The sequence below is a fragment of the Megalopta genalis genome, unplaced genomic scaffold (genome assembly GCF_051020955.1).
Source record: "Megalopta genalis isolate 19385.01 unplaced genomic scaffold, iyMegGena1_principal scaffold0023, whole genome shotgun sequence".
Classification (NCBI taxonomy): Eukaryota; Metazoa; Arthropoda; class Insecta; order Hymenoptera; family Halictidae; genus Megalopta; species Megalopta genalis.
The window spans coordinates 1,424,650-1,496,738 of record NW_027476093.1 but is presented as its reverse complement, the minus strand read 5'-3'; positions in this window follow the sequence as shown (position 1 = coordinate 1,496,738).

Genomic DNA, 72,089 nt, shown 5'->3' with positions numbered 1-72,089 from the left:
TTGGGCGAACGCGTAACCCTTTCGAGCGGCGACTCTGAGGAGATGCTAAAAATTGCTACGATATTTCCAAGAGAATTTGCATGTTATTAAAATTTAGATAGATTGTCGAATGATAGAAGTAATAACTTAAAGTATAAGTATATTATATAACTTATATAGTATAACTTACGTAATAGTATCTTATACATATAATAGTATAACTTATACATATAGTATAAAGTATATAGTATAACTTATATATAGTATAAAAATAGTATAAAAATAGTATAAAGTATATAGTATAACTTATAGTATAAAAATAGTATAAAGTATATAGTATAACTTATATAGTATAAAAATAGTATAAAGTATATAGTATAACCTATATAGTATAAAAATAGTATAAAGTATATAGTATAACCTATATAGTATAAAAATAGTATAAAAATAGTATAAAGTATATAGTATAACTTATATAGTATAAAAATAGTATAAAGTATATAGTATAACTTATATATATAGTATAAAGAATATAGTATTACTTATATAATATAAAGTATATAGTATAACTTATATAGTAAAACTTATATAGTATAAAGTATATAGTATAACTTATATAGCAGTATAACTTATATAGAGAGTATAACTTATACTATTTTTATTTAAATTGTATTCGATATGTATCAAATGGGAGACAATAAGGGAGACATTACTGTACCCATTTCTTGATATTCCCGTGCGGGGAAACTAAGCGTTGGTGAAAGGTAACAACAGCCGCAGCCAGATTGTTAAAAGGTCCCATTTTAAAGGGGCGCATCGTTTTTCCAACGAGTCCGCCAGATACAAAGAGAACCGGAGAGCCGCGGCCGCGTTTCCAGATACCATACACACATACATCGAAACACGCTTACCATCGATGGCCTCTCGAACTCCAATGACTCGTGAAATATTGCTTTCCGTAACGCGGTTAAATTGGTCAGCGACGAGCTCTCCGGGAAGGCTTTGAGTGCCATTGGCGGAGGAATCGGGCGCGTACCGATGGTACTTCAGAAATGATACACGTATATCGGAGCTCATTGAATCACGGTCGCCGAAGGATCCCTTCGAACAGAAACATCGTCTAAAGGAAACCTACGCGAGCGTGTTTCAAGTCTACGTAAAAGAGGCTAGGGGCGGGAGGGGGGAATACCGCGCCGTGCTTTGTAGAATTATAAGAAAATTGACCGTAATCAAATCCCGTTTCGGTATCGTATCTCCGAGACACGGAATTTAATATGAAATCCACGGCGGCGCGCAACGATATCCGCGTTTCGTTCCGGTCAATTTTCCAACGGACGAAAATTCCGGACGGAAATTCGCTCGTGCTCTCGATGCTCTTCGGCCAATGGGGTCCCGAACAATTTCAGTGGCCGAGTTTATAAGGCTGCGGTTGAAACACGGATGCGTACGAAACTGATCTTCCGACGTGCACCGCGGAACAATCAATCATACAGATTGTTATGCGAATAGTTTACGTTAGGCGCGTTCCTTGGGAACAGACGAATCGACGAATTCGAGTCAGAATTGTTTTGATTTGTCGTGTGATAAACAATTGACGACTTCTGTTTCGTGAAATGTGTCTGGATGTTAATGCCTCAGTAAACTGCAGTAATATTATTGTATAATCTGTAATAATAATAGTAATGATAATAATAATAATAATAATAATAATAATAATAATAATAATAATAATAATAATAATAATAATAATAATATAATCTGTAATATAATTTTTAAACAATTGACGATTCCTGTTTCGTGAAATGTGTCTGGATGTTAATGTCTAAGTAAACTGCAGTTTAGTGATATAATTGTATAATCTGTAATAATAATATTAATAATAATAATAATAATAATAATAATATAATCTGTAATATAATTTTTAAACAATTGACGACTTCTGTTTCGTGGAATGTGTCTGGATTTTAACCCTTTGCACTCGAGTGGTGACTCGGAGGCACCGCTAATATTTGTTACATCTCGTTTTAAGATAATTTTTATATGAACAAAGTTTGAATTTTAAAAATTGTTAAAAGTCTAACTGTTGTGCGAGTCCCAAGAGTCAATTTCATATGGATAAAATGCATTTTGTTATATAAAATAAAGATACTATAAGTTAAAATAATGATTTTATATTTATAGTTAAAATAGCTTCGAGTGCAAAGGGTTAAACGAAGGCATTTTCTAAATTTTTGTTACAGGCTCAGATAAAAGAATTAAAAAACGAGTTTCTTTTTTTTTATCTCGTCCTAACTAATAGCAAAATTAAACATTAAAAGGCATTTTAGTAGACTAGTCCCTCTATCGTCTAAAAAAAATTCAAGTCGTTTAACTGAATTATTAAAAAGTTATTATACATTGTTAGTGTATAATATAGTATAATATAGTAATATAGTAATATAATAATAATATATAGTAATATAGTATAATATAGTAATATAGTATAATATAGTAATATAATATAATATAATAATATAGTAATACGGTAATAATATAGTAATATAGTAATACAGTAATAATAATGTAATATAGTATAGTAAATTCTCCCCAATTGTCCCTCAGTTCGCGAACAAAAATAGACAATTTGAGAAAAGTCTATACGATTATCCAACCCCTGTGCCTCGTTTCATACTTACCGATCGCCAGCAACTATAAAAAGGAACCTCAAGGCTCGAACAATCGTATCTCCTTCTCCCCAATTGACCTCTTTTTGCTCACAAACCGAAGCACAATCGTAGAGAACTTCCCGCGAACGTAACACTAAAAATGCCGAACGAAGTAATTCAACCCTTACTTAAAGAAAACAATGAAATAACGAATAAATAAAATACTTCAACATCGCATAGCAGTTCTGCAACAACGAACCCAGATCGCCTAAACCCCCCCCCCCCCCCCCCACTAAAAACGACACGAACGAATTCGTTTGTGGCAGAGATTCGAAACGAGCGCGAGACAAGTAAGAATGAAAATTTCATAGGGATCCGTTCGAAAGCAAACGGCTTTGTTCGGAAGCGAACAGAAGCAAAGAGAAGGTCAATATATCCGCGGCGAGATTCCGTCGACTCCGAAGATCAATCTCTCCTTCGGGTCTCCTTCTCCCGGGCATCGCGCATCGACTGCCGTTCAATTACGTAGTCATTAACTCGCGATTGTCTCTTCTCGGCGTAACCTCGTTACAGCCGAAACTTGAATCCCGGGAGCGGCAATATTCCGCGCGCGGATCTCAACACAGATAGGCTTTTAGCGTATTAGCAGGCACAATGTGACAATGGAACATAGCCGGCGCGTTACGAGAATAGCAAATGCCGGCACTCTATCCGTTTCCCATACAATGCCGGGGCCCGGCCCGGCCTGCCTGCCCGCGCCCGCTGCGATCTGCAAATAGCCAGGCGAAACACGTATTTCATAAACGCTCGCGACGTCCTCGTCCTCGTCGTCTTCGTCGTCGTCTTCGTCGTCGTCGTCGCGACGAGCTCCTTCGAGTCCTGCTAGGTTTCGTGGGAAAGCTGGTGTCTGGCGCCAAACATTTTCAAGGATGGTCCGCGTCAAGACATCAACGGAGACACTCCCCTCGGTTTTGATAATGCACGCCGAAAGCATGAGACTGCCGAGGATTCAGCCGTTTATTCAGCGTCGAGGTTAACCCTTTCGCTCCGATGGGCGTATATATACGCCCTCGATGAATGACCATTCATATACGAAGAGCGTATATATACGTTCATACCATATATATTTGTATTTCATACTTTACATAAGATACTTTTGTTAATCGAGTATCTGGCAACGCTGCATGCCTTAAGCAATTGACTATCATGAGATATAACGCTATCGACAAGACGATATTGTGTTTTATTCTATATAACGATACACAGTTTCGGTCTTCTTTAAAACATTGCCAGCGACGGATATACAGGGTGTTCCACAATTATTTTAACAGCCGAAAATGAGGAGTAGCTGAGGTCATTTGAAGTAACTTTTCCCTTTGCGAAAATGCAATCTGCGGCTTTGTTTACGAGTTATTAACGAAAAACACTGACCAATAAGAGGCGAGCTCGGCTGGCGCGTGTCGGCCCAGCCAACGAGTGCGCGGAGCCCGGTTTCGCTCATTGGCTCGGCCGTCTCGCGTGAAATGATCTCGCCTCTGATTGGTCACTGTTTTTCGTTAATAACTCGTAAACGAAGCAGCGGATTGCATTTTCGCTGAGGAAAAAGTTGCTCCAAATGACCTCAAGAATCGCCTACATTTGGATTGCGAGACATTTTTGGGACACCCTGTATATACGCTCTGGAAAAGTGAGCGCGCGGGTACGAAGAGCGTATATATACGTTCATACCATATACATATACTTTTATTTCATACTTTACATAAGATACTTTTGTTCATCGAGTATCTGGCAACGCTGCGTGCCTTAAGCAATTGACTATCACAGTTTCGGTCTTCTTTAGAACATTGCCAGCGACGGATATATACCAGCAATTTATAATAGTAGCGATTAAAAAGTTTACACGAATTTATAATTCTAAAATAATTTTGTTGGCTTAATTTTAATAATTCACGGGTAAATACTCAATTTCTGCCTTTGTGATAATATGTTGAGTTTTAAAGTATTTAATTCTTTTAGACCCATTATCAAATCATGGGGAAAAGAAAATTTAGGAGAATATTTTTCACGATTGATAGTGAAAATACTGAAAGTGAAAATACCGACAGTGAAAGCGTTTGCCATGCAAGACAAACGGTAACGTGCTCGAGATCACAAAAATCTGAATATATTTGGACTACGGAAAACTTGGAACCAGAAATACATTCCGTACTTCAGTGCCAACTACTGAATAATACGCTCCGTTCACAGCGATCACATTTTCACGCAAGCGCTCCGTAGCGAAAGGGTTAAATTTGTGTCTGATATCTTTTTGGAAATTTGTGTTAACAAGATCTAATATAACATTTTCATTTTTTACTTTCATTTTTCATTTCCGTCAATCCTAATCTTCATCGACTATCGTACGAAAATAAATACATATTTCTAAACTAATAATTTGTGCAACGTTTCACGACAGCGCAGCTCAGTTCTCCAGCACCAAATCGCTTCTCCCTCCCGTCTCCCCGTCGACAAGCAATTTTCCCTCGGCAAAAAACTCATCGGACTCAATCCCCGCGAATACAAAGCCGGGGACAGCAACCGGCAAAGAATTATGCGTGCGCTAAAGTGCTAACGAACGCGACATTTCTCCGCGAAGCTCCGCCGTTTCTCGTAACTGGCTTTCGTGCGGCCGTAATTGCGGCGAGATTAAAATAATTGATTCGCCGTCGATCGCACGAATAGTCCGCGTAATGACCCGGGAGAGGGTTTCTTGCGTGCCGAGAAGCCGAGCCGAGGAGTTTTTCGCCGATCGGTGGATATCGTGATCGGCCGGGTCGTCGTTCGACGACGACCGAGCCGAGGAGGCCCTTAATTCGCTTTGGCTCGCGTGCACCGTCGGACCGCAACCTGCCCCAAATTCCGAGGTTTCGCAAGCAGCGAGAAGAAATAGGCCGACGCGCGAATGTAGCGCGCGAACGCGCTGGATAATCCGCGCGAGCGCGTCGGATAATCGGCGCGAGCGTAGCGCGCGAATATAGTGCGCGAAGGCGCCGGATAATCCGCGCGAATATAACGCGCGAAGGCGCCAGATAATCCGCGCGAGCGTGGGCGTGCGAATATAGCGTGCGAAGGCGCTGGATAATCCGCGCGAAGATGGCGTGCGAATATAGCGCGCAAAGGCGCCGGATAATCCGCGCGAGCGTAGCGCACGAATATAGCGCACGAATATAGCGCGCGAAGGCGCCGGATAATCCGCGCGAGCGTGGCGCGAGAATATAGTGCGCGAAGGCGCCGGATAATCCGCGCGAAGGTGGCGCGCTGGATAATCCGCGCGAGTGTGACGCGTGAGCGCGCCGGATAATCCGCGCGAGCGTGGCGCGGAGTTTTCGCGCAAGGATCGCGCGACCGACCGAGACAATTTCCTGCGAAGGATAAGGAGACGTAAAGTGGCGGTGCGGGGGAAAAGGAGCGACAGGAACGAAGGGATCCTTTGGAGTGGTTCTTTACGGGCGGCCGAGCGGCTGACGAGAGACCGTGGAAATTTTTTTAACGACGACCTAAAGCCTCGGAAAACCGAGCAACCGACGCGATTATGAACATTTTCTTTGACAAATACTGTCTTGCCTCTCTCACCCTTGTCCGTCGCTCGTCCTGCATTTTTAACCGTGCCCGGCGTATAATTATGTCGTATCCGAGCGGAAAACCCGACGCGCGGCTTCAACGCCGACATCAAACGGAATTTTCCCCCGTTCGAGTGAAAAACCGATGCGAGGATGTCTCCTTGGCGACCGGCGAAATTCGCGCGAGAAATTCACGGATTAAGCTATATAGCTTTCGATTTAGGCGACGCTTCGCAGAGCTTCCGCGGAGTACAGTAATGTCTTTCTAATTGACGCTTAGATTGTGCGCAGAGATGGACAATTTGTGGAGAGGAGATACGATTGTTCGAGCCTTGGGGAGGAAATTAATAATTGGCATTACAAATGATCCTAAGCAAAGTCGATTATATTTCCAGTGTTAATAAATTTTGAAAGTTGCAGTCGCGATTAGAATGCAGCAATGTCTCTCTAATTGACGCTTAGATTGTCCACAAAAATGGACAATTTTGGAAGAGGAGATACGATTATTCGAGTATTGCGGTTTGTTTTTATAGTCACGAATCGTCAACGATTATAAAAACGTGCCGCAATGAGCTCGAATAATCGTGTCTCCTCTTTCCAAATTGTCCATTTTCGTGCACGATCTAAGCGTCAGTAAGGGAGACATTACTGTAATTACTTCAATCGAAAAAGAAAGCACTGGCCCAAAAATTGAACGGTACAGCCTCGAAGCTCTCTCTCTCTCTCTCCTCTTAACTCAAAGTTCACCATCGAAGAAGCAGCCACCGTGTATTCGCGTGGCGATGGTTTTCTCCATCGTATCCATCGTTCATTATATCCGCCGTCGAAATGAAATTGCCGTGTTGTAGCCGTGTCGTCTTCCGGTTAATAAAAAAGCTACCGCCGAAGCCCGAGCAAAATGTCCGGGTCGCGTTGGATCCCGAAATCACGGTGGCCGCGATGGAAGGGGGGGGGGGAGAGAAGGTGGAGGTTGGTTCGCTGTAAATTACATAAACCGAGGAATATTGTCTTACCGATGAAATTCATTTATGGCATACTCACGAGCATAATCGAGTTTGTCTGGTAGGGGCGGACGAGGAGACAGGAGGTCACCGTCGACAAAGTGGCTTCTCCCGGCTGATGTAGGAAGCGACGAAAGCCGGAAATACCTATGTACGTAGGTAAGGCGGAACTTCAAAGAGGGTGAGAGGGCGGCTCGAGGTGGTGGTGGTGTGCTCGGGGTGCCGGGAACATCTCGACGAAATTCAGCAGCGCCCCTCCGAGCAGGCCGAGCCGTGTTTTATCGCATTATTTATTGCTGCGAACTGCGGGCTTTTCCCTGTGGCACCCATCCGCCAACCACCGCCGCCCGCCTTTCCGTCTTTCCATCGGCTACGATCATCGGCTGTCTCTCTGTGTGTGTGTGTGTGTGTGTGCGTGAACACGCGCACACGGGCGCGCAACCCGCCGAGCCACCGTTATTGATGGATTCCTCCCTTATGAAATATCTCGGAGCTCGGCACGAATTTATTGCGAGCAGTTCGACCTGCTTTATCTCGTATTGTTCATGATAAACCCGCACTGATATCCCCCCTCCACCCTCCCTGGTTCTCCTAAAAAGACCCCGATGAGCCGTTACGCCGATCCTTTCCTCTTTTCTCCTTCCGCGTCGTCCGCGAAAACGAACACGTCCGTGCGCGGACAACTACCATAACCCCCGAGTACTCGCATTAGCGGAGAGGAAAATGTCTCCGTGGCTGTTTCCGCGATCGGAGGATAAAAAGGAGGATCCTCCGCGAGCCGTGGTATCGTCTCGAGCAATATCGTTCAACGTTCTAACGACCCGTCGCGAACTAAAACCCGAGCAATCCGCGGGATTCTGCGCTGATCAATATTTAACTGGTCCATTGATCTTTTTCTGATATTGCTAACAGCATCGGGGGGAAGCTCTTTGTGGCTTCATTGTGTGGAACCGAATTGTAGAGACACGGGGATGCGGTTGAAGTCGAGGATACGCGAGCTTAACCCTTAAATGCATATTGTTGCCAATTGTCTACATTCCAGTTCCACTTAATTTTATTCAAAAACCCGAGTATGTGCGTTTCCGAACACACGTTGATAACAATAGACAATAGACCATGTGTGAAATAAAAGACTTGACGTTACTTTTGGCGAGTAAGTTATATGTTTTTTGACATTTGAATATGGTGGGTGATAACCTTCAATGTATTACCTGGAGAGATATTTTCTTTTTTCGAGTTTAAAAATTGCTTTGTGTCACAACAACAATCGCAATTGCTTTGTTGCATTTCATTTATAAATAATGTACAATAATTTTAGTAACAAATGCATATTGTTGCCAAAAGTCTACATACAACTTTTTTCAAAATAGATACTCAAAAAACGATTTTTTAAAATTCAAAACAAAAAATCATGCATTTAAGTGTTAACACTGAACCAAACAACCGATTTATTGTTTCAATAAATCTGCAGCTTCAGGATTTAATGCATACAGAGAACTTTTTCTGGGACGCGTACTTCATTGCACCCACACTGGTTACGAGGACCCGCTAGTAATTCCAGGTACATTAGTATTGTAACGTTACAAAGTTTGTTTCGTTTGCTTATATTTTTCATGTTATATGGAATAATTTAAAATTTTAAATATCTGTCGATTTACAGAGACGAAGAAGCATTCTGTAATACCGAATGGAACACAGAGAGATTATCTTCGATATCTTTAACCTCGAAGTAACGTAACATTGATATCTTTAAAACGTAATATTTTGCAATCCGGTTCGTTCTGGTTTGTAACTTTTACAGAATTATCTAGAGGAAGGTATCCTGAAAATATACCGTTTGTCCGAAACCGTGATTCCTCGAGTGTCAAAAGATATTCCTTGTCGAATGTAGAGAATTTTTACACTTCTTGTATTTTATTAAACATTATATTTTTCATACATAGGATACAATAATCTTAATTTAAGCTACTGTTTCCTAACGAGAAATATTGCCTCCTAATGTTAAAAAAGAAAGCAAAGGAAAAAGTTAACTAGGTTCGTCGGGACATTGCGAGGAAAAGAAGCATATTTTTTGGCGTCAAATGTAGCGTTCAAAATGTTCAACTTCAAATTGTCGCATCTATTACAACTTATGATCATTTTTATTAATGTTTCCACTTTCGAGGGTAATGGACATTTATATATATGTTATATGATATGAGAAAATTAGGTTTTTGTGAAAAAGTCACTAAAATCTTCGATGCGGCCCACTGTGCGGCGATACGATTGCGGATCCCTGTTAAAGTGGCTAGAATCGTGTTCCGTGGAACTTCTCTGGAACGCGGCGGAGAGGTTTCCCTTGTTTCTCCGGGAAAGTCGATGAATTATCGTCCACCTATAACGTTCGCTCGGCTTTCAACCCCGGTTTCCGGCGCGCGGCTCCTCTCGCGTCCCGGCGCGAAGGGGTGGCCGCGGTCGTAGCGGTTTCTGGCGGCGCGGTTTGCCCCGTGAAAGGCATATTCATAAAACCGCCGAAGCAAAACCGCTTTATATCTCGAAGGTAGCCCTGGTTCCAGCCCCCGACGGGGAAGGGGCCGATCCTAGCGGCGGGGGTGGCCGGTGGCTCGAATTTATTAGCACTAAGCCGCGAGAAACGGCCGGTGCCAATCACGAATTACGTCCAATAACCGGAATTGTAACCGTCCGGCTAGCTAACCAGCAATCCTGACGGCGCGATCGTTACTCCGGCATGCCAGCCGAACGTTATCTTACTCGGTATAAACGTTAATAACGGCGCGTGGCCGCGCCGAGAGCGGGATACGGGCGTATTCCGCGCGCGCCGACAATACCGAGAATTATTATGCGTCCGGGGACGGTTTACTTGGATATGCAATGCCATTTGCCCGTGACACGCGTTACGACTCGCTGTTACGTTTATGCCCGGGCATAAAAATGCCGGGCCGAACGAAGGCTGGATCGCCGGACGTATGTTCCGACGATCGGATCGCCGTGGCTTCCTCGAATTTTTCGCCGTTCGCGCGGCCGCCCGCGGTATTGTCCCTGGGGAGCGATCCCGCTGACGAATCGGGATCGAATCGCTTAATGGACCGATTTAGGAGACAGTGTGTTAGTCGCGGTACTAAATTATGTCTTTGTCGATTTGTGCTAAGATTGGCTACAGTAATGTCTCTCTAATTGATGCCCAGATCGCGCAGAAAAATGGACAATATGGGAAGAGGAGATGCGATTATTCCAGCTGGCTCAAATAATCGTGTCCCCTCCTTCCAAATTGTCCATTTTTTCTGTTCAATCTGAACGTCAGTAAGGGGGACATTACTGTATATTCCTCAGAAAACCGTGGCCGATATCGGAACCGAAACGTGCGATCGATCAAGGTTTTTGCTTGCGCATAATCGAACATTGGTTTCGCGATAACATTAACGATAACATTCGTTTCACTATTAGCATTAATATCGAGGATGGTCGCAACCTTGACAAGAAGAATTTGCATTTCATGCAGACAGATCGTTGAGATTGCGAGAAATTGTTTCGGTCTCGAATTCTTGGGCCGCCCTTCGTTTTCCTTTTCCTCTCGGAGACGCTGCTTTCCTTCCATCCCGGTGATAATTATTTTCGAACGATCTTGGCGTGACTACGATCGACGATTTCTCTGGATTTTAGTGGGGATGGGTATAGGACACCACAAAGAAACCAGAAACTTTAAACTTTAAGTTGCACAGCAAATGTGTTGGAGACAGATTTAAGAATAATAACAAACTGTAATAGACAGTTAATTTTAGCGATATTTTTAGCCAAAGTAATCAGGACGTTTACAAATAATTGATCTACATTCGCAACCACATCTCTCAGAAAATCCATCCTACTAGTCTCAGTAACTGGTCCAAAATTTTGCTATGGACCTAGGTGGACCAGTTACGGAGACTAGTAGAATGGATTATCAGGGTTTTTTGGAATTGTCCCGAAAATCAATTCTACTAGTCTCCGTAACTGGTCTCCCTGGGTGAACCGCAAAATTTTGGACCAGTTACTGAGACTAGTGGAATTCGTTTTCCGGATTTTTAAGAGTGGGAAGGCATGTCATAACTTTATGACTAGATAACACTAAACTGAAATTTTTTTTTAAATCAATCTTTTCCCCTCGGAGACGCTGCTTTCCTTCCATCCCAGTGATAATTATATATATAGAATGTAATTATATTATAATTTCTCTAAAATAAATTATATATTATTCGGTTAAGCCAAAAAAAAAAATTGCGCCGTTCAACGGTGTCGATCTTAATCATTACCTAAACTTGTTATAAATATAAAAAATAATACCGAGCACTTTGAAACTCGAATTTAAGATTTCTAAAAAAGCGAATTTAATCGATTCGCCCGGCGAACGGCCGAATGATTGCCGCCGAACGGCGGCGGTAACTCGCGTCGCGTAAACAAGCCGGCCAAAGTAAACATGATTAATTAAAATTGCCGTGGCGGGGACGCGTTCACCGATTCCACGCGAGATCCCGTAGCTCGTTCCGATCGGCGGGACGAGCCTCCGCGCGCCCGGACCGGACTTTTACGATTTTTAGCTTCCGTCGATTTAACGGCACCTTTAACGACCCATCGCTCTTTCTCTCTCTCTCTCTCTCTCTCTCTCTCTCTCTCTCTCTCTCTCTCTCGCAGACATAGTAGACGCCCGTCGCCGGGAACGGGCGCCCTATTATCGAGTTACATCTAATCATCATAACCTCTTGTCCGACCAGGCAGAGCTGGGATTGTAAAAGTTTTAATATCTACCGGTTTACGATTCCTGGATACAGCGGCCGCGCACGCTCGCGACTCGCGAGCGCTCTTAACGCGAGATCTCAATCTCGCGATCGTCCGTCCGCCTCGCTCTCGCGTTTTCCGCTCTCTGGACGCGCGACCGATCGCCGCGAGTAACGCGAGTAACGCGATCTTCCGCGAATCCCCCGGAGAACTTGCAGAAAACCCTGTAGAAAAGACTATACTAATCTCGGGTCACATTAGTTTAGTGTTAGCGTGGATACGCGCGAGTCGCTTAGCGGAAAAGCCGCGCGACGCGGAAAAGTCTAAAGTATTAATATATTATATTATATATAATATAATACAATATATATATAATAATGATATATGATAATGATATAATATAATACAAAATATATATACATATAATAATGATATAAGTATATCAAGTAGATGAAAGCAAAAATGAAGTTTTCTAATAGGGAAGAAGTTGACATGCTTTTAGTTTATGGTGACTTTGAAGCAGTATAATAATTTTGTAGTAGGGAAAAAGTTGACCTCCTTTTAATTTATGATGACTTTGAAACAGTTTAACCTAAGCAAGAACAGTGTCTGAAGTATGAACAGTATTTGTAACTATATATAATATAATATAATAATTATAATAATGATATATGATAATGAAATAATATATAATAATGATATAATATAATATAATATATATAATAATGATATAAGTATATATCACGCAGATGAAAGCAAAAATGAAGTTTTTTAATAGGGAGAAAGTTGACCTGCTTTTAATTTAGGGTGACTTTGAAGCAGTATAATAATTTTGTAATAGGGAAAAAATTGACCAGCTTTCAATTTATAGTGAATTTGAAACAGTATAATAATTTTGTAACAGGAAAAAAGTTGACCTGCTTTTAATTTATGATGACTTTGAAACAGTTGAACCCAAGTATGAACAGTATTTGTAACTATATATAATATAATATATAATAATGATATAATACAATATAATATATAATAATGATATATGATAATGATATATGATAATGATATAATATAATATAATATAATATATATAATAATGGTATAAGTATATCACGCCGATGAAAGCAAAAATGCAGTTTTCTAATAGGGAAGAAGTTGATCTGCTTTTAATTTATAGTGACTTTGAAGCAGTATAATAATTTTGTAATAGGGGAAAAAGTTGACCAGCTTTCAATTTATAGTAACTTTGAAGCAGTACAATAATTTTGTAATAGGGAAAAAGTTGACCTGCTTTTAATTTATGATGACTTCGAATCAGTTTAACCCAAGTATGAACAGTATTTGAATTACAAACAGTATCTGTACCTATACATATTATAACATTATAAATATTCATCGAACAGAACGTTTCCCAAAAAAGCAAACTAAGAACCCGGAATACCATATTTTCCGAATCAGAGATTCCAAAAGAAGCATAAAACGTACAATCCACATTACACCGTGTACACAATTCAAAGTTAAACCTCCGAATTCCCAATTACATATCAACGAGCCAGTCGAAAATTCCTTTTGGCTTGAGTTCGAAATTCGATCAGGGTGCCCCTACTAAATACATATAATGTCGGTGCTGTACAACGCGGTAGATAAACTCGAGGCATCGGCCGCGAAGCGCACGTGAATGAAACACGAAACATCTCGAAATCGCTCGAGACATGGAATATAATCCTCGGAAGGATAGAGGATGAAAGGGAAAGCAAGAAAGAGAGACGTCGATCGGAGCTGCTGGTATAAGAGAGGGGGGAGGGGGAAGAGGGAGGAGGGAAGAACAAGAGATAGCGAAGCAGCGGTTGGGTTGAATATGGGCAGAAAGCGGAGGTGAAGGGAGATAAACATAGACGCGGTTCAGTTAGTTTGGATTTAGTTTCGAGTTTACGTTCCGCGGGCTTCCTGAGTTAACCGAGCACGTAAACGCAACCGTTCCGGCTACCGGCTGGTTATATTCTATTACGCAATAAATATTGCACCGCGATATGTACACGGCCAGGCCGGGGCCTCCCCCTCCCCCTCTCCTCCCATCGTTTCTCGGTGGCTCGTTAATATGGATACGACAAATTTAATTACAAATATTCGGGCGGCGTTGGTGGTCCACCCGATGCATTTTCGGTTACCCTTTCCCCACCCTTAGGCAGCGCGCCTTTCAAAATTTCACCGTTTCGTGACGTCAGGATTAATTACTATAATAACGATTATAATTTTCCAATCGTGGCCGAACGAACGCAAACATCAAATAATATCAGCGGGCATCTCCTTTTCAAAAATTGTTCATTTTTCTGAGCGTCAATCTGAGCGTCAATCTGAGCGTCAATTAGGGAGACATTATACAGGCAGATATACATACATAACTTTCCAATCGCGGCCGAACGAACGCAAACACGGCATCAAATAATTTCAGAGGATATCTCCTTTTCAAAAATTGTTCATTTTTCTTAGCGTCAATCTGAGCGTCAATATGAGCATCAATTAGGGAGACATTATACAGGGATACATTATTTATTTATTATTATAGGGAGCCATTATAATATAATATAATATATCCCAAAATTATCGTATTTCGGGGAACTGAGGGATTCCTGAGGTGATTTGAAGCAACTTTTTCCTTTGCAAGAATTTTCTCCGAGGCTTCGTTTACGACTTATCAACAAAAAGACAGTGACCAATGAGCGGTGAGATCAGCCGGCGCGTGGCCGGCGAGCCAATGAGCGGGACTGAGCGTCGCGCGCTCGCTGGTTGCGCTGCCTCGCGCTAGCCGAGCTCGCCTCTCATTGGTCGGCGTTTTTCGTTAATAACTCGTTAACTGTGACTCGGAGAACATTTTTGTAAAGGAAGAAGTTGCTTCAAATCACCTCAGGAATCTATCATTTCCCGGAAGTATCATAATTATGGGACACCTTGTATATAAGGAGACATATTTTCGAAAGGTCCTCCTCTAGCCTCTGAGACCACTCGGTCCGTCGGCTACTGCCTTCTAGCACGAGAAAGACGCGGAGGCCTCCCCCCACCCCTCTATCTGCTTCCATCGAAGCGGGATCCATTTCTCTGTTCTCCTTTCGAGCCGAGCCGAGCCGGCAGGCTTTTCTTCAGCTCTCGTCGAGGTTGTCTCGCCGCTTGTATCGGATGTGTCGGGTTTCCAGGCAACTGCTCGCCTCTTCCCTTCCGACGTAATAAAGAGGATAAACAGAAGGAGAGACGTGACCCTGTGAAGGCAGCCCGGAGAGAAAAGGTGTAAGATTACGCCCTTATCGGCGCTGCTAGGTCTCCGTGGCCGGACCCCACTGCCGGCCGGCCCCTGCCCCTCCGTTATTTGTCCCCCGCGTCCTGCCTTCGATCCGCCCCTCCCCCGCGCGCCACCCCTTCTGACCCAATTTCCCCTCAATTTGCCCGTAAATAAATGAGCGGGCAAACATTAAATGAATCAAGACATTTATTTGGTCACGAAAAAGAATTCGATGTCATTAGAGAAGGGGCGGAGGGGGGAGGAAAGAGGGGGGGTTGACCGAAAGGTCTCCGACATTTCCACGACCCTCGAGCTCTTTTTTTGATTTCGTCACGATATACGACCGTTTCCGCGTACGAAAATCGTGCCTCCCGATACGTTCTATCTAAATTGTCCTAATCTACCAGACGATCACGTGACTGCAAATAGGGGGCAGCGTTGTGTTCTGCGAGCTGCCATTTGTTTTTAGGAGAAGCTACTTCCGGGTGGACGAGAACGGGCAAGAAAGAAATCGAATTTGTACGCGGCATAAGTGGTGCTATAATTTAGGAGCATGGAGGAGATTTAGTTAACGCTAGATTAACACTAGATTAACGCTAGATTAGCACTAGATATAACGATTGAATGCAATTCTTACTTTGGTCGCATAGTGCTGCAAAAGTAACGCATAATTCAAGCGAATACGGTTTCCTTATTTCTATAAATACGATACAAATTTATGTTAATAAAAAATTAATATAACTTAATACAAACTAATATTAATAGAAATTAATACAAATTAATATTAATAGAAATTAATACTGTTGAAATTTTAACAACGAACAAAAATTAATCTATAGTTTACTTAGTACTAAGATACTAAGATATCGGTTTACATTTTCGCCGGTTCCGTCAGCGGGCAACGACGGTGATGTAAACTGTATATAGTAGATACCGCGATACATCATCACTGGTAACATTAGATATACATCGTGCCCTGACTGTTTGGAGATCCCAGCGTCACGTATACAATGTGAAACGCGACAAATAAAACGTCTCTGATTGGTGGATAAGACGAACCCAAGAAGGGTATAAAAGAAGCGTTTTTTTCTTACCGGACTCTCAGTAGAGTTTGGTCGCTCGATCGTTTTCGCCCATATACCTTCTCTCAATAAAGGAATAAAATAAAGTCCTTTTAAGCAAAGAATTAGAATCATATTCATTTTCATTCCATAATCCCAACAAATACAAATTAATAGAAACTAATATCAATACAAATTAATACAAATTTATATTAATACAAATTAATACAAATTAATAGAAATTAATACAAACTAATATTAATACAAATTATTACAAATTTATATTAATACAAATTAATAGAAATTAATACAAACTAATATTAATACAAATTAATACAAACTAATAGAAATTAGTACAAACTAATATAAATAGAAATTAATACAAATTAATAGAAACTAATATCAATACAAATTAATACAAATTATTATAGAAATTAATACAAACTATAATATTAATACAAATTATCACAAATTAATACAAATTAATACAAGTTAATACAGATTTATATTAATACAAATTAATACAGATTTATATTAATACAAATTAATACAAATTAATAGAAATGAATACAAACTAATATTAGTATAAATTAATACAAATTAATCAGTTTTCCTCGTCGGTGGTCCTAGCTCAAAACATTCACATCTCCTCCGTACATAAATTCCGTATACTCGCATCGAACAGTAGATTATCCAACATAAACATTTCATCGACAAAGTTCGCATAACGATTCCGCGCACTCTAGCCCACAGTCCTCCACAGAATCGATAAATAACATTCAAGATTACAATTCGAGGAATTTACTTAGCGCTGCGTGACAGAGCGCGATGAAATCCGCGCGCACGTTCGGAACCGAGAAATCACAGATCCCAGGCACTTTCGCCGCTCCCCTCGCTCCGGCTCAAAGCCACCAGAAAGAATTATGTTCCCGCTCGGCGTCGCTGTTACGTCGAATATTCCTCCGGCAAAGTGATACGAGCCGCTTTGCATTCGAATGCTTGCCCCGCTACGTGCCATTACGGGGCGAAAGAAGAACGGGACGCGCTTGTACGCGCGCGCGCGAGCGCCTGCTTAAGGAGCGGACCCGCGCGAAGGGGACGGAGGGCGGTGTGGGCCGAGAGAAAAATCGTAGTCGACGATTTGCGCCCACGGCCGCCCGGGAACGTCATTAGACCCTGCCCGCATTTGCATCGGGAGGAAACGACGCTCTCCGCGTTTCCGTGGACGTCGGTTTAACATATTCCGCGCGTAGAAGTCGCTCGTAAAACGGCGAGCGAGCACCGATACCGGAAAATCATTGATTACAGACGGAGAAACTCTCTCTCTCACTCTCTCTCTCTCTCTCTCTCTCTCTCAATCGCTTGTGCTCTCCCTCTCTCTCTCTTTTTCGCTCTCTCTCGCTCTTTCTCTCACTCTCTCTCACTCTCTCTCTCTCTTGGTTGTTCTCTCTCTCTCTCTCTCTTGGTCGTTCTCTCTCTCTCTCTCTTGATCGCTCTCTCGATTGCGCTCTCTCTCTTGGTCCTTCTCTCTCTCTCTCGTGATCGCTCTCTCGATTGCGCTCTCTCTCTCGATCGCTCTCTCTCTCTCTCTCAATTGCGTTCTCTCTCTCTTGATTGCTCTCTCTCTCTCTCTCTCTCTCTCTCTGTCTCTCCGTAGCTGCGCGGAGTTATCGTTCCGACGCGCGGATTCGTTTCCCTGGAACGGAGTTTCGGAGTTATTGTTGGAAATAGTTCCAGATAGTTTACCATCCCCGTATCTCAGAGACAGACAGCTCTCGATTGAACGCCCAGTCGCTTTGATCTTCTTCTTCGTTTCCATCGTACCCGGCTTCCTCCTTCGCCCTCCGCTCCCTCCGTTAGGGCTCGCCTTCTTCAGACTATTTGCTAAACAAAATACATTGGATGCTCGGCAAATATCGCGTTACCAATTTCCAGACTCCTTTTATTTTTTCTTTCCTTTTTCTTTTTCACGTCGCCCGCGACGTATCGACGACGATGTCGGGTCGAACGGAGCCTTCTGTGTGTGCTTCCTCGACCATCTTTTTGTCGAGCACACGCAGTTTCGGGGGTAAATATGCGGTGCGATTAGGTTGAGGCGAAGCATCGATGCGATCACGATCGCCGTAAGTTATTCGAAAAGTCAAGAAACGTCCGAGGACGGCGGACACCCTTTTTATTTTTGCTTTGTTTTCTGGTGCTGCGACGCGTTCGATGTTTGGAAAAGAGCGGCGCTGCTATTCTGAAATTTTTCTGTACAAGTTGGCTTTTCTCCCCGGAATTGGAATCTTCTGCGTTCGTACAGTTTGGGTTTAAATAATAAATTTACGGAGCGCAAAAAACAGCTGTTTTATATTAGTTTGTATAACTGACGCCCAGATTGTGCACAAAAATGGACAATCGTGTTTTTATCTGTCTATCTTTGATATTGGTAATCGGTGATTGTACAATATTTCATAAATAATAATAAGTATATAATATATGATATAATAATATAAGTATTACAATAATAATAGTAATATAAGTGTAATAATAATAATAATAATAATAATAATAATAATAATAATAATAATAATAATAATAATAATAATAATAATAATATAAGTAGTATTGTATATATAATAATATTAGTATGCGAGTCTCGGAGACAATCTGAGCGTCAATTAGGGAGACATTAGTGTACACCTCTGCTATATTTCTGGCAAGTAGAGTTGTGAGATTATAGTCAGACAGCTCAATCAAATCGAGCAGCGCACGACTCGTGCTCGGAATATTTTTTGCACGTCATTGAACGTCAAATACTGTGCAACGTCAATGTCCCTGGTAAATGTCTCATTCGTGTAATATAATATACATATTTTTCTTAAAAAAACTATTACTATATCACTAATATATTACGATTACTATATTACTATATATAGTACAAATATATACTAAAATATACTAATACACTAATACTATATACTATAACATATTACTATATATTACTACCATTTTATTATTATTACTGTCACTATATTACTACTATATTACTATATACATATAGTACTAAGTATAATACTAATATACTAATACTATATACTATAATATATTACTATATTACTTGTATTTTATTATTATTACTATTACTATATTACTATTACACTATATTACTACTATATTAATATTACTATAATACTATATATAGTAGTAATATACTATTACTATATTAATATTATTTTATTATTATTACTATTACTGGATATTACTACTATATTTATTACTATTACTATATTACTACTATATTACTATTACTATATTACTACTATATTATTATTACTATATTATTACTATATTTATATTACTATATTACAATATTACAACTATTTTATTATTATTACTATTACTATATTACTATATATAGTGTACTAATACTATATACTATATACTATAATATATTACTATATTACAACTATTTTATTATTATTAATATTACTATATTACTATCGTTTTATTATTATTACTACATTACTATATACAGCACTAATATACTAATACTATATATCATATTCCGATTATCGGAGAAAGCATAGGGTTTCCACGAAATCGTTGCGTCGCGCTCTCGACGGACGATGTTCCTTGTTAGGAACGCAACCGCGGAAGGAACTCGAGTTTCAGGTCGCGAGGTATTGACCTACTGAGGCGACCCTTCGCGGCAGCTCGCTGCGTATCATCCCTTCGTTCATTATTTACACCCTCGGAGCGCGGGCCGAGGTACGTATGTGAAGCAGGGACCCTCGGCGAAGGAACCGAGAACCGTGGGGGTTGTGCCGCACTTAATTCTTCTTGTCTTTTCAACCCCGTTCCCGCGGCAAGTGGGCCACTGGGCTGCTGAAGGCACTCGAGCGCGCGGGGCCCTGCGCCGCGGAATAACGGGCTGCCTCCGCGATCCCGATGAATAATAAAAGGTGGCTGCGAGTCGGTGAATCGGTGAATACCGCGCAAAAGGAAACACTAATGAGCAGAGCCCGTCCACGGTATCGACCCACGCGTCTCCGGCACGATTGCCCCGCGGAACCGCCAATCTTATGTCGTTTCGGTCGTTGCGATCGCATTTTTTTTTGTCCACGTGCGACCATGATTTTTACGTGCGGCCACGTAATTGCGGTTCGAGATGCTATAGATTTGATTGGATGATGTATTAGACGATATTTATTTGTAAACGGACAATTTGGGAAGAGGAGATGCGATTGTGAGAGCCCAGGGAGACGGTTTTCACAGTTATCGATTGTCATGCAACAATAAAAACGAGCTACAAGGAGATTCGATTAATTTTATCTCCTCTTTATAAATTGTTCATTTTTGTGGACAATTTTTTGCGTTAAACAGAGGGAATTTATTATATTTTACTGTACTACTATAATTTATAAATATACTATAATATAGTACTATATTACTACTATTTTATTATTATTACTATTACTATATTACTATATATAGTACTAACATATACCAATATACAATGCTAATATACTAACACTATATACTATAATATATTACTACATTACTACTATTTTATTACTATTACTACTACTATATTACTATATATAGTACTAATATACTAATACTATATACTATATATTATAATATATTACTTTATTACTATTATATTATTATTACTATTACTATATTACTATATATCACTAACATACATACTAATATACAGTATACTAATATACTCATACTATATACTATGTACTATAATATATTACTATATTACTACCATTTTAATATTATTACTATTACTATAATACTAGTATATTACTAGTAGTATATTACTATATATAGTGCTAATATATACTAATATACTAATACTGTATTCTATATACTATAATATAGTACTATCTTACTACTATTTTATTATTATTACTATTACTATATTACTACCATATTACTATATATAGTACTAATATATACTAATATACTAATACTATATATTATATACTATAATATATTACTATGTAATATAGTAATATAGCATTACTATAACTATATAATAATATAATAATATACCATATATAGTAATATATATATAGTAAGAACATGTAATATATAAAAATATATAATAACATAATATATAATATATATAGTAATATATATTATGTTATTATATATTATAGTAATATAGTAAAATATAGTAAATTCTCTCTAATTAACGCGCAAATTGTTCAAAATAATGTACCATATATATCGCCAACAAATATCACAAATTTAAAATTGTCAAATTTACTCAAAATTCCATAAAGGAACTGATCGTAAATACCATTCTAAATAAAAAGAGAAAAAAAAGAAAAGAAAATACATGCATTACTACGTATATCCTATTCTACACTGTATTGCATATTGCATTATATACCACACTATGTACCGCGCGAAACGCATATATTAGAAAATTTGCTGCAATAAAATTCTACCCTAGCATGCCCTAATTGGCTACCTGTGGCTGCTGCATAACCGCGTGTAGGTGTAAGAATCGTAGCACCGCGACGAAAACGCGTGCGAAACATATTTTTCGCAACCCCGAGAGGGGGTGTTCGCGAACAAGAAGAGGAAGAAGATGAAGAAGAAGAAGAAGAAGAGTACAACGAGACTCGAGAGAGAGAGAGAGAGAGAGAGAGAGAGAGAGAGAGAGGTCGGCGGGGGTGAAGAAGGTAAGCCACCCGCGGCGAAGCAACTCCTTGTGCCCCTTAGTTGGACTAATTTAAATATCAGTTCGGCAAGGGCGGCTTGTAAATCTATCAGCCGTGCAGAAATTTATGGGCGAGGCGCGTATGGATGTTTTATTTAGTAGCTCTCGCATCGCGCTCGGTTTCGGTTAGGCACCGTGTATATAAGGTGGCTCATGAATAAAATATCACTGCTAATGCCCGGAGGCCGGGCGACGCGTTTTTCTCCCCGAAAGACGCGCCCGGCGAGCGCGGCCAAATACGATCCCGAGCAGTGGCGAAGCGAGGCGAGGCGAGGTGAGGCGAGGCAAAAAGAAACGAACGATCGCGCGACACGTCGTTGCGCTTCGGGAAAGCGATCGTAAATAACTCGCTCTGTAGAAAATGCGCCCGCGAGATCTCTCTATTCACCCTTCCATCCCGGGAGGAGCGGTCATCGGTGTCCGGTCAGCCTCGAATCTCGAATATGATTGGGCTCGGTGCGTTGGGGCTCTCGCAGCCGAACACTGGTTACGTTTCAATCGAATTACTTCGTGCTTAACGGCCGGAGGCTAATCTCCTTAGCGTACGATCAAATAAGCTGCCCGAATTTATCCTTCTTAATCTGGCCCGTTAATCTCTCGATTCGTCTGTCCGTCGTCTTCGAGTGACCATCAATTTTATTCATTCGCGCCTGGTCAGCGGTACGTATTTGCATAGCTGGGGGAGGGGGGGGGGGGGTAAACAGGCGAGAAGTTGAGGAAGGAAAATTAATGGAAAGTTTTGTCAGCACTTTATATTTGTACTTTATACTTTATACTTTATGCTTTATGCTTTGTGCTTTGTGCTTTATGCTTTATGCTTTATGCTTTATGCTTTATGCTTTATGCTTTATGCTTTATGCTTTATACTTTATATATTTATATTTATAAGTACTGCCAACGGGAGCGACGAAAGGGGTGCGACAAAATGGATCAGTAAAATATCAACGTACAGAATTATTTTCTGACATAATTCTGAACATTTATTACAATAAATTTGTCATTGTTGAACTCCCTGTTGTAGTTATTTCATTATGCCTGTCTATGTCTAAAAATTTATTTATTTTTCGTACCCAAGGTCACACGAAGGTCATGGTATTATAGGTCATTAGATTCGCCTTGATCTTAGCTATCATGGTATAATGACACAAATATGTAATCCTATTTAGAAAAACATCGATGACCTTGAAATCTCGAAAAATATGACCTTTACAAAAAAATGATTTCCACCCCAATATGTATCCCTTCGAACCAAACAATTTGTTCTTCAAGCATTTTCGTGTACCATTAACGATAATAGAGGTATCGCTTTGTAACAGAGTTACCGATACACCCTATATACAAGGTGTCCCGAAAATGTCTCGAAATCCGGAAATGGGAGGTTCCTGAGGTCATTCGAAGCAAACTTTTCCTTAGCGAAAATTTTCTCCGAGGCTTCGTTTACGAGTTATTAACGAAAAACACTGACCAATAAGAGGCGAGCTCGGCTGGCGCACGGCGGCCCAGCCAACGAGTTCCCGGAGTCCAGTTACGCTCATTGGCTCGGCCGTCTCGCGTCAAACGATCTCGTCTCTGATTGGTCACTGTTTTTCGTTAATAACTCGTAAACAAAGCCACGGATCGCATTTTCGCTAAGGAAAAAGTTGCTTCGAATGACCTCAGGAATCTCCTACTCTCGGATTACAAGACATTTTTGAGACACCCTTGTATATACAATATATATTTACACCGATTTACAAAAATTCCAGCATCTCCACCAGAAGTACACTCGCCTCACACACCCAAACAAAACATCATCTGAAACATCGCACCTGTTCCCGTCTGCTCCACTTTCCTCGCGAATTTATCGTCGCGAATAAACGGCCAGCGCGCGGCCGTTTGACGCAGCGTTTCGCAACGGCGCCACCGCGAAAAGGGTAGCGATCTTATCCCGCGGATAGGCGATAAATCATTATATTATTCCCTCGCAGACTCGGCCGTAGGAGAAGCAAAAACGTTCGGGAATTCGTTCCCGACGAGTTCACCGGAGGCCTGGGCGGGAGTGCCGCGCCTATTGGCCGACGACGCCCGGCTTCCGAATACGGAACAAATCTGCATTTTATTATTTCTGCCGTGCCGGTTAAGTGCCTCCCCCCTCCCCACCCCCTCCTCGGGGCCCGGAGAGCATTTTTCGACGGCAGGAAGTCGAGCGAGCGGCGAACGGATACGAACGCCATTTGCATCCGCGGTTGTAAAGAAGGCGAAAAGCGATCGCTCTTTCTCTCTCTCTCTCTCTCTCTCTCTCTCGTCCTCAGGCTTCGATAATAAAGACAGCCCGAAGGATAAAGCGCGACCCTTTCTCCCCGGCGAGAGAAACTTCTCGAGGGGTCCGCGAGCTTATGCTCCGAATAAACCTCGGGGGCGAACGAAGATGGTGGCCGGCGGGTCGCGGCGTCTCCGCTCGAACTTTTATTCCCGCGAAATTTTTCGCGTCGCACTTGTGCCCCCGGTTTATCTTTACAGTCGGCCGTTTTCGGTAAACCGCCTCTAAGGCGAGCTAATTTCCTTCGGCGGGCGTTCGATTTTCATGGCCGGTCCTTAACTCGCCGCGATCCGACCACGCTGGCAATCAGCGACGCGCTTTTACTGCCGCCACCATCCTCCCCCTTCGCCCCTTCTCCCACCCTCATCACCCGCGCAGCTTTATTTCGTACATATAATATATTTATCTCGCGTTATCACTTACGGGACGCCGTTACCCGCCGAGACACTTCGACGTTCGCCGTCGAATTTTCGTTCTCTCGCCGCTTTACGACGGCATTTCCTTCCTCGACTACCCCCCGGCACGTGGGGTGGGTCTCGAAAGAGACCTCCCGTTTTAGCTGAATTGATCTTAGGTAGGTAGGTTTGTCGTTGATACCGTTAATCGCATGATTTATAGGCTGGCTGACTGTAAGGCCACGCGCGCGCTCATTAAACTTCTGACCGAGCATATGCGACGACGCACGGTTACCACCGTGACTTATGTAAGAGTTAACCGTGATATGTGCTGACCGACCTATTGACACGCACGACGTAGAATGGCCGACGTGTGCGGAGCCACGGCAGAGAGACGCGGTTAATGAGTATTGTCGCGGCTAACGAAGACAACCGCGATCACAGCTGGAGAATCGATCGGTGCCTAATACGGCGAGCGTGTTATTCCATGCGCGAATATGTATACATATGTACGTGCATATATATGTATGTAGGTACGTACATTTTGCCACGTGTTGCGAGACGTACCCGCGGAAACGGAGTGATATTGCTGTTGTACTTTCTTGCGCAATTTTGTCGGTCGGTCGGAAAGTCCTCCGCCACTGGTTTTTGCGATTACAGTAATGCCTCCCTTATTGACGCTTAGATTGTGCGCAAAGATGGACGATTTGGGAAGAGGAGATACGATTGTTCGAGCCTTGGGGAGGAAATTAATAATTGATATTACAAATGATCCTAAGCAAAGTCGATTATATTTTCAGTGTTAATAAATTTTGAAAGTTGCAGTCGCGATTAGAAGTACAGCAATGTCTCTCTAATTGACGCTTAGATTGTGCGCAAAGATGGACAATTTGGGAAGAGGAGATACGATTGTTCGAGCCTCGGGGAGGAAATTAATAATTGATATTACAAATGATCCTAGTCGATTATATTTTCAGTGTTAATAAATTTTGAAAGTTGCAGTCGCGATTGGAAGTACAGCAATGTCTCTCTAATTGACGCTTAGATTGTGCGCAAAGATGGACAATTTGGAAAGAGGAGATACGATTATTCGAGCCTCAAGGCTCGTTTTTATAATTGTGGACAATTTATAACTATAAAAACGAGCCTTGAGGCTCGAATAATCGTATCTCCTCTTGCCAAATTGTCCATTTTTGTGCACAATCTGAGCGTCAGTAAGGGAGACATATTACCGTATCCACAAAATTGGATAATTTTGGAAAAGGAGATACGATTGTTCGAGCCTTGTGGCTCGTTTTTTATAATTATCGATGGTCAACAACTATAAAAACGAGCTGCAACGATCGAACAATCGTATCTCCTCTTCCCGAATTGTCCAATTTCGTGCACAAGCGTTCTAAGCGTCAATTTTAGAGAGACATTACTGTACTGCTCAGAGGTAGGCTGGTGGATGAAATTGTAAGACACCATGAAAATTATTGGTTTTTTAAGTACTTAATGTTATAGTTACGTTTTAAGATACGTTTGATGAATACAAAATTGTTTAATTATAATTAAATATAATATAATTGTAAGACAACCTGAAAATTATTGGCTTTTTAGGTACTTAATGTTATTGTTACTTTAAGATATGTTTGATCAATACAAAATTGTTTAATTATAATTAATTATAATATAATTATAATATAATTATAATATTGATTATAATATAATTATTATTATATTATAATATAATTATTTCATATGCATAAAATGCACTTTGTCGTATAAAATAAAAATACTATAAGTCAGAAAAATTATTCTAGATTAAGAGTTGAAATAGCTAAATAGTAACAGACGCAAGTGGCAAGTCGAGAAACACGTAAAAAAGCAATTTAAACAAAGCGTTCGCTCTTTTGTAAGCATCGCCAGTCAAGTTCGACCAAGTTTTTCACCATAAAACACCATCGAAAATTCCCCTATTTTTCTTCTCACGCATCTCTCATTATCATCTCCTAAAACTCTAGTCATCACCTCGCATTCGAATGAACGCCGAGGATCGCCATTTTGTAGCAGCAGCAAACTGAAACCCTTTCTCTCTAAGAAAAAAGAAAAGAAAAGTGTAAATCCGACGCGCGACTTCGGCAAAGAGAAAAACCGCGTGTAAGCAAAGAGTATAATAAAATTGCGGCGTAAAGCGAACGAACGTCGAACTAATATCTTACCGAGTTATGGTTTCATAAAATTTATCTTCCCGGGAGCTCGCCGCGACAGGGAGGGGAGAGGAGGGGGGAACAGTTTTTGTTCGCGTCGCGATTACTCGCGGGGGGAGGAGGGAGGACAGGGTCCAGAAAAGCCCGGCTTCGTCGTCTCTTCATCGTCGGCTCCTCCGTCCCAGATGTTCCGCGCCGTGAATCAATTTGCATGCAGATTCCAACGATAAAACCGTCGGTTAAACGAAGGTGTTGGTGGTCCAACATGCGAGACGCGGCCGTCGGAAACGAGTAATTAGAACGATCGTCGGGGACACGCTATCGGGACGAATTTACGGCCGACGTTAATACGGAGGGGGGGGGGGGGTGGCCAGTTAACGGCCCGTCTGACCTAATTACGGCGCGCAAGCCCGAAATGGAAAAGCTGTATCGTTGCCTCGTCCCCCCGCCACGGCCCCCCCCGGACAGTTTTTCCGGTGTCATTGTTTTTCCTCTCGAATTTTTGCAAATTACGAGCAATTTCCTTTTTTTCGCCGCTCGGTCGCGTAAAACTCCGCCGGTATTTTTTCCTTTTTATGAGCGCGCGAGCGCTCGTATTTATACGAGCGGGGACCAATAAAACAGAAAATAATAACCGCGCGGGGTTTAGACGGCACTTCGACTGCGGTTCTTGCGCGGCCACCCTCGGAAGAAAGACTTCCTCGTCGACTTCTCCCGGTCGGTCGGTCGGTTGGTCGAGAGTCGCCGTCTCTCTCCTCTCTCTCTCGCGAATTGTTTGCATTTCTTCGGCATATTTTCGCCGTATTTATGTATTTGCCGTGGGCTACGGGGCCCGCCTGCGTGTCACTCACGAACAGCTGCTCGAATCCGTGTTCGTTACGACAAGCGGGAAATCGTAAAAGAGGGCGCGGGACAACGGACCGAAGCGCGCCCGGGTAAACGGTATAAAATACAGACACGCGGTCCCGTGGAAATTTCACGTGGTTAAATTGGATCACTGTGGCAGACGTTCCGTTAATCCGACGGATTGGTTAATCTTGATTAAATGTTACACGTTTGTTACGAGGATCGAATATTTCTGTTCGCTAGTTTATGTTCGCTTTGATCGGTATTTTTGTGGTCGACGGTGCGATTCGGGGATAACGGAGATTACGAAGGAGAGAAGTATTTAACTCTATGGGGATAATAATAATATAATACTATAATATAATATTATACTATAACTAATATTAATATTATTACTATTAATATACTAATATTATACTATTATATTACTATAATATAATATAATACTATAACTAATGTTAATATTCTTAATATTAATATACTAATATTATACTATTATATTACTATAATATATAATACTATAACTAATGTTAATATTATTAATATTAACATACAAATATTATACTAATATATTACTACAATATAATATAATACTATACCTAATGTTAATATTATCAATATTAATGTACTACTATTATACTATTATATTACTATAATATAATATAATACTATAACTAATGTTAATATTCTTAATATTAATATACTAATATTATACTATTATATTACTATAATATATAATACTATAACTAATGTTAATATTATTAATATTAACATACAAATATTATACTATTATATTACTACAATATAATATAATACTATACCTAATGTTAATATTATCAATATTAGTGTACTAATATTATACTATTATATTACTACAATATAATATAATACTATTATTAATATTAATATACTAATATTATACTATCATATTACTATAATATAATAATAATAATAATAATACAATACTACGTATAATATAATAATAACAATATAATATTAATATAATAATAATATAATATTTAAGCTTTGGTTTTACACGTTCAACGCCGACAATCGAACACTAAAATTTCCACGAAGTCAGAGCAATTTAATTTAACACGTTCCATACCATATTTCTTTTAATGCGCTGAAAATATATATTTTGTGAGAAATTTAATTCTGTAGAATATATTTCCACCAAAATAATGAGACATTATCAAAAATGCAGTATATAAAACAAAGCACATAAGTTCGTTTAATTGTTATATATAAATATATATATACAATAATTAATAATTACATGTAAGTAATGTACAAAGTACATTACACGTACAATGTAAATGCACAAAGTGCATTTAATGCATATGCAAAATTGAGTCCCGCGATTCACACAACAGAGTTACGCTTTTAATCATTTGTTTTTTAAAATCTAAACTTTGGTGACATAAAAATGACCTTGAAACGTGATACAAGAATTTTATAGAGTCACCACTCGAGTGCAAAGGGTTAAAACCTAAACTTCGATAACATAAAAATCATCTTGGAACGTGATACAAGAATTTCAGAGCTATCACTCGAGTGCAAAGGGTTAAAACCTAAACTTCGATAACATAAAAATCATCTTGGAACGTGATACAAGAATTTCAGAGCTATCACTCGAGTGCAAAGGATTAAAACCTAAACTTTGATAACATAAAAATGACCCTGAAACGTGACACAAAATTTTTAGAGTGTCACCACACAAGTGCAAAGGGTTAAAACCTAAACTTTGATAACATAAAAATCATCTTGAAACGTGACACAAAAATTTTAGCAAGTCACCACTCGACTGCAAAGGATAAATACAAAATAGTTTCCTCCTCGCGCCCAAATCGAGCAATTCGGAGTACAGCGACAGGGGTGGTAGAAGGAAAGCACCCTCCCCCGTCAGGAGGCAGCGCTCAAAGAGCAAAGAGCATCGGTGCTCCGCGTCGCGTATCCACGGTCGAATGAGAATGACGTGTAGCGAAGCGGAATCGTCGCGAAGAATGGACATTTAACGGCCCCGGGGGCCATATAAGAAAGTCCGCACACCTTCGCCGGGCTGAGTCAGCGTAAGAATAAAACGGATTTACCATCGAGCCGTTACCGGGCGGCGCATTAAATAAAGAAATATAGCCCCGTGCGCGCGCGCGCGCGCTTTCGTCCACCGTCGTGGCACCGTCGTCTCGGTTCTCTAAGCATTCGCGCGTTAGCACTAAACCATATTACAACCGCAAGAGCGCGGCGGTCCGCGGCGCGGCGGCGGCAACGTCGCCGACACCAGCGCGCGCGCGCGCGCTCTGTTCCGTACACATCGCCAGCATGACGGATGCCTTTACGAGGCCGTGATTTATTTTATTATTGGCGGTCGAGGGCGTTATAATCCTCGACTGGGAAATGAAGCGATTTACGGAGAGAGCGCGCTGCGAGTCGCCCCTCCCCCCCTCGCCCCCTTCCCACCCCTTCGCACCCTTGGTTCTGCCGGCGTTTCTCGTTCCGATACGCGGCCGATTCGGATCGGAACGGGCTAAAAATTCGATCGAACTGCCTGGTGCCTTCGACTTTATCGATGGCGCCATCCTCTCGCCGTTCTTTATCGTCGCGAATTCGAAATTACTGCTATCGTAAAACCAGCGCGGCGGTATACGCGGCCAGCAGCTCCCGGCAGAACATTCTTTCGGCATGAAGCGGCAGCGAGCAGCGCCGCGTCGTAACTGACAGCTTTTTCCGTCGGTCCTCTAAATCGAAATAACCATCGGCCGTTCGCGCTTAACTCACATTCCCCTTCTCCCCCTCTCCGCCCCCCCGGAACAACGCTTCTTCGATTCTTGCGTCGCACCTGGTCGCGCGATTCGATTCAAAGCGTCCACGCTGTGTTTTATTCAGAAGACGCGTCGCGGGGGCGAAGTTGCCGCTTAACCTCTTAGGCACGACGCGCCGCTATAGTGGCTTTCGCGGATATCATCTCTCTGGACGACGCGCCACTATAGTGACTTGCTCTGGTAGCTCACTCGCTCATCGCTTGAACCAAATAATCGTCTTCATATGCATTGTTTCACACTTCTTTTGTCTTCGCATCGATTTACAACAGCCTACAGGGTGTCCCAAAAATGTCTCGCAATCCGGAAATGGCGGGTTCCTCGGATCATTTGAAGCAACTTCTTCCTTTATATAATATATAATACTATAATAACATAAAATATATATATAACAATACTATAATACTATAAATACTATAAAATACTATAATATACTATATAATACTATATAATACTATATATAGTATTATATAAGTTATATATAATACTAATATAATACTTAAGTTATATACAACATTAAATATAAGTTATACATATAGTATTGTATACCATATAATACTATTTAATACTATAAGACTATAATAATATAAAAAAAAAATATATATAGTATTATAATATAATAATACTATAATACTATAAATACTATAAAATACTATAATATTATAAATACTATAAATACTATAGAATACTATAATACTATAAGTACTATATAATACTATATATAAGTATATACAGCAGCTTCTTCCTTTATAAAAATGTTCTCCGAGGCACCGTTAACGAGTTATTAACGAAAAACAGCAATTGGTCACTGTTTTTCGTTGATAACTCGTTAACGGTGCCTCGGAGAACATTTTTGTAAAGGAAAAAGTTGCTTCGAATGACCCGAGGAACTCGCCACTTTCGGATTGCGAGACATTTTTGGGACATTTCTGTAGTGGCTCGTTCTAGTAGCTCACTCGCTCTCCGTTTGAATTAAATAATCATCTTCCTATGCATTGTTTTACATTTCATTTGTCTTCACATCGATTTACAACGGTGTTATCAATATACAGACGGAATACAGTACAGTATCAGAATCTGCCGTCCGGGGAAATAGCCTCGCGCAGAATTCAGCCGTACCTAAAAGGTTAGTTATGTACGCGGCTCGCGGCCGAGACGTTAACGCGCGCGCGCGTTAATTTCGCCCGTTGAATTGCAACGAGTCTGGCCAAGTGTCCCCGGCCGCAACAAGTTCGCGCGATAATCGATGCGGCAGTTGAACAGACGCGGGAACTTCCCGGCGGATTCTCGTTATGGAAATTGGGGGGTGGTCTCCGCCGGGCGAGCGGTGTCGGAGAGGGTGTGACGGGGAGGAAATCGTGGCCGCGGAAGGTGGCGCATAGTGGGCTGGATCGAGAAATTCAGAGATGTTCTATTTGTCATTTTTTGAACCGTTGAGAATATTGCAATAATTAATTAATTTTGATAGATTAGTATTTAGATAATATAATTAATATGAGATTCATGTGAGATTAATTAATATAAGATTAATATAAGGTTAATATAAGATTCATATGAGATTAATTAATATAAGATTACTATAAGATTAATTAATATTAGGTTAATATAAGATTAATTAATATGAGATTAATATAGGCTAATTAATATAAGATTAATATGAGATCAGTTTAAGATCAATATAAGATTAATATAAGGTTAATTAATATGAGATTAATATAAGATTAATATAAGGTTAATTAATATAAGATTAATATAAGGCTAATATAAGGTTAACATAAAATTAGTATAAGATCAATATAAGATTAATATAAAATTAATTAATATAAGATTAATATAAGACTAATTAATAATTTTCACCAAAAATATTTAAAAAATAGTGACTTTTAACTAAATAGATAATTAAATATTTTTTGCATTCGTCAAACAATGCATTTGTAATTAATTTTCCTTGATATCCTCTATGAAAGAATAGCCAGTGTGGGTGCAATAGAGTGCTCAAACTAGAGTGCGTGTCAAATAATAATGTTTTTTTTTGTAGCGTCAAAATAAATTTTCACACTTCCTGCATTTTATAAAATATCACACTTTTCATGTATAGTATACGATAATCTGAATTCAATCTACCGTTCCTTAAACAAGTAATATTGCCTCTTAACATCGAGAAAGAAGCAAAGGAAAACAATTAATTATATTCATCAAGACATCGCGATGAAAAGAAGCACACATTTTCGCGTCAAATGTAACAGTCAAAATGTTCAACTTCAAATTATCGTATCTACTACAATTCACGATCGCTTTAATTAATATTCCCATTTCCGAGAGCAATGGACATTTACCAATCAATAAAAATCCACTGGACATGAGAAAATTAGATTTTCGTCAAAAACTCGCTAAAACCTCCGATCCGGCCCACTGCGTGACGCGAGCGCACGGGGAGGAGCGGAATGGGAGAGCAATCACGCTTCTGGAGCGACGAGGCACGAAATCGGGAACGAAGGAAAACGAGAGCGAGAGCGAGCGAGAGAGAGAGAGAGAGAGAAAAAGAGAGAGAAATAGAAGTAGAGGAAAGGAAGAGGAGAAAAAGGGGGACAATAAAGAGGAAACACGGTCCGCGTGCACGGGGTTGCGTCTTGTAACGCCGAGATTGGTCGGCGGGCTGGTGTAAGTGCGTGAGCATCCTGGCCGCGAGATCCTTTCGAGATCCTTCGGTTCCTCGTTTTAATTTTCTTCGCGGCTTGATTTCACCGTGGCCGCCCCCCTGGCCACCCTCGGCCCCTCGGCGAACCCCAGTCTAACCAAAGTACGAAGAGCCCCGAGAGCCCGGCGCGATAGCTCCTCACTGTGTTACCGTCACCCCACTGTCGTCGTCGTCGTCATCGGCGTCGCCGTCGACGTCGCCGTCTCTCAAGTAGTGTAAAGTCTCGGCACCCTCGGCTTAAAAAATTGATCCGATATCTCGCCGTGTTGGCCCCGCAATCCCGTGGGGACTAAAAGGGACAATGCCGTGAGACGAAATACGAGGAGGGAGGAGGGGCCCGGCTCTGTTCGTCGAGGAAACCCGGGACGAGGGGGCGCCGGTAAGACGACGAGCAGGGATGGTCCTACAGTGATTATATCCGACAACCACCCCGAAAAACTTCGGGACACCTCGTCGTCGTCGTCGTCGTCGTCTTTTCCCTTTCTCACCTCTTTCCTCTCGCTCTCGAACGTTTCGCCGTTTCGCTGACGTCTTCCGCGTCGTCGTCCTTCCATCAGGATCCGAATAAAAATGTTTTAGCCCCTCCCCCCCGCGTCACTCTTCCTCGGCCGTAGCACTTTATATTTAGCAACTGGGAGAGACGGTGTCCTTTATGGCACCTCTCTCTCTCTCTCTCTCGCCCGACACACCCGCAGGACTCGCGCGGTTCTACTACCGGGATATTGAAACGAAAACGTCTGAAGAGTCGGTCCTCGCTCGTGATCACAAAGCCGACTGATTTTCCCGGAATTATCGTCGTCGTCGTCGCCGAGTCCCAGGACTTGGTTCCGCGACTCCGTTCGGGAGCGTTCTTGAAAAACCGCGCGCGCAGGACGATCTGTGCGAACGTTTTTGCGACGGTCTGCAGACACGATTTTTTGGCGAAATGGTGGAAATTTTGAAAGAAATGTATGCGTGCCTTGTTTTTCGCGAGGACTATGAAAATTCATTGTTGAGAATGAGTTTAGGAAATCGGAAGATGTGAATTGCTAACGCGACGGATCTTAGAATCGGATTCTTCAGAATCGGCTGCTCGAGATCATTGAAATGTGGAGAAATGTAGATATGATAATGTCTCTCTAATTGACGCACGGATTGGGCGCGAAGATGGACAATCTGGGAAGAGGGGAGATGATTATTCGAGGCTTGCGGTTCGTTTTTATGGGTACGAATTGAAAAACGAGCCGAAAGGCTCGAATAATCGAGCCAAAATAAAAACCAAGGTAAAAACCGATAAACCAAATTGTACATTTTTGTTCACATTACTGTAATTCGTTTTGCCATAGTTTCTACTACTTCTCTGCGGTAATCCGAAGATATTTGTTCCCACTGTTCTTGAATTCTATTATACAAATCTGTGATTGAAGTTGGTTGAGAGTCATATGAATCCCAAAAAAGTGGACTTTTTAGTAAACCCCATAGATTCTCTATGGGATCGAGGTCCGGCCTCTGCGCCGGATCAATCCAGAACAGAGAATTTGTTCAGTACCGAGCCAATTTTTTACACTTTTAACAGTGTGCTTAGGGTCTCGGCCGTGCATGAAAATTACATTTTCTTCTTCAAAAGGCATACAGTAATGTCTCTCTAATTGACGTTCGGATTGTGCGCAAAGATGGAGAATTTAGAAAGAGGAGATACGATTATTCGAGGCTTGTGGCACGTTTTTATAATTGTTGACAATCGGTAACTATAAAAACGAGTCGCAAGCCTCGAATTCGCAAGGCTCCTCTTCCCGAATTGTCAATTTTTGTGGACAATCTGAGCGTCAATTAGGGAGACATTACTATGAGAGTAAAATTTAAGGGAAAGAGCTTTTCAGTCATCGTCTAGATAAACCTCTATCATCTAAAAAAAATTCAAGTCGGTTAGTCCAGTTTTAAAAAAAGTTATTGCGTTGTAAAAGGTGTTCGAACACTTTCCTGAGCTACTGTACATACTGATAAAAAAAATTTAACAAACGAAATGCCGTCACTTGAAATATAGTAATGTTTCCCTAATTGACGCTGAATTTGGAAATGTTATTGGCTCGAATAATCGTATTCTGCTCTTCCCAAATTGTCCATTTCTGCGCACAATCTCAGCGTCAATTAGAGAGACATTACTGTACTTCTAATCGTGACTGCAACTTCCAAAATTTATTAACACTGAAAGTATAATCGAGTTTGCTTAGGATCATTTGTAATATCAATTATTAATTTTCTCCCCAAGGCTCGAACAATCGTATCTCCTCTTCCCAAATTGCCCATTTTTCTATACAATCTCAGCGTCAATTAGAGAGACATTACATTCGAAGCAACTTTTTCCTTTACAGAAATGTTCTCCGAGGCACCGTTAACGAGTTATTAACGAAAAACTGTGACCAATGAGAGGCGAGCTCGGCTGGCGCGAGGCGACCGAGCCAATGAGCGGAACTGGGCTTCGCGCGCTGGTTGGCTGGGCCGCCTTGCGTCAGCCGTACTCGATTCTTATTGGTCACTGTTTTTCGTTAATAACTCGTCAACGGTGCCTCGGAGAACATTTTTGTAAAGGAAGGAGCTGCTTCAAACGATCCGAGGAACCCGCCATTTCCGGATTGCGAGACATTTTTGGGACACCCTGTAGATCTCAACGGAACAAGCGCGACGATCACGCCTCCGCCATTGTCAACGCTCTAACATTTCGCCCGGCCTCCCATAATATCGACCTTCGCGCACGACCTTTATAACCAGAAAGTAAAATCCGTATCCGGTCCCGATCGGCCATCGAAACTAATATAACTTTATCGTCGGAGGCTCCTAAATACCGGCAGACCGGGTCGCTCGTGTTATGAATACAAACATTACATCCGCAATATTCGCGAAAGTTACGATCGAACTACTTCAACTCTCGCGGCTGTTCCCGGAACTTAGCCACCCTCCTCCCACCCCCGCAGACATTATGCAATATCCTTCCTGGTCCAAAGTCTTCGACTATCGACAACATCCACCGTTGCGCCGACGACATCGTCGTCGTCGTCGTCGTCGGCCCTGGCTAGATCCAGCTTAAGTGCTCTCGAACCGAAGCTGGAACGCAGTCGCCGTCGGTCGGAGGTGCACCAACTCGAGTGGAGGGCTTCGATATCGCCCCGAATTTCCGTTTCGACGAGGACACCCCGGCGAAACGAGCTTCCCGAGGTACTCTCATCGCCTGAAAACGGGCGCAACATTGTTCGGGAACGACGCTGTGCCCTGCCTCCTCCGCGCTCGCTCGCGCGCGCGCGCGCTTTAATATACCGGCTGAGAGCCGAGAACCGCGGAGCTAGACCTCGTCGTCGGGGAGAAAGAGTTAAAAGGGGGCGGGGGCGGCGGTGAAAGAGAAAGAGACAGCTCGCGTTAAATGAACTCGACACGGTGTGTGTCGCGCGCGGGGTCTTGGGTCGGTAACCCTGGTTTCCTTCGGCTGATCCTAACCTAACCCAAGGAAGTAATATCGTCGTCGTCGTCGTCGTCGTAGTAGTAGTCGTCGTCTTCTTGCCAGTCGTCTAGATTGCCCGGCCCGTAAGTTACGCCGCGTAAAACTGCTTGTAAAGGCGGGACTTCGCTGAAACAAAAGTTCGTATACCACGGGCCAACTTGGAGGCGCGCGCCACTGTGTCCTCGTAAGTGTACTCTACCCCTGTGTGGAAGTATTGGTACACGTTTCGGGGGTTGAAACTACCCCGAACGAATTTTCAGGAATTTTTTTCTTTTTTTTTCGTTCTTGATACAGCGAGCGTCTGTTGTTGCTGCAATGGAATCTCGAATTAACAGGAAATCTATACTGACACGATATACGCAGATATTTTATATAGATATATGTATACATATTTCGCGCATTTTTTCACATTTTTATGCGCGCGTTTTTTATTAGCGCATTTTGTTTTATTTTTCTTCTAGGTTAAACGGTTGGTTTCGGTTCCGATCGAACGGTTGTTCCTGCACGAAAATTGCTATAGTTTTGGATACAGTTTGCGGACACAGGTTTTAAGAGAACGTTTAATTAACGTTCTTGATGTCGATCGACGCAATTTTCTAGAAATGTTAATGTTTGTAATATATCGTTTCTTCAATGTGATTTTTGAGTGTGACTGATAAATTGATAATTTATGGAAATGGTAATTGTAAATATGCAAATAATACTTATGCACACTGAAACACATATTCTGTACACCCTTAATTATTCTGCTATGATTGCAATGTACACAATAAACTTTGGTATGCTATCATGATTATTTTACTTGTTAAATTTGCAGTCTTATGGTTTGGTAAACGAGCGAATGTTAAATTATTTATCTATTGTGGTCGAAAGTGTTTTCTGCCTGTCATTTTAGAATTTATATGATATTGTATATAACTTAATTATAATTTTATATATACTATATATAATAATATAATATATTATAGTATAATATTGTAATAATATAATAATATAATATATTATATTATAATATTGTAATAACATAAAAATATAATATATTATAACATAATATTGTAATAATATAATATATTATAGTATAATATTGTGATAATATAATAATATAATAATATAATATATAGAATTTTATATATATAAATATAATTTTACAAGTAACTTGTGGATTTTATGCACTTATCAATCAATCGATCAAGTACGAGGCAGCCAAAGCATTTAAAGAATCTAAAATGCTATTGTCTTCTTTTCAAATCCTTCAAATTATTAAAAAAAGAGATAAATGTCTATCATTTTAAATAACAATCTACGGTTTATTAAGAACCTACTTACAATAGTTCATAAATCCTACAATAATTGTTGCATATTATATTATCATCAAATCAGCAAAATAAAATTCTCGATCGCAAAGAAAGGGTGCCCCAAAATCACGGTACTTCCGGGTCATTATAGATTCCGGACGTCATTCGAAGCAACATTTTCCTTTGCAAAAATGGTCTCCGAAGCATCGTTCACGAGTTATTAACGACAAACAGCGGCCAATGAGAGGCGAGCACGGCGCACGAAGCCCAGTTCCGCCGATTGACCCCGCCGCCTAGCGCCAGCCGAGCTCGCTTCTCATTGGCCGCTATTGTTTTGCTAATAACTCGTAAACGACGCCTCGGAGAACATTTTTGTAAAGGAAAAAGTTACTCCAAATCACCTCAGGAACTCCTAATTTCATTGCAAAAACATGTTACAATAACTTTCGGACACCCTGTATACACGTGTAGCTGGCGAAGTCGAATTCGCAACGATACAAGATTCGCACACAATCGCGTCCACGGTTAGATAAGCACGATTGTGTGTCAGTCCGAGCTGGTTCCGAACTCGAAGGCAAACACAGACGTGAAGACTCCTAACCGAGTGCTATCTCTCGCGCGTATGCGAGCAAGAGAGAGAGAGAGGAGGCTCGCGTACGCAAATAAACGGAATAGAGAGAGGATTCGCGTGTGAGTTGGTTAAATATATGAACGGTCATTCGCACGAAAAACCGACGTTTGTTGCGTGCGAGAGAGCCCGCGCGGGGTTTGTGTGTTGGCGCGCGCGATCGAATAAATATACGGATAGAGATCTAAGTTTATGCAAGCGCGAGGAGACGCGACGCCGCGTCGCGACCGACCGCGGATCGACCCGCACGCGCGCGCGCGCGAGGAAACCCGCGGGTAAACGAAGTCCGCGGAACTCGTAGCTTTTCGCCGGGTGGTCGTTCCCCGGACGGTTCACGGTGTGTATCCGGGGGACTGGGAAATTAAAATAGAGCGGGCGGAAAGAAAGTTGCGAAACGACGCGCTCTCGCGTTTTGTGTATTTTGAATTTTATTGCGTCGCTCGCCGGCAACGAGAGAGAAAGACGGAACGACGACGGGGCGACGCCACGTAGTCGTTGTACGCCTCAACGATGTGGGAGAGATTTTTGACCTACATGCCGACGAATTGACCACGACTATGCACACGGTCGGCACGAGTCCTCGAGACTAAAAATATTGGCCGCTCGCGGCGAGTTCGCCACGATCGAACGAACACTGAAAATATGGAGTACGTCCGCGAAAAGAAGTGCAGGTTTTCAATGGCCGGGAATGCTTCGTTGTAACTTCGGTTTGAGACGGCGACGGTGATTATTTATTTTTCTAAGATCCGAAGAATTATATATGTATATTAGATATTATATATGATGTAGTAATAGTACAATAATAGTACAATATTATATATATTAGATATTAGATATTATACAATATAGTAATAGTAGAAAAATAGTACAATATTATATATATTAGATATTATATACAATATAGTAATAGTAGAATAATAGTACAATATTATATATATTAGATATTATATACACTATAGTAATAGTATAATAATAGTACAATATTATATATATTAGATATTATATACAATATAGTAATAGTACAATAATAGTACAATATCATATATATATTAGATATTATATACACTAGTAATAGCACAATAATAGTACAATATTATATATATATTAAATACAAAAAGTTCCGAAGAATTATATATATTAGATATTATATACGATATAGTAATAGTACAATAATAGTACAATATTATATGTATTAAATAAATAAAGTTCGGAAGAATTATATATATTAGATATTATATACAATGTAGTAATGGTACAATAATAGTGCAATATTATACATATTGAATAGATAAAGTTCCGAAGAATTATATATATTATATTATATATATTAATTAATATTTATTAGTATATATTGATATTATATATATATATATATATATATATATATATATATATATAGAGAGAGAGAGAGAGAGAGAGAGAGGGAGAGAGTGAGAGAGAGAGAGAGAATAATATATATTATTATCGTGAATATTAATTGCATACGCATAAAATGCACTTTGTCATGCAAAACGAAAATACCACAAGTTAAAAAAATTAATTCAGATTCACAGTTAAAATGGCTTCGAGTGCAAAGGGTTAACTAACGATCGATGCAACGTGGATCTGGCATTCCGATGAATCGGAAAGACGATAGTCGGTCGAGACTGTGCTCGAGCAAACACAGAGTCCCTCGAACTCTCATACTTAGCACCAGCACCTTATTTCCATCGCGTTTGCGAAACTCGCCGGCCGTTCGTCGTCGATATCCCTGCGGGTGGGCGTCGTTTTACAAGCCGCGGATCCGTCGAATCTTTCCTCTCTACGGCCGACTTTCCTCCCGGCACAGTGCTTTCGTCACAATGCTTTCTAATAGGTCGCGGGGACATTAAAAGCCGCGCTGCGAGCAAATTTTTCCTGCGAACAATGAGACGATAATTTAACGCGATAGGAGAACGCGCGCGCGCGCTCCGTTCGTACGCGACTCCGAATCGTTTCCGTGGGTGCCCCCCGATGTCCCGTGGCCGATGGAACCCGATTACCCGGCTCGATTCCCGGCAGGCTTGATTCTCTAACAGGTTAAGCTCTTTTCGGAAAACGCGATCGGGCCCAATCTAATTAAGCGAGTATCCGAGAAAACGGCGGCGGCGCGCGCGCTCGCTGCGCCCCTCGCAACAGTGTTCCTCGGCAACAATGCCTTATTATATCAGTCCAATGAAATGGCGCGGACATAAAAAGAAAAGCATAATTACTGTATAGGGGTTGCTATGGCGCGACCCCTGCGTTACAGTATACACCAGAAGTGTCCCACGGGAGGGCCAGGCATAGGGGACGCCGCGGATGCGGAGGCTACCGTTGATACAGCGCCCGTTCCCAATCAGAAAAATCGTTTAATTTAATAACCCATCAAAAATATTTTCATCGTGTCGGGAAATATTGCAATACCGCCGAGGGGAAGGGTGGAGCCTGGGGGGAGGGGCTGTAGAGCCGATCGGAAAAACGCAGGGGCGGCAAAGGAGCAGCCGGCTTTTAACGATGGCCAATTATGGCCGATAAGTCGGCTGCTGCTCGAGGAGAAGGCTGTGCTAACGAGACGCGGCGTCGGCCGCGATCGTTGCCACTTTGTTGGGGATTTCATGAGCCTTCTGAGCTACGTGGCGCGGATCACCGGCATCCAACGACGTCTTCTTCGTTCGATCCTGTAACGGGTCGCGTCGACGACAACCGGATCGGAAACGATCCGCTCGCGACCGAATCTCTAAGTAAAAATCGCTGCCGCGGCGGCGCTGGCTACAGTTTGCTGAATTCGGGAAGAGAATGTTGTATATATAGAATATATATATTTACAATAATAATATGTATTATTGTATAATATAAATATATTATTATATGTATAGAATAATACATATTATTATTGTGAATATTGTGAATATATGTATATACGATATATATAGAATATACTATTATTGTGAATATTGTGAATATATGTATATACAATATAGATATGTATAAGAGAATATATTATTATTATTATTATTATATTATTATTATATAATATAAATATATGTATATATAGAATATATTTACAATATAGATATGTATAAGAAAATAGTTCTCAAATGTGTTTTAATAAGTTCGTTGAAATGAATATTGTTTTTTTCAGATCGAAAGTGATATTTCTATCATTGACAAATAACGTGCAAGAGAATGATTAGATCACTATTGCAATTTATGGAACGAGTTACATGTTTCTTGATTAAATAATTAGCTTTCTTTGTCTGCAATTTCGATCTTACTCGAGAAATAAAATCGAAAACGAGCCAGGAAGCAGACGAATTCCTTTTTCGAAGTCTATAAACTCTCTCTGTTATATTTATTATTATTATTATTATTATTATTATATATTACATTACTATAAATAATATATATATGACATAATCTTGACATAACCTTGACATTATTATTATATTATTATTTTCTATTCAGGATGTTCCGTAATAATGTCAAAGGCAAGAAATATATATACTTCAGATCATTTGAAGCAACTTTTTCCTCAGCGAAAATACAATCCGCGGCTTCGTTCGCGAGTTATTAGCGAAAAACAGTGACCAATGAGCGGCGAGCTCGTCTAGCGCTAGACGGCCGAGCCAATCAGCGTAACTGAGCTTCGCGCGCCCGTTGACTGGTCCGCCTCGCGCCAGTCTCGAGCTCGTCGCTCATTGGTCGCTGTTTTTCGTCAATAACTCGTGAACGACGCCTCGGAGAAAATTTTCGTAAATGAAAAGGTTGCTTGAAATGTCCTGAGGAATCACCCTTTCCAACTGTTAACATAATTATGGGACCTCATGTATATATACATATATATTCTTTTCTAACCCTCCATCTGCAATCTTATTTTCCCATAAAATAAAATCGAGAACGTAAATTCAAGACATAAAAAAAAACGTAAAACGCGGCGCGTTTAAAAAGATTCCACAATGAAAGCTTTCAATCGCGACTCGCAACGTTTGAAGAGCGCGTTCGCAGCGGGAACATCTCGCACGAAAGATTACACAGCGTCCCGAAACCGTTTCCGGCGTTGGCCGCGGTCTTAATTAAGGCAGCGCGGCTACCAATTAACTTAAAAATTAATTACCATCCCGGCGAGTGTCCCAATTAAAGAGGGGACAATGAGGCGACCGAACGGAGCCGCGTAAATCGATGAGGAGCCGCGCACTTGAAGTGGCAGGTGAGAACGCGAGGCTACAGCAAAAGGAATGGTCGCGCAGGTTTTGCGAGAACCCGGCACGGTTAATGAGCAGATTTAGAATTTTCTCGCGGTCTGGCGATAAGAGCGAGCTCGCCGCTTTTTAGATTCAAAATAATCCTTGTAATTATCAAATCCCAGCGGCGCTCTATAGAGCATCCTTGAAAGGAACCTGACTCCTCATTACTGAGCTCCGCGGCCCATCAAAAGGACCTCCTTCTTGCTTTCCCGCCCGCTCCCCGCCCCCCCCACTTCTCCTTCCTTTTCTCATTTTTCTTTCTTTCTTTCTATTTTTCGTACTGGTTTATATTCTTCTGTGGAAAAGAAGCTCGTAAAAGGATCGCGAGCCGCGGACAAACGAGAACGGGACAAATTGTGACAAGCTCGCGGAAATTGTGTCCAGTCGCAGCCAGAAAAACTGTTAACCCTTTCGCTACGGAGCGCTTGCGTAAAAATGTGATCGCTGTGACCGGAGCGTATTATTGAGTAGTTGGCACTGAAGTACGGAATCTATTTCTGGTTCCAAGATTTCCGTAGTTCAGATATATTCAGATTTTTGTGATCTTGAGCACGTTACTGTTTGTCTTGCATGGCAAACGCTTTCACTATCGGTATTTTCATTTTCAGTGTTTTTTTTTCGCTATCACTCGTGAAAAATATTCTCCTAAATTTTCTTTTCCTCATGATACTTTGAAACTCAACATATTATCACAAAGGCAGAAATTGAGTATTTACCCGTGAATTATTAAAATTAAGCCAACAAAATTATTTTAGAATTATAAATTCGTGTAAACCTTTTAATCGCCGCTATTATAAATTGCTGGTATATATCCGTCGCTGGCAATGTTCTAAAAAAATACCGAAACTGTGTATCGTTAGAATAAAACACAATATCGTCTTGTCGATAGTGTTATATCTCATGATAGTCGATTGTTTAAGGCATGCAGCGTTGCCAGATACTCGATTAACAAAAGTATCTCGTGTAAAGTATGAAATAAAAGTATATATATATGGTATGAACGTATATATACGCTCTTCGTATCCGCGCGTCCACTTTTCCAGACCGTAAACAGGTTGTCCCAAAAATGAGGTCATTTGGAGCAACTTTTTCCTTAGCGAAAATGCGATCCGCGGCTTCGTTTAAGAGTTATTAACGAAAAACAGTGACCAATCAGAGGCGAGATCATTCGATGCGAGACGGCCGAGCCAATGAGCGGAACTGGGCGCCGCGCACTCGTTGGCTAGGCCTCTGCGCGCCAGCCGAGCTCGCCTCTTATTGGTCAGTGTTTTTCGTTAATAACTCGTTAACGGTGCCTCGGAGAACATTTTTGTGAAGGAAAAAGTTGCTTCAAATGACCTCAGGTACCTCCCGTTTCTGGATTGCGAGACATATTTGGGACACCCTGTGTATACGCTCTTAGTATATGAATGGTCATTCTTCGAGGGCGTATATATACGCCAATCGGAGCGAAAGGGTTAACGCGCGCAACAGCCGGGAAAATAAGGTTATGTCAAGGTTAAATCGACATTAGGACGTTGACGGAGAGGACGACGTCAATAATGGGAATCGCGAGCTGTCATTCCGAATGTTGCTGTCGTCCTTTAACGAGCAAAGGAGACGCGTGGATTTTTCGACGCGGGCCGCTGCTAACAGAACAGGGAGCAGCCTTAATTACTGAAGTTTACGAGCCGCCGCGACGGCAGCCGAAATTACCATGCTAATTTTTCTTGAACAGCCTTCTCGATCTCCGTCGGCCTTTACGGTCCCCGGCGACTTTATAGCGCGACCCTCTCCGAAACTTTTCTTCTCGTATTTCATCCGCGTAACGAGATCCAAATCTTCGGCAAAACTCTTCAAGTTTCGCCGGCATCGGCGTCGCCGTGTTCGATGCCGATTGATAAAAAGAGGAAATCGAAACGCGCGCGCCGCCGCGCCGATACGCGCCGGCTTTTATCGATGCTTTTATGCTTTGGACGGAACAGCCGTGATCACCGCGATGATTTATCGGCGTCTGCTAATTGCCGCGACGTTAATATCTTGATATATTAGTCGTTGCTAGAGTACGGACATTTATTTACGCGGATGGAGATCGGAGTTACGGCGCAGGAAGAAAGATTCAAGCGAGAGGCGTTCCTCTGGTTTAATAACAATTTATTGGCTATCGATGTAAATCGAAATGCCGTAAGATTTTATCGCGATCTTCGTCGACTCCGTTTTAGAAAATCGTTAATAAATTGTAATACATTCGTTGCTCGCGGGATAATATTCGCTTGGGAGCGTTTTAGGCGGCTTTTCTAGAGATTATGCGTTCCGAATGATATGTTTGATGCAGTGGTCTGTCGTTCTTAGTGGAAAACAATTAGATATTGCGCGGAATATCCGAGCGCGACGGTGTGCGTTGATTTTCTGAATGCTTGCCGAAGTATTTGGTAGACCGACGTCTAGGAACCGAACGTACAACTGCGATAAAATTGAAGAAGGAACTCTCAACCGATCCGTAGTTTTCTTCCGATTAACTGCTGTAATATTCAATCTTGGCCTGCCTCGGCATCCGATCCCGCCAGGATAACCGGCCGTTTTAATGGCCGATGAAATATTTACTGCTGATATTACTGCTAGCATATGCGCGATCAATAATATTCCATTAATGTTACGAATGTCTTGTAAACTCGCGATTTTAATGCTCTCGAAGGAGACCGTCCGAGCGAGGATCGACTAACAGCAATGTTCTGAATGAAATTTTGGAAATACGTATCCCGACGGCATTTTTGACACTGATTCGAATTACGCGCGAATTATTTCGCCGAGTAATTTTTCTGATAATAAGAACATTCTTTTCTAATGAGAAAAGTCAGACTGTAAAATCCGTACCCGATTGTTTTCGACATCGCGTGCATAAACTGCGGTGAAAATTTCAGCTCGGAAACTTTATTATCGTTCGAATTATTTCAATTTCAGTCTACGCGCCTGTCGGAGTTGGGAAGAATTTCGTTCGGACGACGGATAAGAGACACGAGATAACGAGTAAAATTTTATTCGACGCTATCGAGTAAATATTCGATCGAATAAACGTTCGTCTAGTTGCAAGCACGCGCGCATCTTTCCACCGAAAAGAGAGTCGAAACATTGGCCACCTCGATTAATTAAAACGACGGAACCGTCTGTTATGCGAGCAGCGTGTCATCTGTTACCGAACAGGTTTAGACCCGTCGCCGTTGTTTCATTAAGGACGAATCATCCGTTCGATTCGTCAAAAGTATCTTCGCATCGGATGAAACGCTGATGCGAACAACGTTTGCACCGTTCGCTACGAACGAATCATCCGCGATGCACGTCCAACGTGTAAAGTATAAAATCGAGTGAACGATCGAAAAATCGATGCAACGTTAACCCTTTGGAGTCCGATTTATTTTTCGTTCATTCGCGTTGCATCCGAAGTCAAGTTTTACGTGCATGTTGATGCTAATAACAAGAATGACCAGTATTTTCGAACCGTTAAAATAATGGAGGCTCTTCCTTAAAAAACGATTGAATAAATTCCTTTGTACGAGCGTACATTGTAATACTAAATGCCGAAAAATCGGAATAAATTCAGTCTTTTCGTTCTTATAAAACAGCACACGTTGGTGTCACTTTCAGGGCTCGGTAGTTTTAGCGTTAAATAATGTGGAAAAAGTCGAAACGTAGTGTTGCAAATTATGTCTTTGTATCTCGAAGAAATCAAAAGTGTAATTTTTGATTACGATGTAATTGAAGATGAGACGTGCTAGTTTGGCAAACGATAGTTTATTGAATGCTTGCTGCACGAGAATCGGATGTTGTTTCATTTTTTGGTCGTGGGACGGACCTTTCTCATTCGTGTCCACGATTCTGTCTCGTCCCGCAATTAATTAATTAATAAGCCGTCTATTTTGAAAGTGGGACAAGTCCATTTTTTATTTAAGGGCTCGAGATATTTAAGGGCTTGCGTTTCAATAAATTAAAAAATATTGGTAAGTATTAATAGATATACTTTTTTTTTTTTGTATTTTGTGCTATTAGATAGTATAAGTTTATAATCGAATAGTGTTTACAGCGCTGGCTAAGAAATATGAAGGCTTTGTTATAACTAATTGGACTTGCCTCGCTTTCAAAATCAATGAATTATTGTAATCGTTAACTTAAATGGACAATATTTCAGTTATAACCAGACGTTTCACGAGCGCGGTATCATGAGCGCGGTATCACGAAGTAAATTCTTATAATTCTACTAATTAATTAAATAATTAATAATAACCGGAGTGAAATCGGCAAACTTTCATTACGGTTAAAAATAATTTCAATCTAAAATATACTCGCACCACTTTCAAATCAAACATATTTACAATACAAATATTCGAATTCCGAATTCTTTCGACTCTAAATCGTTCACAGATAAAAAGGTCATCTTTTACAAAAATCGTCTCGCCCCGCTTCCAAACCAAACAGCTCAATTATCTCAGTGCAATTTTTTTAACGCAGTTTTCCAAGTACAAACGAATCTGATACCGTTACAAATTATTTCCAAAAATGATGTAACAATTTCTAGTGTCGCCGTAGAGTCGTTGTTCGAGTGTAAAAGGGTTAACAAAGTATCCCCAAAGAAAATTCGACGATTCTCCTTATTTCCGTAGAGTCGAGGGCGCATCCCCCAAAGTAAAGTATCGACGATCGAACGTCCGATATCGCTGCCATCGATTAAATATCGGCGAGGTCGGCCGTGTTACCACCGTTCGGCATAATAGCGTGGCATGCAAATAACAGAGAGACGATGGAAATACGGAGACGAGGCAGGGCGACGCGCGCGGCTTCATCCGCCTCGCTTTTCACCGGCCGCCCCATCCCACCCCCCACCCCCCACCCCCCCGTCGACCCGGCCGCCGTCATCTATTGTTTCTGCCGTACACCCGCATATCCAGCGCGATATATCTTTTCGACCCCCTTATTGCTGGGGGTAGTTTGTCATGTTAATTTCGCGAAACTCGCGAGGGTGGCCGGAGCCGGGCTTTTAACGCACTGCCACCGTCCCGCTCGTCGTTGTCTCCCGACGCAACGATTCCGCGCGTCTCCCACGCGATGAGAGCAACGAGAGAGACAGAGAGAGTGAAAGATACAAACAGAGAGAGAGAGAGAGAGAGAGAGAGAGAGAGAGAGAGAGAGAGAGAGAGGAAGATGAAGAGGGAAGCGGGAAAGAGGAAGATGCAAATCCGACCGACGCCGATGAAAGGGTTAACTGAACTGCCGGCCATTAATATGCTAATAGTTTTCGAGTCTCGCGATTCCGGCTTATGAGAGTGATTATCGCCGCGTAATGACCCAGAAACGCTTTTTCCGGAAGGGTGCCCGTCTCGCTCGACGCTCGCTAACCCGTTCCGCGGTTTTTCAAACGCGACACTTTACGAGCCTACGAACCGGTCCCGTCGCGCGGACAATCCGCGACGCGAAAGACGCCTCTCTCACGCCGGCGCTCGCTTCGATTCCGAAAGGAGGCATCAGGATAATCCAACGACAAGGAAAAAATGTTCGACGGAACTGCTTTTCAAACGACAAATTCGTGGCGACTCGCGTAATCGTGAACATTGATTTCCAATCTGGCAAATGTTCGTGTTCCACTTCTGAGGCGCTTTGTCGTTTCTTGATTTGGGCGGTTGGAAACCGATTTTAACCCTTTGCCTGTCGGAGCCCGTTAGTGTTATTGTTGTATTATATTATATTATAGTATTTATAGTATTTATAATAATGTAGCATTTTATAGTATTATAGTATTATAGTATATATATATTTTTTTATAGTATTTATAATATTATAGTATTTTATGGTATTTATAATATTACAGTATTTTATAGTACTTACAGTATTATAGTATTTTTAATACTATATATATTTTATATTATTATAGTCTTATATTATAGTATTATAGTATTAAATAGTATTATATGGTATATAATACTATTAAATACTATATAATACGTATAACTTATATTTAATATTGTATATAACTTAAGTATTATAGTATTATATAGTATTATATAGTATATAAAGGAAGTATATAAAGGAAGAAGTTGCTTCAAATGATCCGAGGAACCCGCCATTTCCGGATTGCGAGACATTTTTGGGACACCCTGTAGACTGTTCTAGATCGATGCGAAGACAAAAGAAGTGTGAAACAATGCATATGAAGACGACTATTTGGTTCAAACGATGAGCGAGTGAGCTACTAGAGCAAGCTACTATAGTGGCGCGTCGTCCAGAGAGATGACATCCGCGAAAGCCACTATAGTGGCGTGTCGTTCTGAAAGATGACATCCGCGGAAGCCGCTATAGTGGCACGTCGTGCCTAAAAGGTTAATTGTGCGCCGTTCGCACGCGATACATAGTTCGTTAACGGCTGTGAAATTTCTCGTTAGCCGGCCGATCGGTGTCGCGAAGTATTAATCCCGCAGCTTTACGTCCGCCACGCCGGGGCTTTTTAATTCTTTTCCGCGAGGCTGAAGGGGTGGGGGCGTGGGTGGTTCCCGAAAACGGTTTACACCGAATCGTAAAAGGACAACCATCGCGGTCGATCGGTTCTCGAACGGCTACTAACTGTTTCGTACGTCGACCTCCTCCCCTTCCACCCCAAAAATATTCGCTCTAGCCCTGCACCCCGTAGCCCCTCTTTCTCTCTCTCTCTCTCTCTCTCTCTCTCTCTCTCTCTCCCTTTTTCTCTCTTTCTCTCTGGGAAGCTCGTAATCGATAGAGAAAATCTCGTTAAAGCGGACCATAAAATTCATCGCCGAATGAACCGTCAATCTCGCGGCCCTGGAAATTGCATTTGACCGATATCCCAGCGAAAAAAAGTCGTTTACCCGTTCTTGACGATACATCGAAGCCCCGTCATTCAATTCCAGTCGCAACAAAGATTTTAATCGACGCGTGATCTCGTTAGAGCAGAGAGAAAGAGAGAAAAATTGTGAGTGAGGGGGGGGGGGGACGATTCAACGGGGTAGAGAGAGCAATTTTCAGCGACGCTCGTCCCCGACGTTTGATCGATCACGTATAAAAGAGTCCCTTGGCCGGCGTCGATGCCATCGAGGAATGCATTTCAAGCTGCGATCCAGCAGCCGGAGCCCTTCCTGGCAATCTTGAAAACTCGTAAAACCGAATCAAATCCTCGTACCGTCGGATCACGTCGGATAATTAAACGTGCGCTTTATCGCTGGGCCAAGCATATCGCGGCTTCGTGGTCGCGCGCTTCGTTAAAAAGTTAAGGTTAAATCGTTTCTTTAACACTAAACCTACCAAGCGGTAATACTAACTGGCATGTACTGCTTCACAAAAGTGAGAAGACCGAATTTATTTAGAATTTGTCAAGTTTTTATTATCAAACTTGCTCCAATAATATAACTTATATATAACTAACAATACTATAATACTATAAATAATAGAAAATACTATAATATTATAAACACTATAAAAATACTATAAAATACTATAAATACTATAAAATACTATAATACTATAAATAATAGAAAATACTATAATATTATAAACACTGTAAATACTATAAAATACTATAATACTATGCATAATAGAAAATACTATAATATTATAAACACTATAAATACTATAAAATACTATAGTACTATAAATACTATAATACTATAAAATACTATAATACTATAAATACTATAAAATACTATAATACTATAAATACTAGAAAATACTATAATATTATAAACACTATAAATACTATAAAATACTATAGTACTATAAATTCTATAAAATACTATAATACTATAAATAATAGAAAATACTATAATATTATAAACACTATAAATACTATAAAATACTATAGTACTATAAATACTATAATACTATAAAATACTATAATATTATAAATACTAGAAAATACTATAATATTATAAACACTATAAATACTATTAAATACTATAGTACTATAAATACTATAATACTATAAAATACTATAATACTATAAGTACTATAAAATACAGTAATATTATAAATACCAAAAAGTACTATAATATTATAAATACTATAAATACTATGAATTAATCCGAAGGCACCGTTAACGAGTTGTTAACGAAAAACAGCGACCAATAAGAATCGAGTCCGGCTGACGCGAGGCGGTCCAGCCAACCAGCGCGCGAAGCCCAGTTCCGCTCATTGGCTCGATCGCCTCGCGCCAGCCGAGCTCGCCTCACATTGGTCACTGTTTTTCTTTAATAACTCGTTAACGATGCCTCAGAGAACATTTTTGTAAAGGAAAAAGTTGCTTCGAATGGCCCGAGGAACCTGCCACTTTCGGATTGCGAGACATTCTTGGGACAGCCTGTATATACAGACAGAATGTACAGTATCAGACTCTGTACAGTACATATCAGACTCTGCCGTCCAGAGAAACAGCCTCGCGCAGAATTCAGCCGTACCTAAAAGGTTAACGGCCGCGACGAGACGTTCGACGGCCGCGTCGCGTCGACTTTCGGATATGCGACGACGACGCGGGCCACCGCCCGTCGCACACGTGTCGCCCTACGCGTAACCCCGTGCTATGTGTGCTGGGCCCGGCACCGATTTTTATCGGTACCCGCATCGGTTTATCGCAAGGCTGCATCGCGTACGCGGTAGCGCGCGAGCGAGAGCGCGAGCGTGAAGCGCGAACGTGAAGCGTAAGCGAGAGCGAGATCGACGCGGGCATATTTCATTTTCTAACCGAGCATGACGGAAGCTCGTTTGCTCGTCGTTAACGGTCTAACAGCGTCGTCGAACTCGGCACAAGCTTGAAACAGAAATTTAGATAATCTACCGCGCGTCGCCTTTCTCATCGATCAAAAGCATCGACGGCCGTGCAATTATGCTACCGGCGTGTATCTCCTCGCGCGATAAACAAGGGACTGAGACTCTTCGGGTCCGCCACGATATATAGATAATTGTTTATATAGTTGTTATGTTATCGCGGGGATGTCGACGTTATCTTGGTTACTTATTTAACGGGTTATTCGTGTCGCGAGAGAGAACGAAAATGTGCGAATATGAGCCTTTCGGCGAAATTGGTACAGTGTTTTTTCAGAACTTGAGAATTTTAGGGCGGGGAGGGGGGATGTAGAACGATTGTACTCGTCGCGGAGGGATATCTTAATATCCTAAATGATCTTAATATCTAAAATATCTTGCGTTGCTTAGGTTTTTATTTCAGTCAATTTTTATGGAATCTATAGTAATGTCTCCCTAATTGTGCGCTAATTGTCGTCCTAAAATAGACAATTTGAGTAGAGTGGACGCGATTATGCGAGCCTCGCGGCTCGTTTTTCATAATTACTGATTATCAATAACTATGAAATAACTTGCTATTTTAATGTATTTTATTATGTATGTACTGTATTTTATTTAGAAGTTGCAGTTTTCGAAAGAGAAACATTTGAAAAAGCGTCCTAAAATCGTCGTACAATTTTTAGCGTTAGATGAGCTCGCGGTGCGCGTTCCTGCGAATTTTAACGCGGTTTATGGTATTAAAAATGGTATGCAATTTAAAAATACGAAATATTAAATTGAGGGTGTTTCAACGCGAAGTTTGCAATGATTTAAAACTAAATAGCGGGGATTTTTAGTACTTTTATAGAGAACGCGATGAATCCTTACTATTTTAATATATTTTATTGTTTATGTACCGTATTTTATTTAGAAGTTGCAGTTCTTGAAAGAGAAACATTTGAAAAAGCGTCCCAAAAATGGGACGTCGGCGGATAACGGGTCAACGCATCGGCAGATTTGAAAATGAATTTTATCACGCTGCGTTATTGCATCTTCCTAATTTTATTCGGATTTGCGAAACGCGAGGACGTTTCAATAGTAATCGATGCCGTGGGAGAACCTAACTTTTCAATTTTAATTCGATCAAGCGAAGTACTTTAATTTTATAGAATTTTTCAGGTCGTCGAGGTGGCGGACGAAGCGTCGTGTAGATCATTTTCGACGCAAGCATCGGTCTTTTAATTTGCCGAAGAGATTTTCGTATTTATTAACCACTCGGCCGCGTCGATCGATTTTTAAGATCAATTTTGCACGCGTTTTTATCGCACATCGCACTGGGCGCATTTTCTTTCGCCAGTTGTACCAGAGTTATTCCGAAACGTGCGATATTTGCGAATATGTTTCATTTTAACTTAAATCGTAGATCGGAATTTCTTCGAGACAGGCGCCTATGCATCAACCCTTCGCACTCGAGACTAATTTAACTCGAAAACGAAGACACTTGTTTCAACCTACCATATTTCCACTAAATCGTAAGAAAAGTATTTTAGCTGTGCGATGCAAAACTGCTATTTCCTTACGACGCGTACACGCGTCGTCCACGGCTAAGGGGTTAAACCTTCGAGCGTTCTTCGAGATCGCGAAAAAAGATCTCGCATCGACGGTCGTCCATTTTTACGCAATCTTCAGAATTCTGTATCATCCAAACGCGTTTCATGTAATAAACAATTGAACCCAAGGCTAAATTCAAATAGAATGTATAAATCAACGCGTAATCGATAATTGTATCATAATTGCATAAATCGATAAAGATTTAGACCAGCGTTGTAACTACTCGATGTAAAAATAAATAAATATTCAAGTAAATTCGGCGATCTAAATACCAAATGATTAATTAAATACTAAATTCCGTTGCGTCGTGGATGTTTTCGAGGCAGCGGCTCGAAAATGAAGACATTTGTATCATCCTACAATATTTCCACTTGTTATGAGATTGTTTTTAGTTTTGATTATAGAACACTTCTATTATTCATCAATTTATCGAATAATTTAATAATAAAATAAATTTAACAATGTGAAGATTCTTTTGAAAGCAGTGTAGCAATTTTCAGCGTCGCCTCGGAATCGCCATTCGAGTGCAAAGGGTTAAAATCTCGAAGCAAACGGAACGATGAAACAAAACAAGATCGCGGAAAAAGATCTCGCATCAACGGTCGTCCATTTTTACGTAATCTTCAGAATTCTGTATCATTCAAACGCGTTTCATGTAATAAACAATTCGACCCAAGGCTAAATTCAAATAGAATGTATAAATCACCGCGTAATCGATAATTGTATCATAATTGCATAAATCGATAAAAATTTAGTCCAACGTTGTAACTATTCGACGAAAAAATAAATAAATACTCAAATAAATTCGACGATCTAAATACCAAATGATTAATTAAATACCAAATTCCGTTGCTTCGTGGATGTTTTCGAGGCAGCGGCTCCGCAATCGCGCGTCAATTCTCACGATTCTCCTCTCGCCGAATTTTTCCATTTTCACGTGCCGCCGCGGCGGATCTCCGTTTCCTGCTGGCACCCTTCGATTTCGCATAGCTTATGACCGGCCATTTGGACCGATTTGATAGTTCACGGACGAGGCTTCGTTTCGACAACGATTCCGATTTCGGGTCGTTCGGTCGTTCGTCAAGTTCCGCCACCTAAATTCTCGGTTAAGGCCAGACTGACAAGGGAGCAATTTGCCAGTTGTTTAAGTGCCAAGTGTTAAGTGCTCTGTCGTTTATGTTTCGCCATTATTGTTTTATGTTTGGCCTCCCCTCGGCTCGGTTTCACGTACAACGGCTCCGCTACGGCCGGGGCGCCGGCGAATTACACACGTAACCGCGCGTACGTCCTCCTCGCATAGAACGATTGAAATTAATTCGTGTTTACGGCCGGCGCGTAAAACTGGCGCACCGGGTGTCGCGAGAAGATAGCCAACTTATGCGAACCGCGGCGGTGCTTCGCCCGGTCGACGTTACTGCATTTACAGAATCTATTTCGGAATTCATGCCCACGCGACATCGCTTCGACGGCTCCACTCGAGATGATCGTTTCGCTGTTTAACTGTAACGCCTTCGCCCAAGTGTGTACATAGGGTGCTTCGAACGCGACGGTGTCGTGTCACACTCGCAAATATTAGGCCTGGTGAGGGTGAAACGCCGAATTTTTAAGCATGAAATTGCGCGTCTTACTTTCGAAAGCTGTTTCGTTTCATCGCTCCGTTTGCTTCGAGATTTTAACCCTTTGCATTCGAATGGCGATTCCGAGGCGACGCTGAAAATTGCCGCGCTGCTTTTAAAAGAATCTTCACATTGTTAAATTTATTTTATTATTAAATTATTCGATAAATTGATGAATAATAGAAGTGTACTATAATCAAAACTAGAAACAATCTCATAACAAGTGGAAATATTGTAGGATGAAACAAATGTCTTAATTTTCTAGACGCTGTCTCGAAAACATCTATGAAGCAACGTAATTTAGTATTTAATTAATCATTTGGTATTTGGATCGTCGAATTTATTCTATTTAAAGATCATCGACTCGAATTTAATATGTTGCGATAAGTTTTTCGTAGAAACTCGTTTTTTTGTGGTCAATTCGAGCGGAAGTAGTTGTTATTTATGTTGTTATTCAAGAGATAAATGTTACTTTTAAACGAGATATTTGATTTTCCGATTAAATGAAACGCAATTGAAAAATTAATTAGAATTAAGAAATAGAATTTAAGTTGATAGAAAATGGTGAACATTTATTATGGGGAATAATAAATGATTCAACAATTTTTATTATACTAGAATAATATTTATATTCAAATATCGTAGATTATATAATGTATACAAGAATTAATTATTGACATCAAAAATAACATATATAATGAAGGGTAGGTGTATTCATTATTACAGTAATATCAGTAATTAAATATAATTAAAACAATTCTTCATTTAAGTTTGTTACTTTAGGTGAATAATTTTAAATAATATATCTACATTATATCTATAAAAAATAATTTATTTATTTTAAAAAATATAAATCTAATAGCTTAGTCGATTAGTCTATTTATATCGAATGTTTAAAATATCCAATAAAAGAGGAGAAAAAGGTTATTTCAAGGTTATTTCTAGTATCTTAGGGTACGCTAATCTTAGTCGATTAATCTATTTCTATCAAATATTTAAAATATTCAATAAAGAAGGAGAAGAAGTTTATGTCAAGGTTATCTGTCTAGGTTATATTAACACGATATCGATCGTCGATATCAACGTCTCGTACCCCGAGTAGTATGCTCATTATTATTATCATTGCACTATTATTATAATAATAGTAATAATATAATAATTAATAATATAATAATAATCCGAAGATGATGAGGATAATAATAATAGTAGTAGTAATATATTTTTTTTTTACTACTACTATATATTTGTAATAATAGTAATATATATATATATTATATATTACTACTACTATTATAATTATCCTCATCATCTTCGAATTATTATTATTATTACCTTCTATTATTATCATATCCAACCTATTTGTAAATTATTATAAAACTAACGGTACCACCTACGCGAACCGTTTCAACCCACTCGCCCACGCCATAAACTTCGCTCCGCAGAAATTGCCAAAGAACTCGTGTTTGCACACAACACCATAACCTTCCACCCCCACCCCATCGCCCGTCTAAAAAAAAAACCCCTCCCAAATGACCCTCCGATTCTTCCCATCCGTCGTCTCGTTACCAGACCCGCGAGATCTGCCCGGCGATCCGACCTAAACGCAGAAAATGACGATCCCTTTGAAAGTGACAGAAAGCATCCCCGCCGCACCCCGCCGCGCCCCGCGAGGGAACAAGATTTCGGGGAACACGGCAATATCGCGCGCTCGCAAATCACAGCTTAGTTCTCCGACTACTTTTATTGTTACGGCCGAATATTTTATGGGGATACTGTAAAATTAAAAAGCGGCTCGCCGCCCCAGCGGCCTCGGTTCGGGTCGTCTACGCGATAATAAGGGTGGTTAGGCGGGGGCCGTCGTGCGCGATACCGCGTTTAACACCGAGGACACCATATGCCCCCTCCCCTCCACCCCTTTCTCTCTCTCTCTCTCTCTCTCTCTCTCTCTCTCTCTCTCTTTCTCTCTATTCCTTTCTGTCGTCGTCTAGCTTGCCGCCCTCGTCGCGATCCCTCGGTCACCACCCTTCCAATGTCCCCGAAAACGCTCTAAACCACCCGGGGTGCCGAACCACTATTTGACTTTCATTACTTCTTATGAAAGGAGAAATTTATCGGGCGGATTTCGCCCGATAGCCCGGCCCTGAGTGACGCGAGACCCCATGATCTCGCCGGATTCTACGAATTTTCCTATTCGCTGGCCACGGTGCATACGTGAATTTACAATCGCCCGCTACTCGCCCTTTCATTTTCTAAATGGAACGAGAGTCGCGCGCGTATTTCTCGCGGCGCGGATATTCGGCGAGGTTTTTCACGCGTTTCGCGACTCGCTAGGCTTCGAGGTGACGGCTCGTCGTACAATTTTTAGCGTTAATTTGCTTAAAAATTTATTAACACTGAAAATATAATCGACTTTGCTTAGGATCATTTGTGATATCAATTATTAATTTTCTTCCCAAGGCTCGAATAATCGTATCTCCTCTCCCCAAATTGTCCATCTTTGCGCACAATCTAAGCGTCAATTGGAGAGACATTGCTGTACTTCTAATCGCGACTGCAACTTTCAAAATTTATTAACACTGAAAATATAATCGACTTCGCTTAGGATCATTTGTGATATCAATTATTAATTTTCTTCCCAAGGCTCGAATAATCGTATCTCCTCTCCCCAAATTGTCCATCTTTGCGCACAATCTAAGCGTCAATTGGAGAGACATTGCTGTACTTCTAATCGCGACTGCAACTTTCAAAATTTATTAACACTGAAAATATAATCGACTTTGCTTAGGATCATTTGTGATATCAATTATTAATTTTCTTCCCAAGGCTCCAATAATCGTATCTCCTCTTCCCAAATTGTCCATTTTTGTGGACAATCCGTTGTATCGGGCAGCATATGAAAATTCCCGAATTCGCGGACCACGGAGCCCATCGGATCGAATCGTATTTCCAGGTCCGCGAGTTTCGAGCTGCAGGCCCGTTACGGGGAATAATCATGGAAATAGAGAGCGATTCGTTGTTATTAGATTATTCCTTTTGAAACGTGGCCCGTATAGCGGGCGAAACAACACAGCTTTTTCCGTCGGTAAACAGCGACCGTCGGTTCGATCCGTTATGGGGCACAAAGGTCGTCGATAACACGCTGCGCGGATTCAACCCGTTGTTTCCATTCCTCCCCCTCTTCCGTCCCCCCCCCCCCCAGCATTTTCCTCCAGCGCGATCCGCGGCCGTTTTTCAGCTATGCTCGGCGCCTCGCTGTTTTCACGTCGGTTTTACAGTCCGAAATATAATCCGTCGTACATAATTAATTTCTGCTCCAAAAGAGAGGAAATAATCGACGGAATCTGCGGAGATGAATAACAAATGTTAATGCTTTTAATTTAACTTGTGGTCGACCCTTCGTGGTCTAAAGTGTTCCCCCTCGGTTTTTATTTCGAAACTTGTGGACTTATGCGACACAGTTTGTCCCGCGAGAGTAATCTAATTCATTTTATTTGATTACTCCGATTAATTTTGTTTAATTATTCCAATTAATTTGATTTTATTTTTCAAAAATTAGTTTTATTTTATTTTAGTTCATAATATTACGATTATGTTACGATTATTCATATCGTAAAGATACATTAATGAGTTATTTATTCAATTTATACGTTACTCGCGGCAAATGTTACAATAACGCTTGTTAAAAAATCAGGATAAATGTCTTACTGTTACTTTTATAAAGTAATGTATAAAATAGCTGTTTTTTGTGCTCCGCAAAATCTAGTGTTAACTTACTTTCTGTCAACAGTACTGTCAACAGTACTTTCTGGTAATAATCGGTTAACTATTAATAATTGATAATAATAATAATAATAATTATCGATATTTAAGTTAAGATAATATAATATTAACTTATTATATTATATATACAAATAATATATATAAATATTAATTATTATATATAACATATATAATATATGTATATATATATATATATATATATATATATATATATATATAAATATTAATTATTATATATTATATAATATAATATATAGTAATTAATTAATATATAATATAATATATAATAAGTTAAGATAATATTATATCAACTTATTATATATTATATATATTATATAATAATGTAATATAATTATAAGTTGATATAATACTACAATGACTCGTAGCACACAAACACAATAACCGCCCGAATTCGTAACATTCGCTAAATTGTTTTAACACATACCTAACGAGACAAGAGCTCTCAGTAAAAAAAAAGAAGAAAGCGTTAACGAACGCAGTGATCGCGGGGTGTCGCGATCAGCGTTAACTTCATCGCGCCTCATTAGCCTCCGCAAGCATTAAACAGATCACGCATGATCGTGATCACGCTGTAATAAATTTTTTCATTGCCGTATACTCGTGCATCGATGAATAAATCGTTCCGCTTTCCAATGACATTTACGACTGTTAAGCGCGGCAATCAGCGCGTCGATCTAAAGATTTCGCGGCGAAAAGAAAAAAAAGAACGGTCGGCACCGGGAATAACGGGAAGATCGTAAAACGTGCGCGCGGCTATAGTATGAAATTTCGCGAGTGGGAACGAAAGTGAGAGAGAGAGAGAGAGAGAGAGAGAGAGAGAGAGAGAGTGGGACGAAAGAAACCGAACAAAAAAAACAGCATCGCGAACAATAGAGTGGCGTAGGAACAGCATTGCTAAGAACCAGGACGAATCCGCGCGGAGCGTAACCGGTCATTACGCGATGGAAGCAGAACTTACGGCGAAACCGTTCAACCAGCGAGCGAGCGAACCAGCGAGCGAGGAAGCGAGGAAGCGAGCAAACGTGCAAGCAAGCGAGCAAGCGAGGAAGCTAGCAAGCAAGGAAGCGAGCAAGCGAGCAAGCGAGGAAGCGTGGGAGCGAGGGAGCGAGTGAACAAACGAGCAAGCGAGGAAGCGAGCGTGCAAGCGAGTGAACAAACGAGCAAGCGAGGAAGCGAGCGTGCAAGCGAATGAACAAGCGAGGAAGCGAAGGAGCGAGGGAGCGAGCGAACAAGCGAGCAAGTGAGCAAGCGAGGAAGCGAGTGAATAAGCGAGCAAGTGAGCGAGCAAACAAGCGAGGAAGCGAGTGAATAAGCGAGCAAGCGAGCGAGCGAACAAGCGAGGAAGCGAGTAAGCGAGTAAGCGAGTGAATAAGCGAGCGTACTAGCGAGTGAACAAGCGAACAAGCGAGCGTGCAAGCGAACGGGCCGGTCGAAGGAGCGAGCGACGGATAAACCGTTTTCCAGAGGCGCATTACGCGAAGTCTCCGCGCACCGGCCTCGCGAACGAGCAAATAAAACAAGCCGTGCTCGGCTCGCGATAGTACTACGCTACACTACAGGTTAATGTAGAAGTATACCTGTATAATATGTGTGTATGTGTGTGTTTGTGTGCTTGCTTATATACCGCCCCGATAAATGTACGAGATAACGGTACGAGGGTATATCATTATCTCGTACGCCGCCCGGTAAAACCTCCTACCTCGGGTGTCTGCCTACCGTCGAATGGCACATTCGTACGTATAACCCCCCGAGGACACGGCCGAGAGAGAGAGAGAGAGAGAGAGAGAGAACCGCGGCCCGTGAATTTTTAATTTTTATTGTCCCGGAACGAGCGACCGGCAAATCCGTCCGGCCTCGACGATCCGAAGGAACGATAAAAGTTAATCCTCGGGGCCCCGCGACACCGCAACGCTCCGGGGACATGCGATTTCCTTCCGCGACGCGACGCCGACATTTTTAATGCGCGCGGGTACGACCGCCGGTTAACCCTTGCCCGATCGTTTCGGCCGATTTAAGCTGCACCGAAACTCGCCGTTTAATTGTTTTCTTTTTGTTTTTAATCGCGAGCGAGCGAGGGAAATATTTTTCCACGGTTTGAAATTTTGCCGATTCTTTTGAAATTTAGCGATTCTGTCGTGATTAATTTAGTTGATTTATTAGAAAAGTTAAATTTATTTAGATCTTTTTCGCGACGATTTTTATGCGGTTTTAATTTTTTATTCTTAGTAGGATTGTTTTGGCTGAGCGCGAAAGCGGATATTATAATTAATTTTATTTTTTTAATATTGAAATTATTATAATTAATATGCGAAAAGCAGATAAAGCGAAGAAATGTGCGATTTGCCTTGAACGCTGCATAGAAAACAGGACACATAATGTATTGTACTATGCGAAATGGTCGATCTTTGCTTCGTAATCAAAAGAAATTGCTTCGCGGAATATCGTAATTAGCGCATCGTTGTGTATGTATCGTTGCGCATCGTAATTTGATTTCATAATTTTGTATTATTTTCGTTAACATGTCGTTGTAATAGACCAATAAATCAAAGACATCGCATAATAAACATAATCATAATTTGTGCTAGCCTTGTCAGTCAGTTAACAAGGTCACTCGTTATCCAGGTCACTCTTGACCCTTGCGCACATAACGCAAGGTAAGCGATCACGGCTCTGGGGCACTATCACGAACTCTGTTCTTTCGAAAAATAGACCATAATGCTCCATAATATTCCTGAGATGATTTGAAGTAACATTTTCCTTAGTGAAAATTCAATCCGCGGCTCCGTTCGCGAGTTATCAACGAAAAACGCTGACCAATGAGACATCGCGTACAGCTGACACCCCGCCCTCGCGACCACTGCCGCTGCGTCAGGCGACCGGCGCGACGCGGCAGTGGTCGGTGTTTTCCGTTGATATCTCCTAAACGAAGCCGCGGATTGCATTTTCACTAAGGAAAAAGTGACTTGAAATCATCTCAGGAATCTCTCATTTCCCGGGGAAAATTTTACCATAATTTTAGGACACCCTGTATATTCTATGGCACAAAGTAAGATAAAAATGTTATGTAAACATAGATCATATAGAGCTTTATTAAGAAGTTATGACAAAAATTCAGAATAGGAATAGTAATCAACTAAAAAAAAATAAACAAATAAAAAAATCTTCGATCGATGTCAATCATGTATTGTCAACAACGGTAGGCATTTCGAAATGTGTTAATAAACACAGCTTACATAAACACACGACATGTGCTGATCTATTCAAGCTAATGCTCACAATAACAGCAAGTTGATAACTATTCCTATTCCGAATTTTTGTTATAACTTCTTAATAAAGCTTTATATGGCCTATGTTTACATAACATTTTTTTCTTACTTTGTGCCATAGAATACACTGACAAAGTTTGAACATTAAAACCTGGGACACCCTGTATATACACAGGGTTATATTATGTATATACAGGGTGTCCCAAAAATGTCTCGCAATCCGGAAACAGCGGGTTCCTCGGATCATTTGAAGCAACTTCTTCCTTTACAAAAATGTTCTCCGAGGCACCGTTAACGAGTTATTAACGAAAAACAGTGACCAATAAGAATCGAGTACGGCTGACGCGAGGCGGCCCGGCCAACCTGCGCGCGAAGCCCAGTTCCGCTCGTTGGCTCGGTAGCCTCGCGCCAGCCGAGCTCGCCTCTCATTGGTCACTGTTTTTCGTTGATAACTCGTTAACGGTGCCTCGGAGAACATTTTTGTAGAGGAAAAAGTTGCTTCAAACGACCCGAGGAAACCGCCACCTTCGGATTGCGAGACATTTTTGGGACACCCTGTATATATATATGTTCGGCGAAGCCAGGAGTCAGACGTATCGCAACGTATTTACTCGTCCTTGTTCACTATTTTTAGCGCGTGCCTGAGAAACGACGTCTTATCGCCCAGCCCTTTCAGCCATCCAACTTTTCCCACCCCCGTTTTAATCTCTGCCGCGACAGAGAAAGATTTTACGCGCTCCACGGCATCGTAACAGCCGCCACGTAGGATTTCCACTCTCCCAGCCCCGGTTATTTATTTTCCAACGCGCGCGCGCGCGAGAGAGAGAGTCCCCGGCTAACTCTTCCTTTCGTTTACGCGCATAAATACTCGTTTAAGCCTTCCCCCCCCCCCCTCCCTCACGGCCTCCGTCGCGGGAACGCGATCCGTCTCTCGTCGCTCATCCCGTATCATCAATCGTCTCTCGATCGGCGGGAGCCGCCGCCGCCGCCGCCGCGGGACCTCTCGAAAATACACTTTCCAGCAGGCCACCGACTGTACCGAGCCGAAAATAGTGCTCTCCGTTCGTCGTGGACACCTTGCGCTCTTGTTAAAGAGCAAACGGGGTATCCCTTGCGCCGCGTGCGCTGTGTTAGCTTCACGATTGATCCATTCCGTATTGCTTATCCGGCTTCTCTTATTCTTGTTTGCGAAACGCGAAAGCTCGATGGCTGTGTTACTCTTTTTTTTTGATAGATCAAGCAGTTTTGCTATCTGTGCTATTGCTATTCTGTGTGTGCTGCAAGCAGTAAAACTTCTCACTTTTCAATTGCAACTTAATAATTGTATTATTTATTATTATTTTTTATATATATTATATTTTATTTTTTATTATAATTAATAGTAATTTGTTAGCTTCCGCTTAGCTTCACTGTATTTCTTAACCCTTTGCACTCGAGTGGTGACTCTGAGGCGCTATTAAAAAATTGTGATTATCATGTTTCAAAATAATTTTAACCCTTTGCACTCGAGCGGTGACTCCGAAACACCACCAGAATTGTTATATCACGTTCCAAGATAATATTTATATTATCAAAGTTTAGATATTAAACATTGAATACTGGAAGCGTAGCTATCGCACGAATCACAAGACTCAATATTCTTGCGCATGAAATGCACTTTGTCGGGTGAAACGAAAGTAATAGGAGTCAGAAAAATGATGTTAGATTTACGGATAAAATGGGTTCGAGAGCGAAGGGTTGATAGCGAGCTAATTGGCGTGTTAACAACCCTTTGCACTCGAGCGGTGACTCTGAAGCGCCACTAAAATTGTTATATCACGTTCCAAGATAATTTTTATATTATCAAAGTTTAGATTTAAACATTTGTTAAGAATGTAACTGTTGGGCGAGTCCCAATTCCATGTGTATAAAATGCATTTTCTAATATAATATAGAAATACTATAAGTTAGAAGAATGATTTTACATTTAGAGTTAAAATAGCTTCGAGTGCAAAGGTTTAATACAGAAGTAAAGTATTGGTACTAGCTTTTTATGTAACGTAAAGCTTAAGGGTAATTTATTTTTACGTCAATTTTATCATTGTTATGATACCTGAAATGGGAACGTTGCTATTGGGTGGCCCAAAAGGTTTAATTTTAAAGCAGCAAAAGTTTAAAAAAAGTGAGGTTAACCCTTAGAGACGAAAGTCAACCCTTACAGCACCATAAGTTTGCCAAGAGTAAAAATTTTAGTATGTATCTATTTCTTTTATTTTGTTTAGACGTAAAATAAATAAAGATCATAAAACAAAGTACACAACAATGCGTAGTTTTGTTGGCATTTTATGGAAAATATTTTTCCCAATGCACTGTAAAAAGATAACAAATTATATGGTAATGCTGACATATACTCTAATTATACAATGTTATCTATTTGTGCAAACTGAAATTACTTTCTTGCCAACATTATAGTACTAGCTTTTTATGCAACATAAAACTTAAGGGCTCTTCTTTTTACGTCAATTTTATTATTGTTTTGACACCTGGAACAGATACGTTGCTACTGGGTGGCCCAAAAACTTTAATTTTAAAGCAGCAAAAGTTTTAAAAAAGTGAGGTTAACCCTTAAAGACGAAGATCAACCCTTACAGCACCAAAAGAATAGAAATATTATATTATATTAAGAACAGAAATACATTATTACTTTTGCCAAGAATAAAAATATTAGTATGTAACTGTTTTATTTTGTTTAGACGTAAAATAAATAATGATCATAAAACAAGGTACGCAACAATGTGTAGTTTTGTTGGAATTTTATGGAAAATATTTTTCCCAATGCACTATAAAAAGGTAACACAAACTATATGGTGACGCTATCATATACTCTAATTATGCAACTCTTTCTATTGCTGCAAACTGAAATTATTTTTTTGCCAACCTTGTAGTACTAGTTTTTTATGCAACATAAAACTTAAGGGCTCGTCTTTTTACGTCAATTTTATAATTATTTTGACACCTGGAACAGTTGCTATTGGGTGGCCCAAAAGGTTTAATTTTAAAGCAGGAAGAGTTAAAAAAAGGTGAGATTAACCCTTGAAGACGAAGGTCAACCCTTACAACAGCACCAAAAGAATAGAAATATGTTATTATATTAAGAATAGAAATATATTATTACTATTGCCAAGAATAAAAATATTAGTATGTAACTGTTTTATTTTGTTTAGACATAAAATAAATAAAGATCATAAAAGAAAGTACATAACAATGTGTAGTTGTGTAGTTTTGTTGGCACTTTATGGAAAATATTTTTCCAATGCACTGTAAAAAGGTAACATAAATTATATGGTAACGCTATCATATACTCTAATTATGCAACTCTTTCTATTGCTGCAAGCTGAAATTATTTTTTTGCCAACCTTATAGTACTAGCTTTTTATGCAACATAAAACTTAAGGGCTCTTCTTTTTACGTCAATTTTATAATTATTTTCACACCTGTAACACTTACGTTGCTATTGGGTGGCCCAAAAGTTTTAATTTTAAAGTAGCAAAAATTTAAAAAAAAGTGAGGTTAACCCTTAAAGACGAAGGTCAACCCTTACAGCACCAAAAGTATACCAAGAGCAAAGATATTAATATGTAACTATTTGTTTTATTTTGTTTACCCGTAAAATAAATAAAAAGACATTTAAGAAAACTACACAACAATGTATATTTATGTAAGAATTTTCCAAAAAATATTTTCCCCAATCGATTATAAATCGCCTAATTGCAAAAACGCTACCAATTTCCGCACACCGACGACGCGTTTCTTCTCCGACTGTACCAGAAGAACTCATTGCACCGAACAGGAAATAATCGTGAAACGAGACACGAGAGGAAGAAACGTTCGCGTTTGCTCAAAGAATTCGCAATTTACCCCGCGCTTATCGATTGCTTTTCCATTAACAATCTGTAACTGTGTTAATTAACGTCCGTCGCCGGGAAAGCGACGATTGCGCGCGCGCTCGTGAAAAATAAACGAAAGCCGTACATACATACACATACACACGTACCATTAGCAAAAGTATCTCAGCACTTAGCACAGCGGAACACGGCAAACGCGGCGCGGTCGCCGGTATTTTTCGACATGATCTTCGCCGACACGCATTAGCCTCCCAATAATCAGCCAGGACTTTCGTTTCCACGTGAACGTTATGCACGTGTGGACGTCATTAAACAGCGAGGCTTTAAAGCAGCCTTTTACGCTTTACGAGCCTCGGACTGGCGCGGCTCTTCGCGCGCGTAATGGTTCCTCGTCGAAAGTGCATGTCGAAAGTCAGCGGAAAAATCGAAACGGTCGCTGCTCGAGACCAACAAGAAGATCCTCTTCTCTCGCCACCAGCGCGGCAAGGGGAAACCCGCTAGAAGAAGCAGGGGCGGAGAGGGTGAAGGGTTGCCAAGGCGTCGATATACCCGGTCCTCACAATCAAGAGGGATAATTCGTTTAACCGCGAGATTAGCCATTTCGGAATCGTGCGGAATCGCCGCGTAACTCGATTAACGTCGCATTAAATCATTAACTTGTCAGCGAAAAATTCGCCGCCGGAGGGTGGAAAAGGCGGCGGCGGAGTCTGGTTGTAACGAGGGGGCGATTCTCGCCCCCCGAATCAACAACGGAAAGACAATATTAATTACGCGTCACCGTTAACCAGATACAGAGTCAGTCGGTCCGTCTGTCTGTCTGTGCTTATTACCAATATAACTGCTCATCAGAAGAGCCAACCATAAAACCGTCGCTACTTTCCATCGGTATATATCTCCGGTAATCCTTGCGGGGTGGTATTCCCTAGATTAAAAGGGGAGGAATTAGAGAAGACCTATTAACGAGCGCATTAAAACGTGCGTGGACCAGCGGACGTTCCCCGAAACAAGTATGTTGCCACGGCGCATTAGCCGTTCGGTAATTCACGAGCCACGGAAGCGCCCCTTTCCACCCCCTTCGTCGAGCCCCCGCGACTCTCTCGGCGCGTTCTCCTTTTCGCCGCGAGTCTTTCTCTTTCTCTTTCTTTCTGCTACGTCGAGCTCCGCCGAACTTCGCCTCGTTTCTTCTCTCTTTCTAGTTCTCCTGCTCACCCTCTGTCCACTTCTCTTCCTTTTTTTTTTCTTCTGTTTTATTGTTCTCCCGGTTGCCCTCGAGTTCCGACTTTCGGCGCTCGTCCGAGGACGCCTCCGCCCCCGCTCCGAGACGGAGATCTCTTTAGTAAGACGGTCGCTCGCTCTTTATTCTACCGCTTATTCGACTTTCTCGGCGTTCAGAGAAAGAATCCAGGGGCTTTAACGATTCTCGACCCCCCGACCCGGGCAACGACGAGGTGCTTCGCCCGGGACTTAAAGGATGAGGCGTGATTCGCGGGAGAGGAAAGTATAGCTGGCTTCTAGCCGCGTCGAAATGCTATCCGACGGGGATCGCCAGGAATATTCGGCTCTTTTCCGGGTTTTTACACCGGCGAACGAATAATTGAGGCGTTGATTTTTTTGAAAGTGGCGCAAGTCCGTTTCTGGCGATTATTTCCGGTTCCCTGTGGTTACATTGACGACTTAAGGTTATGTTCACTCACTTAAATACGATGATATTGGACGCATTAGTTTTTAGAGTTTAGTTCGATGATTGGGCCGTTTCTTTTGAAAGTGGCCTAAGTCCGTTTGTGACAATTATTTCCGGTTCCCTGTGGTTACATTGACGACTTAAGGTTATGTTCACTCACTTAAATACGATGATATTGGACGCATTAATTTTTAGAGTTTAGTTCGATGATTGAGCCGTTTCTTTTGAAAGTGGCCTAAGTCCGTTTATACTTAGATCGAGAGATTTATTATTGATAATTTGATTTTGTTTAAGTCGCGTCCGATTTTCGAAGGTGTCAAGAGCTATGAAAGGCATTTGCTTTTGAAATAATTGTTATAGGCTCGGATAAGAAAATTGAAAAACGAGGAACTTTAACTTTTTCTTTTCATTCCAAGTACAGTAAATTCTCTCTAATCGACGCTGAGATTGCGCAGAAAAATGGACAATTTGGGAAGAGGAGCCTTGCGAATTCGAGCCTTGCAGCTCGTTTTTATGATTGTTGAAAATCGGTTACTATAGAAACGAGTCGTGAGACTCGAATTCGCAAGGCTCCTCTTCCCAAATTGTCCATTTTTGTCGACAATCCGAGCGTCAATTAGGGAGACATTACTGTAATAGTAAAATTTCAGAAAAAGAACTTTTCGTTTATCGTCTAGTAAACTAGTCGCTTTATCATCTAAACAAAATTCAAGTCGTTTAGTCCAGTTGTAGAAAAAGTTATTGCATTTTGAAAGGTGTACGAACACTTTTGTGGGCCACTGTACTGTTGGATGTTCGAGCCGTTTATTTTGAAAGTGGCCTATGTCCATTTGTGACAATTATTTCCGGTTGCCCGTGGTTACATGTACAACTTAAAGTTATCTGACAATAAAACATTAGAGGTTACTTATATTCCGAGTAAATACGATAATATTGGACGCATTAGTTTTTAGAGTTAGTTCGATAATTGAGCCGTTTCTTTTGAAAGTGGCCTGAGCCCGTTTATACTTAGATCGAGATATTTATTATATAATGTCCGAAGGCGGTGACGAAGGTAATTTTAATTGATTAGTATTTAACAAGTTAATCTCAGTTTGTGGACAATTGCTTCAGTCGAATAATCGGTACGTTTAATTGATGCGGTTGAAAAAAATTTACGCGATATACATACTTACAGTTAAATATAAAACTTAAAATTTAATATTAAATTTTAGAAATTATTTTATCCGCGAGGAAGAACGAAACGACGAGACCTTTTAGTTCGGATAGCGAAGAAGAATTAGTAGCTAACAATTTCAAGGAAAATCGAGAAAAAAAGAGAATCATAGAACAATAGTCGTCGTCGGGGGATGAAGATACGGATAACAATGGAGAAAAGATCGATGAAACGTGCAACGATAAAGTACGAAATATTAAACGGAATTCAGGAAAAAGATATCGCACTCGAACCGGAAATATTGTACCTTTAAAAGTTTTCCAAAACAAAATGTAGACGAGCAGTAAATTGTTTCGTAATTTATGTAGTTAAAAGATGTTTCGAATCGCATAAATTATGTTTTCGAAGTGTCGTAAAGATATATAAAATAAATTGTGTATTATTTCTTTTCAATTCGAAGCATCTTAAATTATGTCCAACGGACTCGGGCTCCTTCAAATTTGACAACGAATCTGGTTGTTAATTTTGAAAGTGGCCAAACTCCATTCTCGGTAAGAAAACGCGTATTATTCGCTCAATAATTGCCATTATTTTAACAGGAACTATAAATTCAACTCCTTTAGATACACTCAAGCAATACGACTCATTAGTATCCCGTGCATTTATTTTGAATCGCATCGAAACGCAAACCCTTAAAATTTGAGGGTTATGTCAATTATTATGTCGATTTAAGTACAGATAGACTCAGGCAATTTAAGTATAAATGGAATCAGTCTTTAGGTCGCTTTCAAAATAAACGGCTCGTATCTCCTCTTCCCAAATTGTCTATTCTTGGAGACAACGCGAGCGTCAATTAGGGAGACATTACTGTAATTCCGTGTGTCGCGCCCGTGAAGAATTTCCAGATAAACGGGCCGCTAGTATCCTGTACATATATTTTGAATTGCATTGAAACGCAAACCCTTAAATACCTCAATTTAAATATAAATAGACTTAGGCCACTCTCTTTCAAAATAAACGGCTCAGTTGACTCGCGCGGCGGTATCGTTTTTTCTTCCTTCGATTTTCAAGTCGGTAATTCGTCGAAAATGTTCTTCCTGGGAGGGAGGCGGAACGTTCTTAGTTTCTATCGGTACTTAATTTCTGCTCGATCTGAATCATGTGGTTCTCACGCTAAATAAATATAAATCCGAGGAAATACAGTAATGTTTCCCCAATTGACGCTCCGATTGTCCACGAAAATGAACAATTTGGGAAGAGGAGGAACGATTACTCGAGCCTTGCGCCTCGTTTTTATAATTGTTGACAATCTGCTATAAAAACGAGCCGCTCGAACAATCGTATCTCCTCTTCCCAAATTGTCCATTCTCGTGCGCAATCCGAGCGTCAATTGGAGAGACATTACTGTACTCGGGTAATTATCATTCATCCGAATATCTCATAGGCAACCCGAGCACCCAGGTATGCCATAAGTCATGGCTCCAGTGAAACACGCGATCCGGGCCGCGTTCGGGCCGCGAAACGCGAGCACGAAGATCGCCGGCCGAGATAGACATCGTTCGACATACGGCTCGGATTCGGTCAAATTTATTCTCTCCGTCGCGATAAGCATCGCGCGTTCTGCGCTGGTACACGCGGGCCCTGACAATGTCGTCGCGAGACTAATTCTATTTGACGAAACGAGCGAACGTTTGACGCTGCCGCGGCAAAGTCGCACACCTGCGAGCCCGGCCGCGCGGTGTCTCGGACCGTGCCGCGCCTGCTGCGAGGCGTGTGTCTATGTATGTAGGTATGTATGTGTGTGTGTGTCAAGTGGCCATTAGGTGCAACCGAAAAAGCACGGCATCTACGATTTTGATCTCTCGCGGCTGAAATTAAATCAGCATTACGACCGGTTGCGCCTACCGTAGATCCGCATCGGTGTGGGACCTGCACAGGTGTCGCGTTTCGTTGTAGTTACGCCATTGCCGAGGCGGCGTGTCGCTGTGTGGAACTCCGGGGCCGCCTCTCTATCTGATCGACGATTTGTCGTGGTACCTTTTGCCAGCGCACCACCACCACCACGAATATCCCTCCTTCGCGCTGCGAAGAGACAGCCTGCGATCGTAATTAACTTGTTAATTAACTTGTTCATTAACTTGTCCCGCGCGCGAACCGTGTACCTGGATTTCGTTAACCCGTTATCCTATGCCAATGTCCTATTTTTGGGGACACTTTTTCGATGGGAGTGGTACCAGTTGGTTGGAGCAAATTTAGCTTTTCAACAGTATATCCATTTGGTATGATTGCTTTTATTTAATACATGTGAAATAGAATTTAAATATAAATAGTATAAGCTGTACTGTAAGTTATATAATTTATTACTTGTACTGTAAGTCGTTGCTTCTATTATTTGACAATGTATCAAAATTTTAATAACGTGGAGATTCTTTTGGAAATAGCACAGCAATTTTTAGCGGCGACTCTGAGGCGACGCTCGAGTGCAAAGGGTTAAGAAACACAGAATTCGTTGAAACTGATTTGTTGTTTTTGTAATAATAATCGTCGTTTTACTAGTCTTCGTGTCACTGTCGATTCTTAGCGCTTTCCGTCTCTTAAGAAGAACGATGTAATCGTCGCTACCGTCGCTTTCACTGTTCATGTTTTCATTGTGTACTTCAAATTCTAATCCATCGTCGCTGCTCTTAATTATCTCGAGAATCGTTCGTAAACTCTTCCATTTTTAGGAATTACACTGTTTGAATTTAAAATAAATTCAAATTTTCAACAGAAATTTTATGATATATATATAGAGTCCTTTTTAATTGCATACATCTTACAGCCAGACTAGCGACACCGACTTTCGCGAGGACTCGCGAATGCCGCCACTGTGGCGGCATCGACCGCTAAGGGTTGAAAAAAAAAACTGCAACTTCTAAATGAAATTGTTAAAAGTATTAAAATGGTGAGAACGTGTCGCGTGCACCATGAAAGTATAAAGAACTCCCGCTATTTTGTTTGAAATCATTGTAAACTTCGGGTCGAAACTAATAACCTGGATTTAATTTTTTTTCTTTTTGTGTTTTTGAATCGCGCCGGGGAATGGGTTAAGCGCCTTCGGTAGTCGATGGCAATTATTGAAATATTCGTATCAACGTGCGATTATTCTTTGCGGGAATCTTGTTTCGCAGCGCATCGTCGCGTTCTTTTGTTTCATAGCTTCGATAACACGAGCGTCCATCGTCGTCGCAGTTCAATTATCGAATCGATAGCAGCGCGTATGCTAAATATTGAGTTTGCGAGAAAGTAATATCGGTTTGCACCAATAGACAGCATTACATTCGCATCGTCATGCTCTCGTCAAGGTACTAATTTTTGTTGTCTTCAGCTTCGGCAGTTGACGCGTTTAGGTTACTATATAAGAAATTC